This window comes from Zea mays, chromosome 2, assembly GCF_902167145.1.
Source record: "Zea mays cultivar B73 chromosome 2, Zm-B73-REFERENCE-NAM-5.0, whole genome shotgun sequence".
Classification (NCBI taxonomy): Eukaryota; Viridiplantae; Streptophyta; class Magnoliopsida; order Poales; family Poaceae; genus Zea; species Zea mays.
In genome coordinates, this window is record NC_050097.1 from 59,296,357 (window position 1) to 59,368,235 (window position 71,879).

General features: G+C 45.5%; 3 protein-coding genes across 11 annotated transcripts; 1 reads left to right on the forward strand and 2 right to left on the reverse strand.

Moving 5' to 3' along the window:
• Positions 1–25,235: 25,235 nt before the first annotated feature.
• LOC103646503 (pentatricopeptide repeat-containing protein At4g13650) lies at positions 25,236–55,658 on the reverse strand. 8 transcript variants are annotated; one of them, XR_002267174.2, is made up of 7 exons: positions 55,217–55,603; positions 54,990–55,076; positions 35,529–35,579; positions 28,145–28,862; positions 27,998–28,060; positions 25,834–27,897; positions 25,236–25,712 (listed from the first exon to the last, which is right to left on the reverse strand). XR_002267174.2 is itself a non-coding variant. In XM_020548307.2 (6 exons), the coding sequence occupies exons 4-6, from the start codon at positions 28,153–28,155 to the stop codon at positions 26,058–26,060; spliced, it is 1,914 nt and encodes a 637-aa protein (XP_020403896.1). In that variant the 5' UTR covers positions 28,156–28,862; positions 35,529–35,579; positions 54,990–55,076; positions 55,217–55,603; the 3' UTR covers positions 25,249–26,057. The 8 variants fall into 8 exon arrangements, 5 of the variants coding, with proteins under 5 accessions (XP_020403896.1, XP_008669462.1, XP_008669461.1 ...); XR_004856234.1 differs by having other exon boundaries at positions 25,834–28,060; XM_020548307.2 differs by having other exon boundaries at positions 25,249–27,897.
• Positions 46,783–47,170, reverse strand: LOC103646502 (protein PMR5). The gene is made up of 2 exons (XM_008671235.2): positions 47,011–47,170; positions 46,783–46,923 (listed from the first exon to the last, which is right to left on the reverse strand). The coding sequence occupies exons 1-2, from the start codon at positions 47,152–47,154 to the stop codon at positions 46,810–46,812; spliced, it is 258 nt and encodes an 85-aa protein (XP_008669457.1). The 5' UTR covers positions 47,155–47,170; the 3' UTR covers positions 46,783–46,809.
• Positions 47,609–51,899, forward strand: LOC103648674 (uncharacterized). 2 transcript variants are annotated; one of them, XM_035965291.1, is made up of 4 exons: positions 47,609–48,418; positions 48,510–48,614; positions 49,186–49,260; positions 51,634–51,899. In XM_035965291.1, the coding sequence occupies exons 1-4, from the start codon at positions 48,345–48,347 to the stop codon at positions 51,884–51,886; spliced, it is 507 nt and encodes a 168-aa protein (XP_035821184.1). In that variant the 5' UTR covers positions 47,609–48,344; the 3' UTR covers positions 51,887–51,899. The 2 variants fall into 2 exon arrangements, 1 of the variants encoding a protein (XP_035821184.1); XR_004856235.1 differs by lacking the exons at positions 47,609–48,418; positions 48,510–48,614; positions 51,634–51,899 and adding exons at positions 49,354–49,492; positions 49,750–50,776 and having other exon boundaries at positions 49,132–49,260.
• Positions 55,659–71,879: the final 16,221 nt, after the last annotated feature.

The following is a 71,879-nucleotide window of genomic DNA, read 5'->3' on the forward strand; positions in this document are numbered from 1 at the left end:
CTTCCTAGCAATTACTTTTCTATCCTTTCTACAAATTGCAAAGGAAGCATTTAAAGCATGATATACTGTAGAAAATTCATTTACTACTTTCCTAGGAGTATGACTAACATTCTTTCTAGGCACATGATGAATAGCATTTCTCCTAGACATATTTCTACCATGCATATAAGAAGAACTAGAAGCAATCATGTGATGAGAATCAAAATCATCATAAGCATTATAACCCCTATAAGTACTTCTAGATTGTCTTCTATCATGATATAAAAAAGCATGGTTCTTTTTAGTGCTAGTAGCCATAGGGGCCTTCCCTTTCTCCTTTGCGGGAATGGGAGCCTTATGGCTTGTTAAGTTCTTGGCTTCCCTTTTGAAGCCAAGTCCATCCTTAATGGAGGGGTGTCTACCAACAGTGTAGGCATCCCTAGCAAATTTCAGTTTATCAAAATCACTCTTGCTAGTCTTAAGTTGTGCATTCAGACTAGCTAATTCATCATTTAATTTTGAAATAGAAACTAAGTGTTCACTACAAGCATTAATATCAAAATCTTTACACCTAGAACAAATTGCGACATGTTCTACACAAGAATTGGATTTATTTGCTACTTCTAATTTAGCATTTAAATCATTGTTGACACCTTTTAAAGCAGAGATGGTTTCATGACAAGTAGATAGTTCAAAAGAAAGCATTTCATTTCTTTTAACTTCTAAGGCATGGGATTTTTGAGCTTCTATAAATTTATCATGTTCTTCATACAATAAATCCTCTTGTTTCTCTAAAAGCATGTTTTTCTCATTTAGAGCATCAATCAATTCATTAATTTTGTCTACCTTGGTTCTATCTAGACCCTTAAACAAACATGAGTAATCTACTTCATCTTCATCACTAGATTCATCCTCACTTGAAGAAGCATAGGTAGAGTTCCGAGTACATACCTTCTTCTCCCTTGCCATAAGGCATGTGTGACGCTCGTTGGGGAAGAGGGTTGATTTGTTGAAAGCGGTGGCGGCGAGTCCTTCATTGTCGGAGTCAGAAGAGGAGCAATCCGAGTCCCATTCCTTGCCTAGATGCGCCTCGCCCTTTGTCTTCTTGTAGTGCTTCTTCTTTTCTCTCTTGTTCCCTTGGTCCTGATCACTATCATTGTCGGGACAGTTAGCAATAAAATGACCAAGCTTACCGCATTTGAAGCATGAGCGCTTCCCCTTGGCTTTGGTCTTGCTTGGCTGTCCCTTGCGACCTTTAAGCGCCGTCTTGAAGCGCTTTATGATGAGGGCCATCTCCTCATTATTTAGCCCGGCCGCCTCAACTTGCGCCACCTTGCTTGGTAGCGCCTCCTTACTCCTTGTTGCCTTGAGAGCAACGGGTTGAGGCTCATGAATAGGACCGTTTAACGCGTCGTCCACGTACCTCGCCTCCTTGATCATCATCCGCCCGCTTACAAATTTTCCAAGAATTTCTTCGGGCGACATCTTGATGTACCTAGGATTTTCACGAATATTGTTCACCAAGTGAGGATCAAGAACGGTAAATGACCTTAGCATTAGGCGGACGACGTCGTGATCCGTCCATCGCGTGCTTCCGTAGCTCCTTATTTTGTTGATAAGGATCTTGAGCCGGTTGTATGTTTGTGTCGGCTCCTCGCCCCTTATCATCGCGAATCGTCCGAGCTCGCCTTCCACCAACTCCATCTTGGTGAGTAAGGTGACATCATTCCCCTCATGAGAGATCTTGAGGGTGTCCCAAATCTGCTTGGCATTGTCCAAGCCGCTCACCTTGTGATACTCGTCCCTGCACAAAGAGGCTAGCAACACAGTAGTAGCTTGTGCATTTTTATGAATCTGTTCATTAATAAACGAAGGACTATCCGAACTATCAAATTGCATTCCACTCTCTACAATCTCCCATATGCTAGGATGGAGAGAGAACAAGTGAGTACGCATTTTGTGGCTCCAAAATCCGTAGTCCTCTCCATCAAAGTGAGGAGGCTTGCCAAGTGGAATGGGGAGCAAATGAGTATTTGAGCTATGTGGAATGCGCGAATAATCAAAAGAAAAGTTTGAGTTAACCGTCTTTTGTTTGTCGTGGTCGTCGTTGTCCTTTTGGGAAGAAGAGGACTCGTCGCTGTCGTAGTAGACGATCTCCTTGATGCGTCTTGTCTTCTTCTTCTTCCCATCTTTTCGCTTGTGGCCCGAGCCCGAGTCGTTGGACTTGTCATCCCTTGGCTCGTTGACAAAGGACTCCTTCTCCTTGTCGTTGATCACAATTCCCTTCCCTTTAGGATCCATCTCTTCGGGCGGTTAGTCCCTTTCTTGAAGAGAACGGCTCTGATACCAATTGAGAGCACCTAGAGGGGGGGGTGAATAGGTGATCCTGTAAAACTTTAAAACTTAAGCCACAAAAACTTGTTAAGTGTTAGCACAATTATGGCCAAGTGGCTAGAGAGGAGTCAAAACACAATAACCACAAGAAATCAATCACAGAGATGACACGGTGGTTATCCCATGGTTCGGCCAAGTACAAAACTTGCCTACTCCACGTTGTGGCGTCCCAACGGACGAGAGTTGCACTCAACTCCTCTCAAGTGATCCAATGATCAACTTGAATACCACGGTGTTCTTCTTTTCTTTTCTCAATCCCGTTTGCGAGGAATCTCCACACTTTGGAGCCTCTCGCCCTTACAAGAGATGTTCACAGAGAATCACGGAGCAAGGGAGGGATTAGCAACTCACACACGACACAAAGATCACAGCAAATACGCACACACAAGACCCAGACTTGAGCTCAAGAGACTAGCACACTAGAACGGAGCTCAAATCACTAGAATGTCGAACAAGTGCGCAAGATTGATGTGTGAGTGATCAAGAGTGCTCAAGGAATGCTTGGTATTCTCCTCCATGCGCCTAGGGGTCCCTTTTATAGCCCCAAGGCAGCTAGGAGCCGTTGAGAATAAATCTGGAAGGCCATCCTTGCCTTCTGTCGTCGGGTGCACCGGACAGTCCGGTGCACACCGGACACTGTCCGGTGCCCGATTTGTTTCCATAACAGCGCAGCCGACCGTTGCTGACTGTTGCGGATCTAGGAGCCGTTGGTGCACCGGACAGTCCGGTGCACACCGGACAGTCCGGTGCCCCCCTTCCGACCGTTGGCTCGGCCACGTGTCTCGCGCGGATTGCGCGGCCGACCGTTGACATAGCCGACCGTTGGCTCACCGGACAGTCCGGTGCACACCGGACAGTCCGGTGAATTATAGCCGTACGCCGTCGGCAAATTCCCGAGAGCGGGCAGTTCGCGCCGAGTGAGTCTGGCGCACCGGACACTGTCCGGTGCACACCGGACAGTCCGGTGCTCCAGACTTTGCTCCGCTTCTCTTTTCTTCTACTTTCTGTTTCCCACACTTAGACAAGTTTATTAGTACACAAAACCAATGTACTAAGACTTAGAAACATACCTTTTATCTTGATTTGCACTTTGTTCCTCCAGAAGCATAAATACACATTTAAGCCCTTGTGTTGGCACACAATCACCAAAATACTTAGAAATGGCCCAAGGGCACATTTCCCTTTCACTCTCGCTTCGTGCAGAGGCTCGGGGGCTGCTCTCGCACCAGGCCACGGCCAAACTGTTGACCACGTCAACAAACCAGCGTAAAAACTCAAAGCCTGACCGTGCACCCGGGCTACGGCCAGGCCGCATGAGGGAACAACAAGGCTGACCGAGGCATCAAAAAAAGAATTAAGACCTCGGAGGAGTCAAACCACTCCTCCGAGGCCTCGGGGGCTACACTCGACGGGTGCGCTCGCGCGCACCCATCGGAACAAAATACGACCGAGAAAGTGAAAGGGAAATGTTTCTAAGACTTATGTTAATCTATGCAAAGTGATGGACAAAGTACAAATCAAGTAAAAAGGTATGTTTCTAAGACTTAGTACATTGTTTTGGAGACTAATGTATTGTGTCTAAGTGCTGGAAACAGGAGAAATCAAGTTGGAAAAGAGATGGCTTTGTTCAGCCAAAGACAACTCGGTCTGGGTGCACCGGACTGTCCGGTGGTGCACCGGACAGTGTCCGGTGCGCCAGGCCGACGTATGTCAACTGGCTGCTCTCGGGAAGCAATTAACGGCGTACGACTATAAATCACCGGACTGTCTGGTGGTGCACCGGACTGTCCGGTGAGCCAACAGTCGGCCCAGCCAACGGTCGGCCGCGTAATCCGCGCGCGACGCGTGGCAGAGCCAACAGTCAAAAGGGGGCACCGGACAGTGTCCGGTGCGCCAACGGCTCTGAACTGTCAACGGTCGGCTTCGCCAAAGAAGGAAAGAAATCCGCACCGGACAGTGTCCGGTGGTGCACCGGACTGTCCGGTGCACCAGGCGACAGAAGGCAAGAGTTGCCTTCCTGGAATGCTCTCAATGGCTCCTAGCTGCCTTGGGGCTATAAAAGGGACCCTAGGCGCATGGAGGAGAATACCAAGCAACCTTTGAGCATTGTTGATCATTCACACTTCATTCTTGCACACTTGTTCGACATTCTTAGTGATTTGAGCTCCGTTCTAGTGAGAACCTTGTGATACTCTTTTGAGCTCAAGTTTTGATCTTGTGTGTGCGTATTTGCTGTGAATTTGAGTGTGTTGCTTCCCTCCCTTACTCTAGTGCTTCATTGTGTTTCTTATTGTAAGGGCGAGAGACTCCAAGTTGTGGAGATTCCTCGCAAACGGGAAAGAGTAAAGTAAAGAAGAACATCGTGGTATTCAAGTTGATCATTGGATCACTTGAGAGGAGTTGAGTGCAACTCTCGTCCGTTGGGACGCCACAACGTGGAGTAGGCAAGTTTTGTACTTGGCCGAACCACGGGATAAATCATTGTGTCTCTTGTGCTTGTCCTTATTGTGTCTATTGTGCTTCACAAGAGCTCTCCTCTCTACTCACTTGATTTCATTGTTCTAACTCTTAATCAAGTTTGTGGTGTTAAGTTTAAGTTTTACAGGATCACCTATTCACCCCCTCTAGGTGCTCTCAATTGGTATCGGAACCGTTCTCTTCACGTAAGGGACTAATCGCCCGAAGAGATGGATCCTAAGGGCAAGGGGATGGTGGTCAATGATAAGGAGGAGTCATTCATCAATGATCCAAAAGATGACAAGCCTACTGACTCGGGCTCAAGCCACAAAAGAAAAGACAGGAAGAAGAAGAAAACAAGGCGCATCAAGGAGATCGTCTACTACTACGACAGCGACAGGTCCTCTTCTTCCCAAAAGGACGACGACAACTACGAGAAAAAGAAAACGGTCAATTCAAACTTTTCTTTTGATTATTCTCGTATTCCACAAAGTACAAATGCTCATTTACTCTCCATTCCACTTGGTAAACCTCCTCACTTTGATGGAGAGGACTACAGATTTTGGAGTCACAAAATGCGTAGTCACTTGTTCTCTCTCCATCCAAGCATATGGGAGATAGTAGAGAGTGGAATGCAATTTGATAGTACTGATAGTCCTATGTTTATCAATGAGCAAATTCACAAAAATGCACAAGCTACTACTGTTCTTCTATCATCATTGTGCAGAGATGAATACCATAAGGTGAGCGGCTTGGATAACGCCAAGCAGATCTGGGACACCCTCAAAATCTCACATGAGGGGAACGACGTCACCATGCTCACCAAGATGGAGTTGGTGGAGGGTGAACTTGGGAGTTTCGCAATGATCAGGGGCGAGAAGCCAACCCAAACGTACAACCGGCTCAAGACCCTCGTCAACAAAATAAGGAGCTATGGAAGCACGCGATGGACGGACCACGACGTCGTTCGCATAATGCTAAGGTCCTTTACTATCCTTGATCCACATCTTGTGAACAATATTCGTGAGAATCCTAGGTACACCAAGATGACGCCCGAGGAGATACTTGGAAAGTTCGTTAGCGGGCGGATGATGATCAAGGAGGCTAGATACGTTGATGATGCGTTGAATGGCCCAATCCATGAGCCTCAAACCGTGGCTCTCAAAGCAACGAGGAGCAAGGAGGCGCTACCTAGCAAGGTGGCACAAGTTGAGGCGGCGAGGCTCAATGAGGAAGAGATGGCCCTCATCATCAAGCGTTTCAAGACGGCGTTAAGGGGTCGCAAGGCGCATCCCAACAAGACCAAGATGAAGGGGAAGCGCTCATGCTTCAAATGTGGTAAGATTGGTCATTTTATCGCTAATTGTCCCGATAATGATAGTGACCAGGAACAAGGGAACAAGAGGGAAAAGAAGAAGGCTTACAAGAAGGCTAAGGGCGAGGCACATCTTGGAAAGGAGTGGGACTCGGATTGTTCGTCGTCCGACTCCGACAACGAAGGACTCGCCGCCACCGCCTTCAACAAGTCGGCCCTCTTCCCCAATGAGCATCACACCTGCCTCATGGCAAGGGAAAAGAAGGTAAGCACTCGTGATACTAGTACTTACGCTTCCTCAAGTGATGAAGAATCTAGCGATGATGAGATAGACTATCCATGCTTATTCTAGGGCCTAGATAGAACTAAGGTTGATAAGATAAATGAATTAATTGATGCATTGAATGATAAGAACAGGTTATTAGAAAAGCAAGAGGATCTTTTGTATGAAGAACATGATAAGTTTGTAGAGGCACAAAAATCCCTTGCTTTAGAAATTAAAAGGAATGAAATGCTTTCTTGTGAATTGACCACATGCCATGACTCTATTTCTAGCTTAAAGAGCATAAATGATGATTTGAGTGCTAAGTTAGAAATAGCTAATAAATCAACATCTTGTGTAGAACATGTTGTAGTTTGCAATAGGTGTAAAGATTTTAATGTTGATGCTTGTAGTGAACACCTAGTTTTAATTTCTAAATTGAATGATGAAGTGACTAGTCTTAATGCCCAACTTAAGACTAGCAAGAGTGATTTTGATAAACTAAAATTTGCAAGGGATGCCTACACGGTTGGTAGACACCCCTCAATTAAGGATGGTCTTGGCTTGAAGAGGGAAGTCAAGAACTTAACAAGCCATAAGGCTTCCATCTCCGCCATAGAGAAAGGGAAGGCCCCTATGGCTAGTAGTGCTCAAAACAACCATGCTTTCATGTATCATGATAGGAGACAGTCTAAAAATGTTTATAGAAGTTATGATGCTTTTGATTCTCATACCATGATTGCTTCTAGTTCTTCTATTATGCATGATAGAAATTTGGCTAGGAAAAATGTTGTTTATCATATGCCTAGAAGAAATATTGCTCATGTTCCTAGGAAAGTAATGAATGAACCTTCTACAATTTATTATGCTTGCAATGCTTCCTTTGCTATTTGTAGAAAGGATAAGAAGGTAATTGCTAGGAAATTAGGGGCCAAATGTAAGGGAGACAAGACTTGCATTTGGGTCCCTAAGACTATTGTAACTAACCTTGTAGGACCCAACATGAGTTGGGTACCTAAAACCCAAGCCTAAATTTGTCTTGCAGGTTTATGCATCCGGGGGCTCAAGCTGGATTATCGACAGCGGATGCACAAAACCACATGACGGGGGAAAAGAAGATGTTCTCTTCCTACGTCAAGAACAAGGATCCCCAAGATTCAATCATATTCGATGATGGGAACCAAGGCAAGGTGAAAGGGTTAGGAAAAAATGCTATTTCATCCGAGCACTCTATTTCTAATGTGTTCTTAGTTGAGTCGCTTGGATATAACTTGTTGTCTGTGAGCCAACTGTGTAATATGGGATATAACTGTCTATTCACAAATGTAGATGTGTCTGTCTTTAGAAGAAGTGATGGTTCATTAGCTTTTAAGGGTGTACTAGACGACAAACTTTATTTAGTTGATTTTGCAAAAGAGGAGGCCGGTCTAGATGCATGCTTAATTGCTAAGACTAGCATGGGCTGGCTGTGGCATCGCCGTTTAGCACATGTGGGGATAAAGAACCTTCACAAGCTTCTAAAGGGAGAACATGTGATAGGTCTAACTAATGTAACTTTTGAAAAAGATAGACCTTGTGCAGCTTGTCAAGCAGGTAAACAGGTGGGAAGCTCTCATCATGCCAAAAATGTGATGACAACATCAAGACCCCTGGAGTTACTTCATATGGACCTCTTCGGACCTGTCGCCTATCTAAGCATAGGAGGAAGTAAGTATGGTCTTGTTATAGTTGATGATTTTTCCCGCTTCACTTGGGTATTCTTTTTGCAGGATAAATCTGAAACCCAAGGGACCCTCAAGCGCTTCCTAAGGAGAGCTCAAAGTGAAGAAGATAAGAAGCGACAATGGGTCCGAGTTCAAGAACCTTCAAGTGGAGGAGTATCTTGAGGAGGAAGGAATCAAGCACGAGTTCTCTGCTCCCTACACACCACAACAAAATGGTGTGGTAGAGAGGAAGAACAGGACGCTACTAGACATGGCGAGAACGATGTTTGGTGAATTCAAGACACCCGAACGGTTTTGGACGGAAGCCGTGAGCACGGCTTGCCACGCCATAAACCGGGTCTACCTTCATCGCCTCCTCAAGAAGACTTAATATAAGCTTCTAACCGGTAACAAACCCAATGTGTCTTACTTTCATGTATTTGGGAGCAAATGTTACATTCTAGTGAAGAAAGGTAGGAATTCTAAGTTTGCTCCCAAAGTTGTAGAAGGGTTTTTGTTAGGTTATGACTCAAATACAAAGGCGTATAGGGTCTTCAACAAATCATCGGGTTTGGTTGAAGTCTCTAGCGACGTTGTATTTGATGAGACTAATGGCTCTCCAAGAAAGCATGTTGTTGATCTTGATGATGTAGATGAAGAAGACGTTCCATCGGCCGCAATACGTACCATGGCGATTGGAGATGTGCGGCCACAGGAACAAAAGGAGCAAGATCAACCTTCTTCCTCAACAATGGTGCATCCCCCAACTCAAGACGATGAACAGGTTCAAGAGGAGGCGTGTGATCAAGGGGGAGCACAAGACGATCATGGACTTAAGCAAGCCCCAAGAGCATGCAGGGCGATGACTCAAAAGTTTGAGATGTCGATGATGGGCGAGTTGAACTACTTCCTTGGGTTCCAAGTAAAGCAACTCAAGGACGACACCTTCATCTCCCAAACAAAGTACACGCAAGACTTGATCAAGTGGTTTGGGATGAAGGACGCCAAGCCCGCCAAGACTCCAATGGGAACCGACGGACACACCGACCTCAACAAAGAAGGTAAGTCCGTTGATCAAAAGGCATACCGGTCTATGATAGGGTCTTTACTTTATTTATGTGCTAGTAGACCGGATATTATGCTTAGCGTATGCATGTGTGCTAGATTTCAATCTGATCCAAGGGAGTGTCACTTAGTGGCCGTGAAGCGAATTCTTAGATATTTAGTCGCTACGCCTTGCTTCGGAATCTGGTATCCAAAGGGGTCTACCTTTGACTTAATAGGATATTATGACTCCGATTATGTTGGATGTAAGGTCGATAGGAAGAGTACATCGGGGATGTGCCAATTCTTAGGAAGGTCCCTGGTGTCATGGAGTTCTAAGAAACAAACTTCCGTTGCCCTATCCACCACTGAGGCCGAGTATGTTGCCGCAGGACAGTGTTGCGCGCAACTACTTTGGATGAGGCAAACCCTCAGGGACTTTGGCTATAATCTGAGCAAAGTCCCACTCCTATGTGATAATGAGAGTGCTATCCGCATGGCGGATAATCCTGTTGAACACAGCCGCACAAAGCACATAGACATCCGGCATCACTTTTTGAGAGACCACCAACAAAAGGGAGATATCGAAGTGTTTCATGTTAGCACCGAGAACCAGCTAGCCGATATCTTTACCAAGCCTCTAGATGAGTCGACCTTTTGCATGCTGCAAAGTGAGCTAAATGTCTTAGATTCGCGGTACCTGGATTGATTTATAGCATACATGTGTTTTATGCCTTGATCATGTTCCTTAATGCATTTTGTTTATTTATGGTGCTCAAGTTGTACAAGCACTCCCCGGACCTCACAAGTCCATGTGCAAGTGATGCACATATTTAGGGGGAGATGTGCTACAACTTGACCCTTTGAGACTAACTGTGTGCTTGAGTTTGCTTAATTTAGTCTCAAAGGAAGTTTGAAAGGGAAAAGGTGGACTTGGACCATGCAAGACTTCCACTGCACTCCGATGAAAGAGTAACTGATTCCAAGTTCATCTTTGTACTCTTATTGCCTTTTTACTCTTAGTTAAAGATTTTGGTGAGGCAATGGGGTTACAGGGCCAAAATTGATCCCGTTTTGGTGCTTGATGCCAAAGGGGGAGAAAATAAGGCCAAAGCAAGAAATGGATCAGCTACCACTTGAGAATTTTGAAAATAGTAGAGTTAAAGTTTTTGTTTGTCAAAATACTCTTGTTTGTCTCTTATTGTCAAAACATTGATCTCTTGTGGGGAGAAGGCTTGATTATGGGAAAAAGGGGGAGTTTTTGAATCTTTGATCAATTACTTAGAGATAGGAAATTGAGTTTGATTTGCAAAAACAAACCAAGTGGTGGCAAAGAATGATCCATATATGCCGAATTTGAATCAAAACAATTTTGAGTTCTCATTTGTATTGATGTTGCTTTTTATTGTGTTGGCATAAATCACCAAAAAGGGGGAGATTGAAAGGGAAATGTGCCCTTGGGCCATTTCTAAGTATTTTGGTGATTGAGTGCCAACACAAGTGGACTCATGTTAATCTATGCAAAGTGATGGACAAAGTGCAAATCAAGTAAAAAGGTATGTTTCTAAGACTTAGTACATTGTTTTGGAGACTAATGTATTGTGTCTAAGTGCTGGAAACAGGAGAAATCAAGTTGGAAAAGAGATGGCTTTGTTCAGCCAAAGACAGCTCGGTCTGAGTGCACCGGACAGTGTCCGGTGCGCCAGGCCGGCGTATGTCAATTGGCTGCTCTCGGGAAGCAATTAACGGCGTACGACTATAAATCACCGGACTGTCCGGTGGTACACCGGACTGTCCGGTGGTACACCGGACTGTCCGATGAGCCAACAGTCGGCCCGGCCAACGGTCGGCCGCGTAATCCGCACGCGACGCGTGGCAGAGCCAACGGTCAAAAGGGGGCACCGGACAGTGCCCGGTGCGCCAACGGCTCTGAACCGCCAACGGTCGGCTTCGCCAAAGAAGGAAAGAAATCTGCACCGGACAGAGTCCGGTGGTGCACCGGACTCTCCGGTGCGCCAGGCGACAGAAGGCAAGAGTTGCCTTCCTGGAATGCTCTCAACGACTCCTAGCTGCCTTGGGGCTATAAAAGGGACCCCTTGGCGCATGGAGGAGAATACCAAGCAACCTTTGAGCATTGTTGATCATTCACACTTCATTCTTGCACACTTGTTCGACATTCTTAGTGATTTGAGCTCCGTTCTAGTGAGAACCTTGTGATACTCTTTTGAGCTCAAGTTTTGATCTTGTGTGTGCGTATTTGCTGTGGATTTGAGTGTGTTGCTTCCCTCCCTTACTCTAGTGCTTCATTGTGTTTCTTATTGTAAGGGCGAGAGACTCCAAGTTGTGGAGATTCCTCGCAAACGGGAAAGAGTAAAGTAAAGAAGAACACCGTGGTATTCAAGTTGATCATTGGATCACTTGAGAGGAGTTGAGTGCAACTCTCGTCCGTTGGGACACCACAACGTGGAGTAGGCAAGTTTTGTACTTGGCCGAACCACGGGATAAATCCTTGTGTCTCTTGTGCTTGTACTTATTGTGTCTATTGTGCTTCACAAGAGCTCTCCTCTCTACTCACTTGATTTCATTGTTCTAACTCTTAATCAAGTTTGTGGTGTTAAGTTTAAGTTTTACAGGATCACATATTCACCCCCCCTCTAGGTGCTCTCAGAAAGGCTGGTCCCCTTGCAAGAAATCCAGTAGAACCTCCAAGCGAGTACCTACACTCCCTTCGAGGCTCGAGGCTACTATCGGGGACCGTAATTAGGGGTACCCCCAATGCTCCTTAACCTGGCTGGAAAACATTTTCAGAACAAACTGCAAAGGCTGATAAGCACGATTCAAGTCAGGGCCTCGTCTACCAAGGGACGCGACCTCATCCGAGCCCAACCTCGGGGAGGAACAGTAGTCCCAGACGGATTCACGCCTCGCTCGAGGGCCTCCCTAGGCAGTGAGCGCACCCTCGGCTCGCCCGAAGCCCAGCTTGGGCAAACTTTGTCGTGCAGCGACCTCGGCCAGATCGCCTTACCAACCGACTGTATCGCATGCGCATTTAATGCAGGGATTGCCTGACACCTTATCCTGACACGCGTGCCTCAGTCGGCAAGGTCGAAGTGACCGCAGTCACTTCGCCCCTTTACTGACCGATCTGACAGGAAAACAGCGTTGTTCGCCCCGCTCTGGCTATTGTGCCAACCACCAGGGTCAGAATAGCAACAGTAAGTCGTGACCTCTCCCGAGTTCAGCCTCGGGCGCGACAGGGAGCTCCACCTCGCCCGACCCCAGGCCTCGGCCTTAGCCCCGGCCTCGGGGAAGGTCCCCGTCTCGCCCAACCTCGGGCCTCGGCCTCGGCCTCGAGAGGAGTCACATCCTCGCCCGACCTCAACCTCAGCCTCAGGAGAAGTCTCTGCCTCGCCCGACCTCGGCCTCAGACCGACTACTCTACAGGGGATACATCATTACCCTACCTCTAACTAGCTGCCTCAGGCTATGAAGGAACAAGACCGGTGTCCCATCTAAGGTTACTCCGGTAACAGGTAATGATGGTTCCCCGCGTGCGCCCATGACGTCGATGGCTCTCAGCTCCTTACGGAAGCAAGGAAACATCAGCAGGGTCCATGCCGCACCGCCAGCTATCCTTCCACAGAGCTCAAGGCACTTCTCCGGCGGCCACGTTAGCACGCGTACGGGGCTCAAGGCACTTCTCCGCCAGCCACGTTAGCTTATAGCTACACCCCCATTGTACAGCTGGGCCATCTCCTTGTATCTATAAAAGGGGATGTCCCGGGCCTTCCAGGGGGGACACATGCAAACAGGGCACGCACACAGGGAGAGGACGAGCGGAGGCAGGCAGAGGAGGAGAGACACGGTGGAGGCAAACTCAGGCGCCTCACCTCAAGACCGAACTCTCTCTCTTTCTCTCTCTCTCTCTCTCGCTCTCGCCCTCTTGCGACGCTTGTAACCCCTACTACGAGCACCCCGGTGCAAGATAATATAAGCCTCATTCCCTCCCGCTTGTGTTCCATCTTGCATCAACCCATCTGGGCAGGGACACGCAGCGATAAATTCACTAGTCGGTTGACGGTCCTCTCGGGTCCGAAACGCTGACAGGTACCACCCAAAAAGAACACATCTAACTTGTTAATATCAGATATATACCGGTGACAAATTGCTTGTGGAACCGAGAAGTCTACAAGAAAGGAGGGCAACACTTAAGGATCAGTGCACAAAACAGTTTAGCTACAAGACAGGTCACCACAAGTGCTAGAGACATTATAGAAGGATATTTGTGTCTGCATGAAGAGTGGTTCAGTATTTTATTGTAACCATTTAGTCATTTCTATATGCTTCTTATTATTGGTACGACTAGGTGAGCACATGCATTTTACTCTTCTTAATTAGCAATCCTGAATTACATTAATAATGTATGACGTGGAGTAATAGCAGATACCTCATGGTAGCATATGCTTATTGCTTGTACAAAACTTTTGAACTATTTATATGTATGTGAAAAAAGGGACGTCGCGTGTGATGCCCCTCTAAGATAAATACCATCAAGCTCGATATTCCTGGCATACTACAGACAAAAACATCAGCAAACACGGTTTGAAAATGCAAGGGAAAAATTCCAGGTCCATTATATGGCATTAATAAAGGACCAATGATGTGCATATGTTTGAATAATATGAGCTAGCATGTGTTTGGTTTGCACATATTATACTAACTCCTAATGGACATTTTCTTTATTCATTGAGTGCAATCAATAAATGGCCATATACTTCCAAACTTTTAGTTTTTAAAAACTAGAAAACAAGAAAAATACTTGAAAACTTGCTACAATGTATAACAAATTGATTAAAATGTTGCCTTTGGTATCAAACAAACCAACATGTTGTCAGGAGATCAGGGCAAGTAAAACACAAAGAAAGGCTAAAATAATGGCGTGACAGAGAATATAGGTTGTGAACAAAACAGGAAAACTCATTTCTTGATCACCAGGATACAAAGCATACTCTATCTATTATTATCTAGGGATCATCAGACTGGAGCCACTAAAACGAAATGGACTTCTGTAGTTTATTATTCTCAAGGTTCTAGAAAGTGCTAGGTGTAGATGATTTAACATGTGCAATGATCACCAACCTTTTCATATGGACAAGTCTCATTCGTACTACCTGAAAAAATGTGTGAAGTGTTCTTTCTAGGAAGAAGTTTATTTTGCTAGCTGAAAGGGAACTTGGGTTAACCATTTCCTATAATTAATTTTGGTGGTTGAATGTCCAACACAAACATATGGACTAACTAGTTTGCTCTAGAACTCATGTATTACAGGTGCATAAAGTTCAACACAAACCAATAAAAGATTCAAGTTAGGGGCACAATTTTAAACGGAGCAAGCAACTTGAGTGTGATGTGGACTGGCGCACCGGACTATCCGGTGTGCCACCGGACTGTGTCCGGTGCACCAGGGCCGTACCAGTTCCAACCAGCCACTCTCGGGAATTTAACAGCGCCCTCCGCTATAATTCACCAGACTCCCACCGGACTGTCCGGTGAGCCAGCGCGCAACGGATCTCCAGCGCGCAACGGTCGACTCTGACAGCGGGAACAGTGCAGCACAGTGCGCGGCAAAAGTCAGAGCAGCGAGTCAGAGGAGCACCGGACTGTCCGGTGCACCACCAGGCTGTCCGATGCCACAAGAAGACAAAGGCGCCAACGATCAACTGCTCCAGAACCCTAACGGTTGGGTGACGTGGCAGCGCACTAGACACTGAACAGTGAGTGTCTGGTGGCGCACCGGACTGTCCGGTGCGTCCATCGACAGCAGCCTCCCCAACGGCTACCTTGGTGGTTGAGGGCTATAAATACCCCCAACCACCACAACTTCAAGCATCCAAGATTTCTGAAGATCACATTCAATACAAGAGCTCTAGCATTCACTCCTAGACACAACTCAAAAGATCAAAGCCTCTCCAAGTCCCAAATTCATCTCAAACACTTAGTGACTTGTGAGAGAGAGATTTTGTGTTCTTTTGAGCTCTTGCTTCTTGGATTGCCTTTCTTATTTTCTCATTCTTATTCTCAAATGCTTTGTAAGCGAGGCAAGAGACACCAAGTGTGTGGTGGTCCTTGCGAGGTCTTAGTGACCCGTGAGATTAAGGAAGAAGGCTCACTCGGTCTAAGTGACCGTTTGAGAGAGGGAAAGGGTTGAAATAGACCTGGTCTTTGTGACCTCCTCAACGGGGACTAGGTTCTTTGGAACCGAACCTCGGTAAAACAAATCATCGTGTTCACTCACCTTATTTCTTGGTTGATTTGTTTTCTCTCTCTTTTCGACTTGAATTTAATTCTAACGCTAACCCCCGACCTTAGTGCGTGTTTAAAGTTATAAATTTCAAATTTCACCTATTCACCCCCCTTCTAGGCGACTTTCACTAGCCCAGAAATCCACTTTGTCTACTTAATTCCACTGTAGGTTTTATCTAAAGTTTTTATGTCTTTTTGCTAAGCCTTGACATGCAACAATGCGGGAATTAATGTACGACAAGGAGAAATTGCTTGAGAATGGTGATCATTGGGAGACTGAGATTGCTGAGAACTTGATATCCAAGAGCCTTTATCGTTGAATCTGTCTTTCATTGTGGTTGATGTACTGGGTTCTTCCATTTTCCATATTTTGCTCAACTATATGATGAATAAACAAAAATGATATATCATACTAGGTACCATGTTTTTTACCTCGGCACTGTATGTCAGTTATGTTCATTACCCTACTAAAGCTGGCACCGAATGTTCTTTAATGGGAAAGCTCCTTCTAGAGCACTGAGCTGTTTTTATCCAGACCTTCATTTTGTTTTGTATATACAATGAAACAGAACACTGTGCTTAGGGCTCAGTGATTTCATGTTTGTTCACATCCTTGTTTGTCGCTCAATGTCTAAACTAATTAGAGCAACTCCAAAAGACACTATCATTTCTAATTGCTAAGAATATAGATTTTGGTAAGAAAAATATCTTCCAACATCTTCAAATGATCATTCAAATATAGACATCTTCTATTTTGAATTTCTTGCTAAGTCAAAGGTAAAAAGCGTAAATAGTTCTTAGAGTCCAAATAATAAGATATAAAAATAGAGAAGATATAGAAGATGATTTTTATGCAAATGACTCTAATTTGTAATGTAAAATTTTAGAAAGACTCTTAGATATGCTCGTAAATGTTAATTTATTTAGAACAAACGGAGGTGGCACCAATTCTTTGAACAAGGGATGTTGCATGATATTGTTGGGTCCTATAGCGTCTACAGTGTATATACATGTCTATCTATCTACGCCCTTGCATAACATGAAGCAATAAGGAACTATTATCCTGCAAATCGTGCACAACATGAAGCAATGAGGAGCTATTGCGCTGTAAATCTGAGAGATTTGAGAGCAGGTGGTGTCTCGGAAAGCACATACATTATGTTCTTTTACATAGAACTAGGTATATACATGTGTGTTGCTACGGAATTAATATGATAAAAGTACATTGATATACAAAACACTAATTGTTATTCTATACTTATATTAGAATAACTAAAAGCGGATATTTACATACCTTAAAAGATATATAAGATTGTACTCGTGTGTTGCTATGACTATCCTGACATGAACACATAGGAAACCTCTCCAGTTATACTTACCCATCCCCAAGAATTTAAAACGACAAAGATGTCATACATAGGAAGTAAAAAACTATCAATATACTCACTGGCAAGAAAAAAATCATAGAAACCAGTAGGCATTGCTTGTGTCGCAGTGACAAAGAAATCCAAATCCTAGCAACACACGGGCACCTTACTATTTCTTTTAAGGTATGTAAACATTCATTTTTAGTGATGCTAACAAAAATATAGAATAAAAAATAGTGTTTTTGTATATCAATGTATTTTTATCATATTGATTCTGTAGCAACGCAAATGTATATACCTAGTAAGTAATAGAAGAATCATCACTCAACTCTTTGTTGACACAAGAATTAATAGTACAATCATCATGTAATAAAGGTAACTTGGATTTATTTGAAGGTATGACATAATGGGAAGAAACAAAGTGTTCCCTCATAAGCGTTTTCATATCAGCTCATGTTTTGGGTTTTGTCATAGTCATGCAAATTGTTCCACCAAACTAATGCATGATTTATTAAAGTACTAGCCACAATTATAATTTTTCTCCTATCACTTACATGAGGTCGTGCAAAAATCTTATCCATTGATAACAAGGATCTAGGTACAACAAGGGAACAAGTTGGAAGAAAAAATAATAACAGAAGTGCATAGATCAATAATGTTCCTTGTGCACTCTTTTTCTTTTTTTCTTTATTTTGTGTGGCTTTTTTCTCACTATATATATTCACAAAAGATCTGGAAAAAACAAGATATAACACAAGAGCATAAAAAATATTGTATGTGTGTCACATATTTTCTGCTCTAACTTCAACTGACTGTTTGATAAATTTAGAGACCTCAAACTCAAAAAATCACAACACGAAAGTTGTAGGTCTACATTTTCTCTTTTTAATATATGGAACACATATTTTTGATAAAAGAAGTGGAAGATATTGATCCCGAAATATAGACTGGTCCAAAATTTTAGGATCACAAACATATTTACTTCCAATACAGGATACTCCTTAATATTGACATTTTCTAGAAATTTTGTAAATAAGAAAGTTGTAGATAATTTTTCTAAAATTTCTAGAAAGTACAAGAACACTAAATTTCGAGTTCGTATGCGAGATTTATGTAGGGTTAGATATCGAGCCAGCTCGGCTCGGCTCGTCCAAGTTCGAGCTGGCTCGGCTCAGCTCAATAAGATAAGAAGCCACATAGTTAGCTCATCTTGGCTCATTTACGAGCTCAAGCTGGTTCGTTTAGCTCACGAGCCACAATAAAAACGATATATATAATAATCAATTTTTAGTTAATTTCAAACCAATTTAACAATAGAAAATAGGAATTATACTCATAGTTGTATAGACCACACTAATGTAACACCAACTTAACACAACTCTCAAGTGGATACTTCAACTATTGAAGGGTATAAATAGCCCCAAAGAGTGGAACTAGCCTTTCCCACCCCACTAAAAAAATCAGGGGCACTAGACATATCCGGTGCCAACTTTCCCAATGCACTAGACACACTAGTGCCAGTCCAACAGATAGTTTCACACTAGTCGTTACTACAGATCACATTTGGTGAAGCACTGGTGTCACACCGGACGCGTCCGATGAATATAACTCTCAAATGCATAGCTGCATACCTCTCTAGGTATCCTGTTCAGTGCCACGTCCGATAGAACACCGGACATGACCGTTGAGTACTTGGCCACTTAACACAGTTTACATTCTCTCTTGGTGCCCAATCCGTTGCACCATCCGATGCACATCGAGTACGTTGCTGCAACCCTAAAAAAACTACAGGGCACACTCTCATCCAGTGTTGTATCCATGAGGCACTAGACACGTCTAATGCAACTGCAGACTGTCTAACTTGCTCTTTTTAATTGCTTTTCAAGTTGAGTGTTTTCAAACTTTTTGTGGGCTCTATTGGGTTTATCTAGCACTAGTTCTCACAAGTATGCACCACTATATCTAACTAGACTCACCTAGTTTAAGTTACCCATCTATGGTTCCTTTATAGTGTAACTAAAGAAAAATAAAGGTTCTATCCCTGCTCTAAGTCTCCAACACCTCCATTAATACTTGAAACTATCTAATTCTTAACAATTTCATCTATATCTTTAAAAATCAACCGCTAATCGCTATCAACAAGGACACAAATACCTCATAAGACTAATCATTTTGCATTATTATGATCTAACTTATCGTGTTTCTATAAAACACACATTAGTTACAATAATCTTATGTTATCATTAATTATCGAAATTAAACTGAGGCCTAGATAATTTCACTCTACGTTGCTCTATTCTCCTCGATGCATACCTCCTTGAAGGGTCGGAACACGTCATATACAAAGTTCTGAGCTACTATTCAACATGAGCATTTTTACCGATGTATATGTGGTGCAGAATCCCTTAACAATACAGTGTAGCTAAGCAATCAAATAGGCCTTCCTGGCTAACGTGTGCAGCTGAAGGCAAGCGCTAGTGCGCTACTGAATTAGGCAGTAGCATTTGCTTGTATGAGACGATGTGTCCTCGCAATGTTATCCAGTTGCACTACAGAAAAGAGAAGCGAGCCTTTCTGACAGGTCTTTCAAAAAATTATCATTTTTTAAGAGAAGTTTGGATTATCCACACAATCCATCCATATTACGCTTCCCCTAGCCACTTTTCGAATGGCTTAAAAGAATAAATTTAAAATTAAGCACTAAAGTGGACAAAGCAGGTTTTGAAATAGGATGCGATAGCATATCAGATTTTTTTTCTTTCCAGCATAGCAATGACCTAAACCTTTGACCTACACTTCCTTAAAGTACAAATAGTGGTATCACAGTCAATCACCTGATCAAGAAAAGAAGCCAAGTTTCAGCCAATAGCATTTACCAGCTGCTCTGGTCTGGATATGGATGTAGACACGACAAGTGCATGACACATATCATAATTTCAGGAGCATAGTAGTGAACAAGCTTTTCCATTTCTGCAGGAAAGGTTCTATGTGGATCTCTATCATCCCCACTAGAATTCCCATGACCCCTATCCTAATAATGACTCAGGCTACTTTGGAAGGGCAGATATTAAAAGGACAGACTAATAGTGCTAAAAGTGCTTGCATAAGCAAAAAGGCTAGAAGCTAACCGAGTTTAACCCAGCAGATCTCTCAGTTCTCAAGCATTATAGGCTAGTAGCATCTCACCACAATACTGTTACCTTGAAGGCAAACGGTAATACTATTAGGCTAGTAGCATCTCACCACAATATCTTCATAGTGCATTTTAAACTCTACTCAGTATACAGTGCATCTATAGTGCGCACACAGTGTTTTGCACTGCCAAATCCACCTGATGGTGAGCTCAGTCTTATTGTTAGAATACCCGTTTAGGGCGTTTAGGGTTTGGAGTTTTCCCCGTGTAATTACTATCTCACCCCTCTGTAATGGGCCTGGCCCAGTTTACCCACGTCTATTAATACATCACCCAACCCTGTTAGGGTTAGAGTTTCACCATTCAACATGGTACCAGAGCCAAGTTAATTCTTTTTTTCCAGCCCTCTCCTCCCTCCAGCCGCCACCAGCCCTCTCCTCCCTCCAGCCGCCGCCGGCCCTTCCCCTTGCCCCGGTCGCCGCCCCTGCCCCTCTGCTTCCACGCGCCGCCCGGTGGAGACCCTCCAGTCGCGCCCGCGCCGCCGGCTCTGCCTAGGCCGCGCCCCTGTCCTGGCCTGAGGCCTCCTCGGCGGTATGGCGGTTGGCTTGGAGCTTGGACAAGGACAACACAGAGGGAGCAGCCGAGCAGTCCGTGACGCCGGCGGCCGTGTGCCTACGGTCATGCGGGCGACTGCGGGCTTTATCCTGATAGCCTCCACTCCTCCAGCAGTCCAGCTCCAACGGGTCAGCTCGGTCCAGCCGTAGCCCGACAGCCCTTAGGTCCGCGAGGTGCCAAGGTCTTCAGTCCGGCAGCCCCAGCGACAGGTCTCCAGCTTTGTGTTCATCTCCGTCCGACCGTCCCCCACTCTCGCTGTCCAAACAATCCTCTCCACCGCTCCCCTGCTCCGCATCCTCTGCCCCGTCACCGACTTTCGCGACCTCCTCCTCCAGCTCTCCTCCGCCTGCGCCGCCGCGGACCACCTCGTCGACGACGTGGCAGCGCTCTGCTACTACTGCTAGGCTTCGGGCGCTACACCCGGCCTCCTTCCCTCGTTCCCGTCGGCCGCTGGTCCCCAGCCGCCCTTCTCCCTGCCGCGAGCGCTCCTCGCTGCGGCCTCCTCTTCCCCAGTCGTCGGGCGTTGTCGGCCTCTACTCCCAGCCACACCGGCTGACTCGATCCTAACGGTTGCGCGCTCCCTTCTTGACGGCCCTCCTCACTACTCGCGCAGTTGCGCTACTCCTACCAGTGTTGTCTCCACCCACATCGGTTCCATGGCGTCACCCCCGCCATACATGAGCTTTACCTCGTCCGTCGCTCGCGTGACTGTGCGTGTCCTCCTCCACGATGGCCAGCTCATCCGAGGCATGTTCATGTCCTTCGATCCAGTCTGGAACCCTATTCTCCGGGACTGCGTCGAGGTCCACCCTCAAGCAGGCCGTCACGTGCCTGGACCGCTTGTCTTCCCACGTGCTGCGATCGCCTCCCTTGCGGTTGAGCCCGTGTCATCTCCCTCCCTTCCTAGTGCCTCTATCGGGGCACCTTCTTTGGCCCTCTCCGCTCACACCGTACCTTCGCCACCACCACCTCTCCCTCCCACCACCGATTGGGTGGTTGACTCCGGGGCCTCCTTCCACACTACCCCCACAACTAGTTCGTTACTCCACTCCCATCCACCCCACCCCTCACATCCTTCCTCCATCATCGTCGGCAACAGTTCCACCCTCTCGGTCACCTCAGTAGGTGCATCGGTTCTTCTAGGACCATTCTGCCTTAACGACGTCCTTGTTGCTCCTAGACTGACTCATCCCCTCCTCTCGTTTCGTCGCTTCACTAGTGATAATCAGTGCTCTATGGAGTTCAACCCCTGGGGTCTCACCATACGCCACCTTCCCACACATGTTGTGCTCGCTCGCTGTGACAGCTCCGGTCCCCCCTCTATTCTCTTCACTTGCCCTCCACTCCCCACACCAGAGTAGCCTCATCTCCTGCACTTACTACCACCACCACATCACATGCTCTTGCTACTACCACCACCTCCTCCGCCATTTGGCACTGTCGCTTCGGGCACCCTAGACCTGACGTCATGTCCTAGCTTTCCGGCCACTCAGACATATCCTATACTCGGGGCTCTTTTAAGCACCTCTATCATGCTTGTCAGCTCGGCCGTCACTCCCGTCTTCCTTTTTCCACTTCTACATCCAGGGCTGTTCAGGCCTTTGATCTTGTCCACTGTGATCTATGGACGTCTCCTGTCCTTAGCTTCTCCGGCTACAAATACTACCTGGTCATTCTAGATGACTACTCCCATTTCCTTTGGATTTTCCCCCTTCGGCTGAAGTCCGACATGTTTACCACCCTCACTCACTTCTTCGCCTGGGTATCCACCCAGTTCCCGCGACGGTCCGTGCACTGCAGTGCGACAACGGCCGCGAGTTCGACAACCACGCCTCCCGGTCATTCTTCCTCACCAGCGACATTCAGTTGCGTCTCTCGTGCCCCTACACCTCCGCTTAGAACGGCCGGGCAGAGCGCATGATTCGCACCACCACCAACATGATCCGTTGTCTTCTCTTCCAGACGTCTCTCCCTGCCAGCTACTGGTTAGAGGCCCTGCACACCGCCACCCACCTCCTCAACCGTCTTCCCTCCAAGGCGGTGAGCCACCCTACTCCCTACTTCGCCCTGTACGACACAGCCCCCACCTATGACCAACTTCACGTGTTCGGCTGTGCTTGCTACCCTAACACTTCCGCTACTTCCCCTTATAAGCTTTCTCCTCGCTTCACCCGCTGCCTCTTCCTTGGCTACTCTGACCACAAGGGGTATCGGTGTCTAGACCTCGCCTCCCACCGCATCATCATCTCTTGTCACGTCGTATTCGACGAGGATGTGTTTCCCCTTGCTGGCCCCTCCCCACCCACCGACCTTGACTCCCTCCTCGAGTCCGATCCGGTCCCCCCTCCTCCCAGGCGCCCCGCCTTGCGTCGTTACCCACACCCTGGGCGGCCTCGACACCGCGGCTCGCGCCTATTCCCGCGCCACACGCGGCCCCGTCGACCACGCCTGCGCCTCGCGTGGCTCCGCCGACCCCCCCCCCCCCCCCCCCCGTCGATCACGCCTGTGCCACGCGTGGCCCCGTCAACCATGCCTGCGCCACGCGCGGCCCTGTCGCCCACGCCTGCACCTCGCGAGGCCCCGCCGACCCCTCCCGCACCATGCGCGGCCTCGTCGACGCCCACGACTCGCTTCGCCGACCCCACACACGTCTACCACCGCCGCCACCACGTCACTACCTCGGCACCTGCTGACCTGGGCCCGTCGACGAGCCCAGTGCGCCTCGCTGACCCCGCCGTCGTCTATCACCGCCGCGAGTCGGCCACGCCCGCGGTCCCTGACGTCCCGGCAGACCACCCGGTCGCCATCCACCGCGACCCCGGGCACGTCCACCCGATGGTGACCCGGCGCGCCGCCGGCGTTCTTCGACCTGTCGACCGACTGATCTTGGTAGCTGATACGACTACCACTACACCGGACGCCTCCCCGATCCCCTCCTCCGTTCGCACCGCTCTCGCCGACCCACACTGGCGACACGCTATGGAGGAGAAGTACGCGGCCCTCCTGGCCAACCACACCTGGGACCTGGTGCCGTGTCCACCAGGCACCAACGTGGTCACCAGCAAGTGGCTATTTCGCCACAAGCTTACCTCGGACGGCTCCCTCGACCGCTACAAGGCCCGTTGGGTCCTTCGGGGCTTCACCCAACGCCCCGGAGTGGACTACGACGAGACCTTCAGCCCTGTCGTCAAGTTCGTCACTATTCACACCGTCCTCTCCCTCGCCCTCTCCCGGGACTGGGCGATCCATCAGCTCGACGTCAAGAATGCCTTCCTCCATGGCACTCTGACGGAGACTGTCTACTGCAGCCAGCCCATCGGCTTCGTCGACGAAGCTCATCCGGATCTGGTCTGCCGGCTGAACCGCTCCCTCTACGGCCTCAAGCAGGCGCCGCGGGCCTGGTACAGTTGCTTCGCTTCCTACTTGGCCTCCATCGGCTTTGTCGAGGCCAAGTCGGACACGCCCCTCTTCATCTACCGCCACGGCGACGACACCGTCTTCCTTCTGCTCTATGTCGACGACATTGTGCTCACGGCATCCACCGTCGACCTTCTACAGCGCACGATCGTCGCCCTGCAGCGGGAGTTCGCGATGAAGGACCTGGGCCCCCTCCACCACTTCCTCGACATCACCGCCGAGCGCCGGCCCCAGGGTCTCTTCCTCCATCAGCGCTAGTACGCCATCGACATATTGGAGCGGGTTGGCATGTCTGACTGCAAGCCCTGCTCCACGTCTGTCGACACTCAGGCGAAGCTCTCAGAGGACGACGGATCCCCGGTCGCCGATGCGACGTCCTACCGGAGCCTGACCGGCGCGCTCCAGTACCTCACCTTCTCCAGGCCTGACATCGCCTACGCTGTCCAGCAGGTGTGCCTGTATATGCACACCCCGCGAGAGCCTTATCTCACCGCTCTCAAGCGGATCCTGCGCTACCTCCGCGGCTCCCTCGACTACGACCTCCTACTCCGACCATCCCCGACGTCGGAACTCGTGGTCTACACCGACGCCGACTGGGTTGGCTGTCCAGACACGTGTCGATCCACCTCCGGTTACGTCGTGTTTCTGGACGTCAACCTCGTCTCCTGGGCCGCCAAGCGGCAGCCCGTCGTCTCTCGCTCCAGTGCTGAGGCCGAGTACCGCGCCGTGGCAAACGGCGTGGCAGAGGCCTCCTGGCTGCGACAGCTCCTCCACGAGCTCCACAGTCCCCTCCAACGTGCCACCCTCGTCTACTGCGACAACATCAGCGCAGTCTACCTCTCCACCAACCCCATGCAGCATCAACACACGAAGCACGTGGAGATCGATTTGCACTTCGTCCGCGAGCGTGTCGCCACCGGTGACGTTCGGGTTCTCAGCGTCCTCACCACGTTGCAGTTCGCCAACATCTTCACCAAGAGGTTACCATCGAGTGTAATTTTAGACTTTCGCTTCAATCTCAACATCTGTACAGGATAGAGTTGTGACTGCGGGAGGATGTTAGAATACCGGCTTAGGGCATTTAGGGTTTTGGGTTTTCCCCGTGTAATTACTATCTCACCCCTCTGTAATGGGACTGGCCCAGTTTACCCACGTCTATTAATACATCACCACCCTGTTAGAGTTAGGGTTTCACCATTCAACATTTATGAACGTTATATATCAGATCTGAGTGAAGCTGAAAAGATTAGCATTCCAGGTGCCATAGAAATAATGGATCGACATTCAGCATGAGAACTGAGAAGAGCTACAGAACCTAGTACATTTGTATTAACTTCCAAATGTTATTTTTTCACAAGATAATGGCTATAAAAAACTCTTATCATCATCAAAACACCAAATTACAGGAAGAGAGCAAACTGCAGCATGCCATAATATCCATATATGACATATTCTGCAACCAATTGATCAAAGCAGAGCACACCCAGATTTCGCTCTTCAGTTCAAGAAGATCACCACCGAGATCTGTTTCTGCACTCTCTTCAATCTGAAATAAGCACAAGAAATCGTAAATGTTACCACTTTAAGGGATCCTGATCGAGTCAGTAAACAGCATATTGATCTGCATTTCTGCAGTCTGACAAATATCTTAATCCATGTCATGATTACAGATGTCTCATTTAACGCGGTGAATCTTAGACACTTGACTTTGAATGAATGGTGCCTGAAACAAGCAAGTGTTGCAGGTAACAAAGAGTTAGTGACATTCAGGACAAAACAAATTATAATGGTTAAACAAATGAGTTGCGACAATAATGACAACCACAAAGATAAAAATCCTCAACTTCATGCGACAGATATGAATGACTCTTCCAATTTCCAAAGCCCTGTACATGTTTATCTAGACATGCTAGATTTGCCATGGCGAATCCATTTCCAGATACATACATGTCACAATAGCAGATATAAGTGTAGACCCCAGACATCTTAAAATGAAAACCATTAGGAATAGCATTGGGGGGATTTTTCTATCAAAAAAAGTGCTGTAAACACTTTGCAACAGCCCAATTCACCAGTAATCTCCACATGAACAGCTGCCACTGTTAAAATGGTGAAATCTGTACACATCTCGTAATACAATTTCTCTTCTTGTGACTTCAGAGGTAAATTTCATCCAACTGTGGCAGTCATCACATACACGAAGGTTCTTAATCACTCGAAGAGGAATACAAGGAGGCAAAGTCATTAACCCAAAAGCAACAGCTAACTTCTCACTATGGACAAAAGCAGTAGGGTCTTTCTGCTCTTGCTCTTTTTCATGAAACAAATTAGGGTTCTCTTGCTTGTATCCTATTTTGGATAACCTATCATTTAGCTCAGACAAAAACTTGTATATCTGATCGGACAAGGGGTGCAACCGATCACCAACAAAGAATGCATGGACTGCATTCTTTACTTCAATCCAGCTTCGACCTGGTTCTTTTCTAATTCCTCTGTCTTTCATCATCTTTCTGACCTGATCCCTGTTGGCCCACTTCCCAGTAACAGCATATGCATTTGATAGGAGGACATATGATGCTGAATCATGGGGCTCTAACTCCAGGAGATGTTTGGCTGCAAGCTCCCCAATTTCGATGTTCTTGTGTACTTTACACGCACTGAGAAGTGTTCGCCAAATCATTGCATTAGCAGTGATAGGCATTTCATCAACAAATCTCCTTGCACGGTCAAGTTGGCCTGCTCGTCCAAGAATATCCACAACACAGGCATAATGGTCAGGTATTGGATTAAGTCCATACACATTAGACATGGATTTGAAGTAACTAAGGCCTTCCTCAACCAAACCCACATGACTGCAAGCAGCTAAAACACCTATGAAGGTGACATCATTTGGTTTCAGACCTTCTTGCTTCATCTGATCAAATAAATCCAAAGCTTCTAGTCCACGTCCATGCTGTGAACAACTTGTTATGATAGTATTCCATGAAACCTCATTCCTCAGTGACATTTCAGAAAAGATCATCTTGGCATCTTCAATACTGCCACACTTTCCATATAGTGAAATCAAAGCATTGGCAACTTCAGTTTCAGAGGTGTGCCCTGTCTTAACAGCTCTACCATGTACTTGTTTTCCTTGTTTTATATCTGCAAGGTTAGCTAAAGCGCTAATAGCGGAAATAAATGTGAACACATTGTACTTGGCACCTGCTTGACTCATCTTCATGAATACCATGAGAGCTTGTTCATAAAGACGACTTTGTCCAAAACCTGATATCAATCCATTCCATGTGATCTCATCCTTGTGATCAATTTCCCGAAACAAAGAGAAAGCTTCTTCACTTCTTCCACATCTTGCATACAGGTTTACCAACGTGTTCCAAATTGAAATATCAGCTGCATAACCAGAGACATAAACCCGAGCATGAATCTGCAGGCCCTGGCGCATTGCTTTGATCCCAGCACAAGCACTTGCAGCACTAGCCAGTCCTATGTTATCTGGCCAAACTCCACAGTCCTGCATTTCTTTGAATGTTGCAAGAGCCTCTTCACAAAAGTCATGCTGCACATATCCAGCAATCATTGAGGTCCAAGAAACCACATCTCTTTTTTCAAGCATTTCCAGAATTTTTCGAGCTTTATCAAGACATCTGTATTTAGAATACATATCTATCAAGACACCACTAACATACATATCAGATTCGAATCCATTTTTTATGCTTAATGAATGAATCTGCTCTCCAAGTTCAATTTGCCCAGTGCAAGTGCAAGTCCTCAAAATGCACGGGTAGGTGAATTTGTTGGGGTGTATACCTGTAGCTTGCATCTGACCAAAGATTTCAAAAGATTTTGCTAGATCACTAATCTGCCCATATGCCACAAGCATTAAATTCCACAGTACCACGTTTGTCCTATCACCCAGATTGAAGATATCATGTGCTGTTTCAATGTCACCACATTTCACATACAGATCGAGTAGTGAGCCTTCAGTTATGTAATCAAAAGACATACCTGCTTTTAGTAAATATGAATGGAGTTGCTTCCCCTTTTGAAGATCTCCCACAGAAGCACAGGCTGCAAGCAGACTGGCAACTGTCACACAATCAGGCCTGAGCCCTGACAACTGCATCTCATCAAAAATCTGCAAAGCACACTCACCATGTCCACATTGAGCATGTCCTGAGATCAATGTATTGAATGTCACTCGATCACAGAACAGCATGTCACAAAATACCCTTTCTGCTAGCTTAAAGGATCCAAATCCTAAGTAAAGTGCAATAAGTGCATTGCCCACAAAGGTCTCCGAACAGAATGCTTGCTTGTAAACTTGGGCATGGATCATCCGACCTTGAGCAAAAAGTTTTCCTTTAGTGCAAGCACTCAGCACACTAGACAGAACATATGGCGTAGGAATAACAGCAGTCCAATGCATCTGGCTGTAAAGCCTGAAAGCTTCCTTTCCAAGACCACGCTGTGCATACCCTGACAGCATGGCAACCCATGAGACATGGTCCCTGGAAGAAAGCTCCTTGAATACCTGCCGTGCCTGCCACACGAGCCCATTCTTTGCATACAGATCGATCAGCAAGTTGCCTATAAGGCGGTCAGCCCCAAGCCCACGCACGACTGATGTCGCGTGGATCTCCAGCACAAGCGGCCATCGGTTGCCTCGCCCCCTGCATGCCTGCAGGGCACATGTGAGGTCCGCAGAGCCAAGAGCTCTATGATGGCTTGCCTTGGCAGCGACAAGCGACAGGATTTTCTCTGGGTTGTCAGGCACGATAAACTTGGCAAGCGATCGGTGCAGCGAGGCTGCCACTTCCCGGCATGTCATTCCGTTGCACAACTCGGCCACGGCAAGGTCGAGCTCATCATCCTGAGGATCAAGAAAAGTATGTAAGAGGTGCTGGACAATGTGCACTACCAACATAAATCCATTATGTACCATACAAGCCAAATATAGTAGCTCAAAGCAGTTTATGTTAAAATATATAAATAAATAATTATTGAGAGCTAATGTAACTTAAAGAAGGAAAAATTGCGAAGACAAGGTAAGATGTGTCTCCCGCCCCTCTGCCCCCCTCCACCCCTTCTTCCCGGCGCTCAAACCAGCCACAACCCCACGCTGACGTCTGCTCCAGGCCCGGCGGCCACAATCCTCCCCTCCCCAACGTCGGGTTCCCCCTCCCCCTCCCTCTCTCCGACTTCGTTGCCTGCTGGCCGTTCCAAGGCCCAGCGTTGGGGCGATGATGGTGGCAACCATGATGGTCGGCTGCCTTCCTACAAGGATGTGCTCATCTCCTCTTCCTCCACCCCCCTCGCCACTCACCCCGTTGCTGGTGATGACTGGGTGACGGTGGTCAATCGTCGTGCTCGCTGGTGTCGTCCTCGCCCGCTGGAGCCTCTGCACAGGCCCGTCCCTGCCGACCTACGTGGGAAGTGTTTCAATTGCTTCTCCCCCTCTCATCGCGCTGTGGTGTGTCGTCGGCCGGTGAGGTGCTTCGTCTGTAGGCTGCTGGGGCACCGTGCTCACGTGTGCCCGCGCCGGCAAACAACACCTCCCAGACCACGACGTTCCAGGGTGTGGCGCCCTGTCTCCCTAGCTCTGCCTCCCATGGGTTCCCCGGACTGCGCTGCTGGAGATCATTCGGGTGGCAGCGGTGCTGGTCCTGGTAGTGGCATTGGCTCGGGCTCCGATGGCGGGGGACACAGGCGCACTCGCCGGGGACATAGGCGGCGGAGGACCAGCAGTGCGGCTAGAACTGATGGTCGTGGTGGACCTTCGGATGAGCTGCCCCAGCCCCCTCTGGAGGACGTTCGCGCCATTTCTGGGCCCCCTTCCCCGCCTCGTCGTTTCATCAAGCGCACCAGGAGGATCGCCCAGGCTGAAGATGATCTCCGGCGTGCTCTTCTCATCTCCGTTGTGGGTCTGAGGTGTTCTGGCCGCACCGCGGAAGTCTCTGATGCGCTCTCTCTGAAATTTGATCTTGAGGATGATGCGCTCGACCTTCGCCTGGTTGTGCCGAATACCTTCATCGCCCTTCTACCCAACATGGAGCTGGCTGATCGGATGCTCAGTGAGGGTCAGTCCTTCTATGCACCTCCTCTTCGGGTGCACATTAGGAGGTGGTCTCGTCAGTTCTTGGCCTCCGGTGGAAGAGAGATGCCTTTCCTGCTGGATATTGAGCTTCGCGGCCTCCCGTTTCATCTCCGGGATGTTCATTCTGCTGAGCAGCTTCTCGTTGGACACTGCCTGGTTCATGAGCTGCTTCTTGGTCCTGAGGAGGTTGTTGATTTGTCTTCATTCCGGCTGCGTGTCTGGTGTGATGATCCGGATAATCTGCCTTCATCTTTGGATCTCCATGTGGAGGAGCCGCCTGTGGACGTTGGGCCGTCTTACGCACGCACGGTGACTTACCCACGCACGGAGCAATTTCCGCCGCCTCCTCCTCCACCTTCACCGCCAACTTCGGACAGGCAGGATGAAGATCGTAGCAGCAATTCCGGGAATCAGCAGAGGCGTCGTCTCAACTCCCAGCCTTCAGCCGGTCGGCCATCTGTTCTTGCGCGCCTGGGGCCGCGCGTCCAAGTCAATCCGCTCGTCCTTCGGTTCAGTCATGTTTGTCGCGCGCCAGTGTTAATGCGGCGGCTGGCACGCCTGTTATTGCACCAGATTTGGTGGGGCATGCGCCTGCAATCTCTTCAGATTCAGCATTAGTGGCTGATGATGTTTTGGTTCCTGTGCGGGCGAGACCAATTGATGCGCCAGCTCCTTTCGTTGCTTCGGTTGATGAGCAGGCGGCGCCTGTGTCTCCCCCGCATCCAACACTGGTGGATCCTGTTATTACGTCATTTATTTCTGATGATCCGGCTGCTGTGTCTGAAGATTTGCCTGCTTCGGGTTGGGTGGATTCTTCCCTCGCGGTGTCCCAGTTTTCACCAGCTCCCCCTCAACCGCGGTACTGCATGCCTCTGAAGGTTTATTTTAGAAGGGGTCGGAGGACGCAACAACATCGGTTGGATACCTTGACTGGTCCTCGGTCTGTCCCTTGCTGCATCTCGGACATTGGTCTGGCTGTTGAACCTTCGCAGACACCTGAACTGGCCACCCCTATTCATCCTGGGTCTTCCTTCGTTCCATGGTTATTAAGACTGCGGATCACATTTTACCGGCTCCTCTTCCTGTCAGACCGGGGAACGATAATTCTTCTGATGCACCTCCACGCCGTAGTAGGCGCATTGCTGGTATTGGAGTGGAATTTCAATCTGCCTTTGGTGATGGTCAGAACAGATTCAGGAAGAAGGTAATGAGAGCACTGCAGGTGATCGATGTGAATGAAGGCATCAGTCAGGAGGCCTTGCAAAAAAACAGCAGACTTTTTGATCAGCCCCTTCCCCCGTCTCATGTCCAGGCGCTTGCTGCTCTCTTCGGCTGGACAGCCCCTGGGCTGGTTATGTGTTGAGCCGCTGTTCATGCCTTTTTCTTTGTTTTGGTTCCGGTTGTTTACACCATAGTTACCCATGAATCCGTCAAAAATTGTAAGCTGGAATGTACGAGGTTTAAATTCCAAAGCACGTCAGGATACTGTTCACAATATGATAAACTCCTTCAAAGCTAATGTGGTTTGTATCCAGGAAACTAAAATGGCTGAAATTTCTTTGCATACAATTTTGACTACCCTTGGGAGTAATTTTGTGCACAAGCTAGCCCTTCCCTCAGTTGGGTCTAGCGGGGGGATTCTCGTGGCCTGGAGTAATGAGATTGGTCAGGCAAGCGCTTCTAGGGTGGATCACCATAGTGTGACAATTCAGTTCAGTCCACGTGACCAGCAGCCTTGGTGGTTAACATGTGTTTATGGGCCTCAAGGAAACAGCGACAAAATTCAGTTTATGCAAGAGCTTCGCAACGTGAGATCTGCTTGTCCTGGGCCCTAGATTTTAATGGGCGACTTCAACCTCATCTACAAGGATGATGATAAGAGCTCTGGCAATTTTAATAGGCACCTCATGGACAGATTCAGAAGACTCATCAACGATCTGGGGGTGAAGGAATTGGCCTTACATGGAAGGAAATTCACTTGGTCTAATCGTCAAGATCCACCCACTCTTGTCAAGCTCGATAGAATGTTTTGCTCGCCAGATTGGGAACAACTCTTTCCTAATTGCCTTCTGCAGAGTGCTAGCACTGACGAGTCTGACCATTGCCCTCTGCTCCTTGGGCTTCATGATTTATCTCCTGGGCGCAGGAGGTTCCATTTTGAATCTCACTGGACAAAGGCACCTGATTTTCTGTCGACAGTGGAGGCTGCTTGGAACTTTGTTTCCTCCTCCCCTTGCCCTTTTGTCACCCTCTCCAAAAAATTCAGTGCCACGGTCAAGCATCTTCAGAGCTGGTCTCAAAAAAGGACGGGACATATTACCTCTCAACTTGGGATGGCAAGGGAGATTATGCATAAGTTGCAGTCTGCTCAAGATTTCAGATCCTTGTCGGTGTTAGAAAAGTGGTTGGTGGATCAGCTTGATGGTCGCATTGTGGCCCTCTCATCGCTGCAGCGTTCTATGGCTCGGAGTCGCTCCAGGATCTCATGGTTGGCTGAAGGGGATGCCAACACTGCCTTTTTCCACCTCCATGCTAAATACCGGAAAGGCAGGAATTTTGTTGGCAATCTGATTTCTGATGATGGATCGGTGAAGACATCTCATGGGGATAAGTTGGAGGTTATCAGTGATTTCTTCCACAAGCTGCTGGGATGTTCACCTGACCGGGCGCACACCATTGACTTGGCTCAGCTTGACATCCCTGCCCATGATCTGACATCGCTGGACAGCCCGTTTACTGAAGATGAAGTCTGGAAAACAGTCCTATCTCTTCCTCTAAATAAGGCTCCCGGCCCGGATGGTTTTACTGGGAAATTCTATAAGTCGTGCTGGCAGATCATAAAAGGGGAAATTATGGCTGCTGCTACAGTTGTTTGGAGCAGAAAATGGGTGAATTTAGATCTGCTAAACTCAGCCTACATCCTTCTCTTGCCCAAGAAGGACGATGCCTGCCAGGTCAAGGATTTTCGGCCTATAAGCTTGGTCCACTCCTTTGCTAAGCTCATCACTAAGCTTCTAGCAAATAGATTGGCTAGTCACCTTGACAATATGGTATCTCAGAATCAAAGTGCTTTTATTAAGGGCAGATCCATTCTTGACAATTTTATGCTTGTTCAGCAGACAACCATTATGCTCCACCAGAAAAATTGTGCAAGGATCCTTCTTAAATTGGATATCACCAAAGCGTTTGATTATGTCTCATGGCCGTTTCTCCTCGAAGTTATGAAGCATTTGGGCTTTGGGCAAATTTGGTATGATATTATCAGCACTCTTCTTGCATCTGCTTCTTCTCAAGTTCTTCTTAATGGTGCGCCAGGGCAGAAAATTCTCCATAGAAGGGGTCTTCGGCAGGGAGATCCTCTCTCCCCAATGCTTTTTATCCTGGTTATGGATGTTTTGTGCTACCTAACAAAAAAAGGCAGCTGCTGTGGGATTGTTGGAGCCGTTATCAGGAAATTCAGACCACTCCCGTATATCTCTTTATGCTGATGATGTGGTAATCTTCCTTCACCCGGTGACATCTGATGTTGTGACCACCATGGATATCCTTAGGATTTTTGGAGAGGCTTCTGGGCTTAAAACAAATATGGCAAAGAGCAGCATCTTCCCCATCCGGTGTGCTGCTGAAAATATGGATATCATTCACAACTTGTTGCCTTGCGCCGTTGCCAGCTTCCCCTGCAAGTATTTAGGGGTGCCTCTTTCCTTGAAGAGGCTTGGGAAACAGCACCTCCAACCGTTCATTGATAAAATTGCGGGTCGTCTTCCCAGCTGGAAAGCTGATTTATTAACCAAAGCTGGAAGATTGATCCTTGTCCAAGCGGTCTTGTCGTCAATGACTATTTATTTAACTATGGCCATGGATCTACCTACTTGGGTGATTAAAGCAATTGACAAAATCAGAAGAAGTTTCTTGTGGAGAGGAAGGAAGAATGCTTTGGGAGGTCATTGTATGGTAGCATGGAGCAAGGTTACTAGACCAAAAAAGCTTGGGGGGGTGGGCATATCGGACCTGCAAAAAATGAATTGGGCTCTTAGGTTGCGCTGGCTCTGGCTGCAAAAAACTGATCCTGACCGGCCCTGGGCTTCCTTTAATATAAAAGCTCACCCTTCAGTGAAGGCCTTTTTCTCGGCAGCGGTTTCCTCGGTGGTGGGCAACGGTAAAAACACTTTGTTTTGGACTGATAAATGGATTGATGGTCAGAGTCTCTGTCAGTTGGCCCCTCACCTGGTCAAGACGGTCTCTTCTAGGGCTAAAAAGAGGAGTGTCCACAATGCTCTCACAACAAGGGGATGGGTGCAGGACATTCGAGGTGCTATCACCCTTAATGTTCTAGCTGAATTCTTCAAAGTGTGGGATCTCACCGCTCACTGGGAGTTACAACAGGATCATGAGGATAAGCACATATGGCTTCTCTCTAGCTCATGTCTTTATTCCACCAATTCGGCATACACTGGTTTCTTTTTTGGATCAACAACCTTTAACCCCTGGGAGAGGATTTGGAAGGCTTGGGCGCCTGGTAAATGCAAGTTCTTCATGTGGCTTGTGGCTCATGGTCGCTGCTGGACAGCTGACCGTCTGGCAAGAAAGGGGCTGCCTCACCCTCAACTCTGTCCGTTGTGTGATCAGGAGGAGGAGACCCTAAACCATCTACTAGTTTCCTGCGTCTTCTCACGTGATGTTTGGTTTCAGATTCTGAAAATTGTCCGTTTGCAGCACCTTGCTCCTAACCTTGCGACCTCTTCCTTTGAGGTTTGGTGGGAAGGAGTTGTCACGGTCTCGGGTGATCCAACATATAAGGGGCTGTTAAAGGGCCTCAATTCTTTGATCATTCTTGGGGCTTGGGCCATTTGGAATCACCGCAATCGTTGTGTCTTCAATGGGGAGCAGCCTTGTTCTACCATGGTCATCAAGTGGGTCAAGGAGGAGTCTCACAACTGGTGTAGGGCTGGAGCCAGTGGATTAGATAGCATCCTTTCCGCTCCAACACACTAATCGGCGTCCTTCTTTCTTGGTCATGAGGGCAGTTGGTCATAATTTCATTGTACTTCTAGCTATCCTTGAGTGTGTGTGGGTGTGTGGGTTAGTTTGGCTTGTATGAGGTTTCTTATCCTCACCTTTTTTCCTCTTAATATAATGATACGCAGCTCTCCTACGTTTTCGAAAAAAAATGTAACTTAAAATAATTATTGAGAATAATAATCTAACATTCAAAAAGGCATGACATATTAAGGAGCAGCATACCAGCAGTAACTAGTGAGCAGTCAACCAGTGGCGGACCCAGGATTTACTGAAGACTAGGGCCTCTATAGGGGCCCATAAGCCCATTAATATCACACAACAACTGAACCGCACAGATATATAACTAAGACGAAGATCATATTTCTAACTAATCTGATGATTGAACTACAATTGCTAACTTGATGAGATAAAAATAAATACCTAGTGTCTAGTGAGGTACTGTATTTGCATCTTCCATGTCCTCATCAAGCCCTGAATAAAATGAAAAATTCATAAAAAAGATTAATTATTGAACATGCATTTCTAATTTAAATTTAAATGTAACATTCCATTATAACAAGCACTACTAGTATGTAGTTTAGGTGACTTCTTCAAACGAGATTTCAATTTTCAGATATCAAAGGACAATACTTAGCAACCAAGACGACCACCACTATTGTAATTGATGTGCAAAGCATGTATATAGAAAACATATGAATTCTCATCTGTTATCCGTCTTTGCAACCCATGAAATTCTCCTCCCATGTTAGATCCATACCTGATGCTTCTAATTTCAGTTTTCAATCTAATTAAGTAGGAATTGATTATAGGGAAAGAAGTAATGGAGATTGGTGGTACTCTTACCAGAATCAAGGGAGCCAGCACCCAGCGGCCAGGAATTGAGGGGGAAGGGAGCAGTACCAGCGGAGCCTAAGGGCTCAGGCCTCTGCCCTCGGAAGAGTCGGGGGGGAGTGGTGGAGGGAGGGCGAGGGAGCGGATGGTGGTACTCTTACCAGAATCAAGGGAGCCAGCACCCAGCGGCCAGGAATTGAGGGGGAAGGGAGCAGTACCAGCGGAGCCTAAGGGCTCAGGCCTCTGCCCTCGGAAGAGCCGGGGGGGAGTGGTGGAGGGAGGGCGGGGGAGCGGAGGCAGACGGGGTGCGCCTTGGGCGTCCGGCGTCACGACCCGGTAGACAGTGGGTTGTCCGGCCGTGGGTGGAGGCTGGTGTGGTGGCGAGCTGGCGCGGTGGAAAGTCGGTGAGCGGCGGCGTTGGCGGTCACAGTAGGATTCTACCATCGGTGTGGCGCGGTCGCAGGCAGACAGAATTCAAAAGCATTAGAAAGCAAAACGCGGCGTTGCCGCTCCCCTGCGTAGAAGGCCTACCATTTTTTCCTAAGAGTGTCTGCCATTCTGAGCCAGTTAGGCCATGCATTAACGTTGGTCTGATCTCGTTGGTTGGTTGCTTCTTTTCTATGAACCAGAGCTGCATAATTATGAATTTGACTATATAATAGAACTGATAATAGGTAGTTCGTCATAGAAGAATATTTATAAGGATGTAGTAGTCGATTGTACTTTTGATGGATTATCATCACATTATTTGGATAGAAACTGCCTTGTATGCTATGAGTAATTTCTTACTGGTCTTTTTTAGCTTGGTAGACAGTGGCCATTTTTCTAACGGCTAACATGGCAACAGCCAACAAAAGTATCTACAATACAAGAGTATAAAATACAGAGGAAATGACCGCCTATATATTTGAAAATGAAAGAAACCATTTGATTCAAAGACTATGTTGCTAAGAAAACCTTCGATGTTAACTTCAACTCTTGACTTCCAACAAAAAAAATACAACCATGAGGCATATACAACAAATATCGTCAGAACAAATTAAATCGAAGCTAAGAAGATAAAATAGGAAACATGCATTTGGAATTTTGAGTAACAGTGACTTAAATGCTTTTAATTTTTGCTAGAAGCTCCGGTGAGAGAACCATGTTACCATTTAAACAAATAGACTGACAGATGACTGAACAGGGATAGGTGGACTGTATTAAGGCAAATACTGTCACGTTTCGTGATGAAGGCAAACATACATTTTAAAGTAAGAATAGAAGACAAGTAGTATACAACAATAGTACGGCTGTGAGATCTTAGTGTTTTGGGAATATGAATGTGTGATTGTGTGTTATCAAATGTTGCAACCCATACATCTAGCTTCTACAGTTTTCGAACAATGCTCATACTTTCAGGTATTTTGTTGTGCATTTGACTCATGGATCAATATAAAAATAAATAAGTAAAGTTAATAATTTTGGGATAAAAACATAAAATAATTATATATTAGTGGCTTTTGAAGTATGTGACTATACAGGGATACTTGGTACAAAGCTTAGCGTATAAAAAAGTTCAATTAATTTCATCTTTATTTATTTATGTTCTCAATGCTGGTAATAAATATGCAAAAAAAACATCTGTTTAGATCATATCATATGTAAAAAGGAAGCACGTCGTACAGTCCTCATATTAGGCTGACTGTACATGGTTCTGTACTCTATATTTAGAGAAGATTCTCTTTGTATGCTCCACCAGCGTCCTTTAAAGCGTCTTCTAAATAAAGAGGATGTACCTCTATCCTCTACAGGTATTGATCACGAATTGGGGTCTCAAAAACGATAAATCACGACACAGTTCGATGACAAAATGAATCTAAGCACAACTCAAATCCTAATGTGGCGGCAGTTGCTGATAAAAGAGGTTAGGGGCATGAAAAACCCCTAGATGTGCCCCTAATTGGCTCCAACACGATACACTGCCCAACGCACGGTGTCGCAACATCGAAACAAAATCTAAATGTTGAATTGTTTTGACGATTTCTATTGACTCTAGACGAACTTTAAATTGGTTCCAGCTCGGTTAGAAATCTTATCACTTTAGCTTTCCATCTACATAAAGTGTGACCTAATCGGAGTTTGGATGCATCCTAGGCGTCCGTTTTAGTGCAGACTAGTCGTGGACTCCGAGCTCGAGACGAAGTTGAGTCGGACTTGGCTCCCTCTTGTCGCGAACGTCCTAGCTTCTCCTCCTTGACATCTTGGCCTTTTCCAAGTCCTTGTTGGTCCTCTCCAAGGTTCCTAATCATCAAAACATCCATGGCACCAAGCGTAAACTCTAAAACGCAATTGACTATGTTAGAACAAACCTAAAGATTCAATTGTCGCACACGTGCTTCTGCTATCGGTTAATGGGTTGTTCATATGGGAGTGATGTACTAATCATATACCTTCTTCTTAATCTCCTTTGCCATTATACATGTGTGGTCTACCTTCAGAAAGAGGGATATTTTGTTGAAGGCGAGGGTGGCGATGCCTTTCTGTAGGAAACGGATGACGCCTAAGGGGGTGGGGTGAATTAGGACTTCAAAAACTTTTACTAAACTAGGCCACAAATAATTCCCTAAAGCAAAACATGTGCAAATAATCAAACTAGAATGTGTAAACTAGGTTTTGTCTAAGTGTTGCTATCTCTACCGCAATGGCTGAGTTTCAATATACATTATGTAAGTATGAATACAAGATTGAAACTTAAATGCTTAATATAAATGCGAAAACTTAAAGAGCAAGGTAGAGATGCAAACTCTTGTGGATGACGCCGGTATTTTTACCGAGTTATCCGGAACCACGCAAGGTCCCGACTAATCCTCGTTGGTGCCCCTACGCAAAGGGAAGCCCACGCGAGGGCCAAGCACCTCGGTCGAGTAACTCCGTAGAGAGTCGCGGGCCTTCTCCACGCGCAAGTGGTGCTCCGCTTCTGGCTCCTCTCGGACGCTCCCCGCCATCTCCACTATCGAGCTTCCGGCTGAAAATGCCACGGGCCTCGTTCCCTCCAGTACACGGTGGCGGCCGTGACACAAACGCGATTGTCACAGTCTCGCAAGACTCTCGCCCCACTCGGTACAATAATGGCTCGCGCAAGAGCCGAGAGGTTTAACTTACCTAAGCACCTACGCTAATCACCGAGTGATTCTATTAAGCACTTGGGTGTAAGAGCACTTGGGAATGTCTACTATATGCCTTGGTATGTCTCTTGGGCTCCCACACATGGAAATGGCCGGTTGGGGTGTATTTATAGCCCCCAACACAAATATAGTCGTTTGAGGAAAGCTGCTGCTTTCTGTGTTGCACCGGACCGTCTGGTGCCCTGTCCGGTGCGCTTAGCCGTTAGTCTGTCAGAGCAGGTGACCGTTGGCGCGTAGACCTTTTCACACCGGACAGTCCAGACTTCACACCGGACAGTCCGGTGGTCTTCCCTCCGGGTGCCACCTGGAACTAGCCGTTAGGGCTGCAGTTCCTGGTGCACAGGACAGTCCGGTGCCCTCGACCGGACAGTCCGCCTGTGGCAACACATCTTCTTGGACTTTTCTTTGATCTTCTTAATGTCTTCTTTTGAGGTGTTGCTTTCCTCAATTCGTTGGCCCAAGTAATTATAGCATCCTGTGAACTATAAACACAAACACTAGCAAGCACATTAGTTCACGGATTGTGTTAATCATCAAACACCAAAACTCATTTAACCAAATAGTCCGGGGTCCATTTTCCTTACAATCACCCCCATTTTTGGTGATTGATGACAACACAACCAAAGCAAGCAAATAATACAGACATTTGAATGAAAATATGCATTCTACTTGCTAGAATGCATGTTTGTCCCCAAAATGTGATATTATGGACTTAAGCCTCCCCCTAACTCCATAATTTTCACTCTCTGAATAAATAAAAAAATAAACTAGAACTCTTCACGTGGGTATTTTCTAGTTAATTTTATGTGTTACTTGACATCTTAGGGCATTTACATGTTGGTGTTAATCACTGCAGCTCTGCTAGCGTGATGGATAACATCTTCTTGTGTTTGCCCCTAGGTTCTGGCTATTCTCATGTGAATCTCACATTCTCAACTAAGATGGATCGGCTAATTTTCTTGAGCTCGGCTAATCTCCGCATGTAGCGTAGCTCTACTTTGATCGTTCTCATCTCCAGCATATGGGATTCGGCTGTTCTCAACATCAGATCTGGCTGCAAGTTTCCAACAGGCATTTTTCATCTCTTCTTCTTTACAGGGAAAGTGGTAAACGCAAGTCCCTGCCGTCGCAGATTTCCTGAACCAGCAAAAGACAAGCAAACAAAAAGTCTGAGCAAATGAAAGCTAGCCAGAGCGACACACTGCGTGCGAAGCACCAAAACACGTACGGAGAGGGAGGGGGAGAAAAGAGAGAGGTGGCGACAAAGGACGAGGTCAAGGACTGTACAATGTCGAAACATATTCAGTTCATATTTACGCAGTCAATAAAGTTTTATTAGCCACTTGTATACATAACATAGAGTATATACTACTTACAATTTAGCCATAGAATTTAGAACATAAGACAAGATGTGAATAAGCGTAGTGATCATAGTGAAGTAGATAAATGTTTTGAACTTACGCTCCTCCACGCAGCCTGGTGCCGACGTGAACAGTGGCATCCCGTTCCACCCCAATAGAAGGGTGGCAGTAGGCTCAAGTCTCGTGTTGCCATACACAAGATACTGGTCTCCTAGCACTGTGTTTGTCCTCTGTGCATACAATTGCATCAGATTCTGCAAAGGCTCATCCAGTCATCCAGATCAGCTTCCACAGCTAGCTCTCCAGAGGCATGTCTCACAAAGATAAGTATCGTCATCGTCGACCTATCAGCATCGACAGAATCCCGATTGTCCTTAGTTTGAAGAAACACCCCTCCGGCTCTGTTGCTGGAAGGAGCATGCATCTTGAGATAAATTGCTCTGCTGGTGAATCCTATAGTAGTGGCGGTAAATCATACAGTCTTGGATATAAAGTTGTAGGCTTACACGTTGAAAGCTAGCCAGAGCGACACATTGTGTGCGAAGCAACAAAACACGTACGGAGAGGGAGGGGGAGGAAAGAGGGAGGTCGCGACAAAGGACGAGGTCAAGGACTGTAGCAAAACCAAGCGGTCAGCGCGCTCTGTTGTTTGCCCTCCCTCTCCCTAGTCCCTCCCCATACTCTTCCCCAGTCCTCTCCCTCTCCTAGGCGCCCCTTCGTTCTTAGGCTCAGCGGCAATCTATCCGCAACATGGGAGAAGCGAGTGGGAAAGCCCAGACACCGCCATGACCCCCATAGGCCGCGCTCGTGGGAGCGCGGCGTCGATTGTTAGCGCCGCCCACGGCGAGGTCATCGTGGTGGCGCTGAGGCGTCGTCATTCCCTTCCTGCGCAGCGCCTCAGCCTGGCTTTCGTCTAGCAAGCCATCGCCCTGCCGCCCAGGGTGATGCATGTATGTACAAAACAGTTTCATGTTGTTTTCTTAATTAAGCAAAAAAATTATGCTTTATTTTTGCGCTTTTCATTATCTAGAAAGGAACAACCATGGATCATCTTTAAAGACTTAACCTATGGTTGTTCCTTTCTAGATAATGATGATCCATACATGCATCACCCTGGGCGGCAGGGCGATGGCTTGTTAGACGAAAGTCAGGCTGAGGCGCTGCGCAGGAAGGGAATGGCAACGCCTCAGCGCCACCACGATGACATCGCCGTGGGCGGCGCTAACAATCGACGCCGCGTTCCCACGAGCGCGGCCTGTGAGGGTCATGGCGGTGTCTGGGCTTTCCCACTCGCTTCTCCCATGTCGCAGATAGATTGCCGCTGAGCCTAAGAACGAAGGGGCGCGCCTAGGAGAGGGAGGGGACTGGGGAAGAGTATGGGGAGGGACTAGGGAGAGGGAGGGCAAACAACAGAGCGCGCTGGCCGCTTTGTTTTGCTACAGTCCTTGACCTCGTCCTTTGTCGCGACCTCTCTCTTTCCTCCCCCCCCTCTCCGTACGTGTTTTGTTGCTTCGCACACAGTGTGTCGCTCTGGCTAGCTTTCAACCTGGAAGCCTACAACTCTATATCCAAGACTGTATGATTTACCGCCACTACTATAGGATTCACCAGCAGAGCAATTTATCTCAAGATGCATGCTCCTTCCACCAACGGAGCCGGAGGGGTTCTTCTTCAAACCCAAGGACAATCGGCATTCTGTCGATGCTGATAGGTCGACGATGACGATACCTATCTTTGTGAGACATGCCTCTGGAGAGCTAGCTGTGGAAGCTGATCTGGATAATTGGATGAGCCTTTGCAGAATCTGATGCAATTGTATGCACAGAGGACAAACACAGTGCTAGGAGACCAGTATCTCGTGTAAGGCAACACGAGACTTGAGCCTGCTGCCACCCTTCTATTGGGGTGGAACGGGATGCCACTGTTCACGTCGGCACCAAGCTGCGTGGAGGAGCGTAAGTTCAAAACATTTATCTACTTCACTATGATCACTACGCTTATTCACATCATGTCTTATGTTCTAAATTTTATGGCTAAATTGTAAGTAGTATATATATACTCTATGTTATGAATGCAAGTGGCTAATAAAACTTTATTAACTGTGTAAATATTAACTGAATATGTTTCGCCATTGTATAGTCCTTGACCTCGTCCTTTGTCGCGACCTCTCTCTTTCCTCCCTCTCCCTCTCCGTACGTGTTTTGGTGCTTCGCACGCAGTGTGTCGCTCTGGCTAGCTTTCGTTTGCTCAGACTTTTTGTTTGCTTGTCTTTTGCCGGTTCGGGAAATCTACGACGGCAGGGACTTGCGTTTACCACTTTCCCTGTAAAGAAGAACATATGAAAACAAATGCCCGTTGGAAACTTGCAGCCAGATCTGGTGTTGAGAACAGCCGAATCCCATATGCCGGAGATGAGAACGATCTAAGTAGAGCTACGCTACATGCGGAGATTAGCCGAGCTCAAGAAGATTAGTTGATCCATCTTAGTTGAGAATATGGGATTCGCATGAGAATAGCCAGAACCTAGGGGCAAGCACAAGTAGATGTTATCCATCACGCTAGCAGAGCTGCAGTGATTAGCACCAACATGTAAATGCCCTAAGATGTCAAGTAACACATATAATTAACTTGAGTAGAAAATACCCACGTGAAGAGTTCTAATTTATTTTTTCTTTATTCAGAGAGTGAATTATGGAGTTAGAGGGAGGCTTAAGTCCATAATATCACATTTTGGGGACAAACATGCATCCTAGCAAGTAGAATGCATATTTTCATTCAAATGTCTGCATCGTTTGCTTGCTTTGGTTGTGTTGTCATCAATCACCAAAAAGGGGGTGATTGTAAAGAAAATGGACCCGGACCATTTGGCTAAATGAGTTTTGGTGTTTGATGATTAACACAATCCGTGAACTAATGTTACTTGGACCAACGAATTGAGGAAAGCAAAACCTCAAAAGAAGACATTAAGAAGATCAAAGAAAAGTCCAAGAAGAAAGATGTGTTGCCACAGGCGGACTATCCGGTCGAGGGCACCGGACTGTCCGGTGCCACACGCCGGACTGTCCGGTGCACCAGGAACTAGAGCCCTAACGGCTAGTTCCAGGTGGCACCCGGAGGGAAGACCACCGGACTGTCCGGTGTGATGTCCGGACTGTCCGGTGTGAAAAGGTATACGCGCCAACGGTCACCTGCTCTGACAGACTAACGGCTAGGCGCACCGGACAGGGGCACCAAACGGTCTGGTGCAACACAGAAAGCAGCAGCTTTCCTCGAACGACTATATTTGTGTTGGAGGCTATAAATACACCCCAACCGGCCATTTCCATGTGTGGGAGCCCAAGAGACATACCAAGGCATACAGTAGACATTCCCAAGTGCTCTTACACCCAAGTGCTTAATAGAATCACTCGGTGATTAGCGTAGGCGCTTTGCGAAGTGCTTAGGTAAGTTAAACCCCTCGGCTCTTGCGCGAGCCATTATTGTACCGAGTGGGGCGAGAGTCTTGCGAGACTGTGACAACCGCGTTTGTGTCACGGTCGCCACCGTGTACCGGAGGGAACGAGGCCCGTGGCATTTTCAGCCGGAAGCTCGATAGTGGAGATGGCGGAGAGCGTCCGAGAGGAGCCAGAAGCGGAGCACCACTTGCGCGTGGAGAAGGCCTGCGGCTCTCTACGGAGTTACTCGACCGAGGTGCTTGGCCCTCGCGTGGGCTTCCCTTTGCGTAGGGGCACCAACGAGGATTAGTCGGGACCTTGCGTGGTTCCGGATAACTCGGTAAAAATACCGACGTCATCCACGAGAGTTTGCATCTCTACCTTGCTCTTTAAGTTTCCGCATTTATACTAAGCATTTAAGTTTCAATCTTGTATTCATACTTACATAGTGTAGATTGAAACTCAGCCATTGCGGTAGAGATAGCAACACTTAGACAAAACCTAGTTTGCACATTCTAGTTTGTTTATTTGCATAGGTTTTGCTTTAGGGAATTATTTGTGGCCTAGTTTAGTGAAAGTTTTAGAAGTCCTAATTCACCCCCACACCCCCCCTTAGGCGTCATCTGTTTCCTACAAAAAGGCATCGCTACCCTCGCCTTCAACAAAATATCCCTCTTCCTGAAGGTCGACCACACATGTATCATGGCAAAGGAGATTAAGAAGGTATATGATTAGGACATCACTCCCATATAAACAACCCATGAACCGATAACAGAAGCACGTGTGCGACAATTAAATCTTTAGGTTTGTTCTAACATAGTCAATTGTGTTTTAGAGTTTACGCTTGGTGCCATGGATGTTTTGATGATTAGGAACCTTAGAGAGGACCAGCAAGGACTTGGGAAAGACCAAGATGTCAAGGAGGAGAAGTTAGGACGTTCGCGACAAGAGGGAGCCAAGTCCGACTCAACTTCGTCTCCAGCTCGGAGTCAACAACTAGTCTGCACTAAAACGGACGCCTAGGATGCATCTTAACTCCGATTAGGTCACACTTTATATAGATAGAAAGCTAAAGAGATAAGATTTCCAACCGAGCTGGAACCAATTTAAAATTCGTCTAGAGTCAATAGAAATCGTCGAAACAATTCAGCATTTAGATTTTGTTTCGATGTTGCGACACCGTGCGTTGGGCTATTGGGCAGTGTATCGTGTTAGAGCCAATTATGGGTACATCTAGGGTTTTTTCATGCCCCTAACCTCTATTTTATCAGCAACTGCCGCCACATTAGGATTTGGGTTGTGCTTAGATTCATTTGGTCATCGAACAGTGTCGTCATTTATCGTTTTTGAGACCCCAACTCGTGATCAATACAATTTTGGTTGTATTCTTCATGTTCTTGCTTGTGATGTTGATTGCGCTTGCACGGATAAGCCTTCAAGGAGAGGTCACTCGTGTGTCACGGGTGATAACCAATGTAGCAGTGGTGTAGTGATTGCGAAGATCCGTTCGTTCGGAACCTTGGATCATCAACGTCGAGATCTCCACCCAATAAAGTTATCCTACCTCACGGAATATTGAGTCTCGCCTTCTATCAAGTGGTATTAAGATTCAGGTTGCACATGAGGTATAATCTTACCTTGAGGTTCATTTTGTTTCGTCCCATATTCCATAAAAGCCAACAAGGATATAGATCGATTGTTCCCCGACCTACAACCATCGCCTTAGCCTTTGCACAATTCAGTTTTGGAGTCCGTAAATCTGAGTATGTGTCCTAGATTGAGCTTGGTTGCTGGTTTAGATTTGTTTTCGTTTAGTTTAATGCTGGTTTAGATTTGTTTTCGTCCTAGATTTAACGTATAGAGGGTGAGATATAGAAAACGTTGCTGGAGAGGAACGAGATACAAAGGAGGAAATCTTTTAGAAGAGGCTGTAAATGAGGGATATAGAGGAGTTATAAAGGATACTGTTGAAGGTAATCTTAGTTTTATATATGTATATATATATATATATATATATATATATATATATATATATACACCTTAAGAGTGGTACGAGGGCGTCCACAACATCGCCATGCCCCCGTCGCCCCACCCGCGCGCGCGTCTTCCTCCCGCATGCCGCACGCGCCAGCCCCTCGAGCTCGCCCGCGCACCAATCTCGCCGCCGGGTATCCCGCCCGCGCACCAAGCTTCTTCCCCCGCGGCGCGTCTTCCTCCTCGCCCTAGATCGCCGCCCCAGCTCTCTCCTCACCCCGCAATCCCCGCCGCCCACGCTCCGCTCTCTACTCGCCCCAGATCGTCGCCCCCGTTCGCGTGGATTGGGTACCGGTCCCAACTATCTCCATGGATTGCGCGTCCGCGACAACCCAATCTCCTCCCGATCTCCATGGAAGGCGCGTCCTCCCCCCGTGATTCTCGATTCCCCGCGTCCGCGCCCCAGATCCATTCTCCTCTCTCCCACAATCCCCACGGACTCCGCCCCGTATCACCACCCCGGCTCCTTAGAACGTGATCCACTCTCCTCTCTCCTGCAATCCCCGCTACCTCAACCCAGATCGCCGCCCTCGCTCTCGATCCTCACCCACGCTCTCCATGGAAGGCGAGGTCGCGATCCTCGCGTGGATCTATGTAGAGGCTGCGACGCTCTCCCAGGAAGACTACTGCCAGTGCTCCGTGCTCCGTGCTCCGTGCGCCGCGCTGGAACGCCACCGTGCGGTCCATGTCCTCGTAGTATCGCCCAGACTCGCCCATGTAGTCCCACCTGCATCCACCGACCACCAAGCACACTCTCACTGCAGACCGGAGAGGATTGCCACGAATAGGTGTGTGCAGTTCTACTCTACCCCTGCATCGAGCCGGTGTGCGTCCACCAGAGGCCGGAGTTGAAGGAGAGCATGTCGGCGTCGCGTCACGACTCGGCGTTCTCGGAGATGTCGTCCAGCATCAGCACCCGCTTCCCCTGGACCACGTCGATGTCCACCAGGTACGGCGCGCGGTAGAAGGATACCGTCACCTGGTACTCCTCGACCAACGTATTTAGATTAGATTAGATTAGTCCCAATCTCTTCGGCCAAGCATCCTAGCTGGTACATGTGTTTACATGACATACCAGGAACTTGTAGGTGTACAAAGGGTCCGCGGAGACGAGCTGCGCCGGCGACTGCGGCGCAGCGGCGTGCAGCAGGCAGACGAGCGACTCCCACTGGTTGCGCCCCAGCAAGTCGCCCACGAACATCACCGTCTTCCCCTTCATCCGTGTCAGGAAGACCGTGGCGCAGCAGCCTAATGTCACGCTGTCCCAGCGACGCCGCGGCTGGCGTCGCGCCACGCGGATGGTCACCCACGCCACGTCCCCAGACCGGTGTGGCACGCCGGCGCCCACAGCGTCGATGAGGAGGTCGGAGCAGCAGTAGCCGTCATGGGCAGTGCCGCAGATGTGGAGCAGTCGAATGAGAGGCTAGACGGGCTGGAGCACCACAGCAGGCTGGTGTCGCTGTTGGCCGGTAGCCGCTCCTCCCCCACCGGCGCCGAGAGGGACTTGTGACCCAAGGATCTGTTCCCAGGGGATGTGGTGTTTGCGCTCGTCGATGATCTCGGGCTCAACCACTCCAAGGACCCATCGGCCATGGGGTTATGCAATCCAAAGGTCTCCATCGCCGATTTCATTTTGTAGACAAATAAGTTAGCTCTTCTGATGGCATACCATTTATAGATTGCCAACGATCTGAAGGCATATATGAAGGCTTGTTATCTCTTCTGTGTTTAATTGATCAGTGACTTTGATTTGGACCTGGTTATCAGCTTGTTATTTCTATCTGAATTTTCTCGCTTTATTTGTACTACACTCGTGCTAATTATGTGAGAATGATTTGTGTCACTATGGTGTTCATCTGTTATTTTATACTATTATATGTATTCATCTGTCATGTTGCTGAACTCCTGTTGTCAATTGCAGAAGGAAATTCCTGCTTGAGCCAATTATAGAAGGCCCTGATATTTGTCAAATTGATGGTTGTAGTGTTAAATTGGAATACAAGAGGAGGCAAGTCAAATATGGTTTGTGTGACAGCACGTTACTAACTTACTCTACTATATCTGCATGAGAAAGGATGAACCCTGTTTGCATGTATACTAATTAATCTACGGATTCATTAATGTGTGAATAAGATTTTATTTAATTATGACAGCAAACGTGACATGCCATTACAATTTCGTTTATGCAAAAAAGTAAGTTGCTTACAGTTTAGCCTTTGGTTTCAATTTGCACTTTATAGAATTATACTGGCAGAAAATAATAGTTCTCTTTTTCATAGCAGAACTATAGTAAACATCTGCCTGCCGCTGATTTTCTTAGCCAACTTTAAAAAATCTGGTTTACTATTTTTTTATGTGTACTCATGTTACCTTGGCAGATTACTGGGTTAACGAACAACTCATACTTTGATGGAGCACATGAGGTTCGACATTATGTCAGGAAGCATTCGGATCTTGGTCGTATTGTGCTTGAAGTTGCTAAGGTATATAATGAATGTCATGAAGGATTGTTTTCTCTTAATCCCATATTGTGTGAGATACTAAATATATGTCCTGAAAACAACTTACGTGCAGGACTCGCAAATCCCCGGCCAAGCAAACTGCTAGAAATCTTTTCAGAGGTGGAGATGATGAAGATGATAGTGCTGATGCCGACACAAATGATCCTGCTGTTCCTCGGTAACTCCACTTTATTCCCAGCCCTTTAGAGATGATATGACCATCTTCGTTCGGCCATTTTCCCAGCACTGGTCTATACCGCAGGTCGATGCATAAACAACTGCCTTAGAAAAACATAGTTTTGAAGGATAAAACTGAAGATTAGGAATGACAACTTAAACAGTCATCATAGCTAACAACTGAAGATGTAACTGTGTTGATCCAAACTGTTTTACATCTGATTAAATCTACAGAAAAAATATTCTTCTTCTTTGGACGAGAGAGAGTGTATTTTGTAGTCACTCTAAGCTTACAACTGTCTTCGATCCATCACATTGAATTGTCGTTGAAGATTCTGCCAGGATAAACAGTGGCCCTGCCTTTTTAACTATAATAATAATGTCGGTTGGTACATTTGACTCTTGTGCCTTGTCCCCTGCCGACGCTGCAGTGCTTTGCTAGATTAGTAAAGATTACTCTTACCACCAGATGTGGAGCCTAACCGGTTGGTAGGGATACCAATGGTGCTCCTCTGTTAGTCCATCATGCACCTGAATTCTATAACAGTATATGAATGTCTTTTAATCTGCAGGTCATTAGGTAGAGTAGGAGTTGGGCATATGGTGTACATCTCCGGTTTGACTTGTGCCTTGAGTTCAACAAATATGTAAGAAGCATTTTCCTTTATGTTAGCATTTATTATCTATATGGTATACTATGTGGGCAACGTTTTGATTGCTGGCTATTTTATGGTTAATAGCCTTGAAGTCTCATGGCGTGAAAAGGAGCCAGGGTCTCTGTTTGTTAACTTAAGCTTGCTGCCAGCACTCCTAAACTCATCGTGCCTGCATAATTTATCACCCTTGTCAGATCTTCCCCGTTCGACAAACAGAACACATGTAAGTCTTCTTTGTTACTGCTGTGAGATTGGTTTCCAGAGCTTTTCAAGTTTAGTTGAATTGGCATTTTGCTAAAATTATTGGCACCGTTCTAGAAATGACTACCAGATCACCTTTAACATGCTTCCCCCCTATGGAAAAGATAAAATATAGTAAAGGGGCTAAAAGCAGTCACAATTTATGTTTATTTCTATTCTTCAATTTAAATTGTTTTCTGATGCTAACATCCTGTATTTGCCTGACGCCTTGATGTTCAGATATCCCATGTTCGGTTAGATGGTATCGATTGTGACAGTTTAAAGGTGTCACTGTTCCACAACATTTGCGGCAGTGTTGTGAATGAACATTCAGGTGTACTCCAGTGTTCATTCTGTAAGTGTGCCTGCGAAAGTGTATGTGTGTGTGGCTTTCAGCTGCACTTGACCATCGCAGACGACAGTGCGGATGTCTTGGCTTGGTGCGTTGGGCAAACGGCTGTCGAGTTCCTTCAGATATCTCCTGACGAATACCTGGAGCTCCCCGAGGTACGTATGACCTAGACGGGCACACGAGCTTCCATCTTAAGCCTCAATAGCGCGCTTACTATATGTTCTGATTGTTTTTTTTTGTGGTGATAAAATGAAATGGTCAGGATGAACGGGCAATGTATCTCTACACTCTCCAGAACGAAAGCTTCGTGGTGGCTATTGCGAATACCAGGAAGCGAGTCGATGGATGTGCTGTGGGTGATGAAGCCGTCCCAGCTTGGGAGATCACGAGAGCCCAGAAATGTGAATGAGTTCGTATAGTGCTCGAGAAAGAAATGTTGATGCTAAAAAAGTAATTGTAACACGTGTTTCAACCTCCGTTTTTCATCAACCAATTCGTCGTTCAGCAATGCAGCCATATGCATGAGTTGTCCATTGACTCCAAATGATGCTTAAGCACGACGGTTAGGATGGGTTCTTCGTTGACAAAGTCCGAGAGTAAGATGTCGACGAAGGCATAGCGTTTAACTTTAAAATGGGTTCACTACTGAAAAATTTCGGTTGTTCTTCATTCATGTTGACAATAGGTTATTTGCTTGGCAACGTAGCCAGACGAGTTCAGATTTATCTGAAACTGTGCCTTTTACATCTAGGGACTTGTACCCAGCAAACAAACGCTGCAGTGCTTTGCTGGCTACGTTTTCAAAGGACAGTTGCTTGTAACTGCAACCAAAAGTCTGATGGGGGTACCTTTTCAAAGGACCATTGGTTGCTTGCTTGATCAGGTTAACATAATTGCATTGCATGCAAGGAAACTGTCACAGGCAGCCAAGACTGATTGTCAGTCAGTAACCTCAGCTACCTTTTAGTCCAAGGGTACCTTTTCAAAGAACAGTTGCTTGTAACTGCAACCAAAAGTCTGATGGGGGTACCTTTTCAAAGGACCATTGGTTGCTTGCTTGATCAGGTTAACATAATTGCAATGCATGCAAGGAAACTGTCACAGGCAGCCAAGACTGACTGTCAGTCAGTAACCTCAACATTTCTTTATCATGCCACATGAGTTTCATGGATCTTTCCGGCCATTAGGCCTTGGAGAAAGATACAGATATCTGTCAGAAGAAGAGGGCTTGGGGTCTAGGGACACACACTTCCAAGTTACCTAAACCTAACCTAGCACCTTCACCATTGTGTTATTGATGATCTTTCTTGGTCTGAATGGAGTTTTTGCACCTATTCACAGGCTAGAGAGTTTATGCACTGTCCTCCCTTTTTGGATACACTTTCTGTTAACAAAAATGCTACACAGTTGCATTCTACTTACCTTGTGATTTTGATGGAGCTCTGTTGTTGTGCTTCTTTGACATTTGTTGGTACTTTGAGCATTAGGTCTGCATCATGCATTATGCTGTTCTCTATTGATCTCTATATCCCATATTGTGGAGATCACTAAAATCTTAGTAATTTAACTTCTGTTCAAACTTTCAATTCCGTCGTCCGTGAAAAATTGATAAATATGAATGTGTTGACTTGACTCCATTTTATCTTCTTCTTATTTGAGCTTGTATTCTTATTTTTGAATACATTGATGCCCTGCACTGAGATTTCTATTGTAAATAAACAAAGTGCTATTAAAATTTTGATTTATTCCTTACGAATGTCTGCTGGTTTCAGGAAAGTGCTGAGAGAGGTGGCATCTAGAGGACGTCATGTCGAACGTGTGAAGATTTTTTTTAGAAATATGTATATTTGTGCGAAGCTTTTTAGAAACTTGACTCCATTTTATTTTCTATGTTACTCTCGGCTTTGTTTCCTATCCTTTCCAATGACTTGCTATGCATTTGCACTGTATTTGGCATGTTTAAAACTGCTACACAAAACTTGCTATATATTTTGTCCAAAAATACTATATCCTTGTTATGATTGATTGATCTTTATTTTGTCTGCTCTTCTATTCTTGCGTGGGTCTATCAAGAATGAGGCAATTAGGTAAGGATATATGTTTTGTCAATATTGTCTGAGTATGAGCGTAGCAGCAAAAGTTTTGGTACATCATTGTTTTAGTTATTATGACATGAACAAACCTTTTTATATATAGAGCTCGTAGCAATGGAAGTCCCACAATAGGACGATGGAACTCATGGCATCAAGTGGTGTCGCGCTCATCTGCAACAAGGCACTATTTCCCACCATTGCGCTCATTTCGCGAGTACCTTGAGCTATTGGAGGCTCGTTAATTTGTGTTCCGTAGCAATGCACGGGCACTCACCTAGTATGTATATATATATATATATATATATATATATATATATATATATATATATATATATATATATATATATATATATATATGACGTCTCAAATGATATAGTGAATGACAAGACATATTGCAAGAGTGCAAGTTTTATATATCGGTATGGGATATCATCGTACAATACTACATTAGATGGATGACATTGAGCACAGACTTCTATATTCAATGATGTTGTTCTAAACATAAGATGTATTGGTCAGTAATATTTAATTTTAGCTGCTATTGATAAAGGTGTAGGACAGAGCTCTATTATTAAAGCTCATCGAGTAATTAGTCTTATTAGTATTTGGATAATTTGTACTTTTGATATGCAAAGATAAGAACTTGCAACCATGGTTCTTAAAGCGATAAGGCGAGATAAGACGTTGGACCGCCGCCTGGACGCCTCGGCGACGCCTAGGCAACGCTTAAGGCGACGCCTTATCAACACGAGAACCAGCAAAACAACAACATGGAGGAAGAAAAAGAAAAAAGGAGAAGGATTCAGCCGCCGCCACTCGATTTCGCGGCCACCGGAGCTGATCTCGCCACCGCGGCCTCAGATTTGCTGCCTCCGACCCCGATTCAGCTGTTGTCGGGCCCGATTCAGCCGCCGCCAGCCTGATTCAATGGCGGGCATTGATTTCAAGTCGCCTAGTCGCCTGGTCGAACCCTGGGACCAGGCGACTAGTCGCGATTAGTCGACGACTAGGGCGACTAGTCGACCCCTAGTCGGTCCCTGGTCGTCCTACACTAGTAGCTATACTTATATAGGTATATATATAAATATACCTGTATACATTATATAAATTAGAGACTGCAGTAGTGCAGCAGGCTGCAGGACTACAGGAGAAGGGGCAGGGACGCAGGGTGCTGTAGCCGCCGCCCGCCGGTGTAGCCGTCGGCAATCAAAGTCCAGGACTGCAGGGGCGGTGCAAGAGAGGAGAGGAGACATGCAGAGAGCCAGAGACTGTTGGTGGGTAGGTTAGAATAGGAGAGGAGAGGATATGTGCAGTGACTGTAGATGGGCTAAAAAAGGCCCAATAACTAAACCCTAGCCGGGACGACCAGGACACATAAGTCGGACGACTAGTCGCCCTAGTCGACGATTAGTCGGACGACCAGGACGACTAGGTTGTCTGGTCGAGTCGTCCAGCAAATCGTGTACCAATTACCGACCAGCCCGACTAATCGCGATTAGTCGGACGACTTGAAATCATTGAGTGGCGCCCCTTCCTCTTCCCCTATGCCCTCTTGCTGATTTAGCTAGGCGACGGGGACGCCTAGGAGTGTTGGGCGCCTGGACGTCTAAGCGACGCCTTTGAAACAGTGCTTGCAACGTCATAAAAATAGAGTCAATTGCTGAGCGTGTGAAAAAAAATCTATTGACCCACTAATATAAGCCTATCTCTTGTAGAAAGTATGGTATGTGTATTGTAATGAAGGTCCATACAAAATACTTCTTGGCATGGGATCTGTTGTGCAAGAGGTTCTGGAAATATATCTGGCATGGACCTTGCCATGTTCTTGTTTTGTTCATAGATTATTTAGGAGTCTAGATCGTCAATATGAACTAATATAGGCACAGACTATGCCTGGGAGTATTATATCTAATGGAGAGAATTAACACAAAAATTGTTGTAACTACACATAAATCTAGGGCTAGATAATTCTACCTTTCTAAATGGCTACATATTACATGGAATGGATCTGTAGTCGCTCTCATCAGTTTATCAAAAAAATTCAAGATGGACATGAACATGATTAAGTATCAAACAATATGACATTGCACTTAGATAGATGAAATAATATGAAAAAAAATGAATATCATGAATGGACGTATCAACATCAGAGATACTACTTTAGATCATATGACTGGCTGAGCCAGCCCGAAATCGGAGCCTGGGCACTGTTATAAACTTTTAAATCTCATCAAAGTCTCTATTCAATATAGTCCTGCTAGTTTCCCGTGCCTCTTAGTCCCAAGATACTGCATCATAATTTCAGCTCTTAACCAGGAGTTCTGGATGCAATTGCTCTATTTCTCATAGCTCACGTTACGATTAGTGTGTGTTGTCATGGATAGACCGATAGAGAAAAACGCCAGTTGCATACTGTTTCTGCTCTGGACAAAAAAAATGTCAAAGGAAATGTAACAAGAGGCAAGGCTCTAAATTAAGTGACACTTAAGCAAGGAGGGGCTGATGAACGCACAACTGAACTTAGCTCTATGCCTCTATATAAGCCAATATGTCATTGCATTCTGCAGGAACTCAGTTACAGGCCAAGAAATGTCAAATACATGTTCCACTAGAGCTGGATAGAGTTGGTGAACAGATAAATTTTCTAATGCTTGATTATACTGCTCAGGTTCACACAATAAAGTGTCAGAGACATCATGAACCGTTCTCACGGACACGGGCCCTGCAACCATTGGGTTCAAATCCGTCATGAGAGTGTCAACCAAATGGATTGGTTCTACCATTACTCTGAATAGGCTCATTGGCAGAATGGTATATGATATATCCAATCCATGTAGGTACTTAGCTTTGATATAGGCTAACATGGTGACAGCCATACAACAAAAGATACCAAAATCTCACATGGCCTGCGTACCATGAGCCAATGCATATGCAAAGCAAATAATTGTAGTAATAAGGGCTAGAGGCTCCAAAAACAAGTACACACGTGTGCAAAGGATCAGAGTAACTAGAGAAAGATAAGGATGCATATGTACCGGAGTGCTTTGTTTGGGTTGCATGGTGCCAAAACCAAACCTATCCAAATCACACTCATATGGCTTATTCGTGGAAGAAGACAATGCCTATAAAATAAAAGGTACCATTTTTCAGAGCTAGAAGGCAGGGGATTTTGTCAATATCAAAATGTTCAAGACACAGCACGATTATAGCATGTTAAGATAGCAAGCATGTAACTGGCGAACTAACTTGTGAGTAACAATACCATTCAGCAGAAGCTCCGAGTCAAACACTTCCAGACCTGTAGCAATTGTACAGAACTTGTTCCCTAAATTGCGAGAAATGGAGGAAGCAATAAAAAAATTAGGAGGGAGTAGCCCGGCCTGCGGAGTGCGGGCCTGGCCTGGCGGCGCGCAGGTGCTGGTACTATGCGGCGCGCAGCGACTGGCCTGGGCGCCAGGGCCGGTGGCCGCGCGGGAGCCGGGCGCGAGAGGAGGGAACCGGCTGGCCGCTGGCCTGGAGCGGGAGCGGGCGGGCGAGCTCGCTAGTGGCTGGCTCCTTGAGCTGGGACTGACGCTACTCACTCTAGGGTTTGACGTGGGGCAGATGGAGCCTGGAGCAGGCTGGCGTGACTTGGGCCGCCGCAGGCCGAAGCCTGGGCACGTGCCCGGGCCTCCGCCACTTCTATATTTTAGCTCTTCATCACAACATAACCAGGTATTATTTGGGTAAGAAAATGTATGTACACAAGTATTCAGTCTCCGTACATAAGTATTCAGTTTTCGTGTGATTGGTCGGTTGACCAACCATAACTAGGTCCGTCGTATGCGTTGATTGCGCCTAAACGCGTGATTAGTTACCTGTAATGCACCAACGCAGTTTGCACGTGTATGTCCAACAAAAGCACTTTTTTCACCATTTACCTGGGTCGGCGATGATCTCTACCGGGCCAGGCGGGCGTGAGCCGGACGCAGCTGCCGCACGCAACCAATCATGTGGAGATTTCAAGAATCATGTGTATTGAATTGTATTTAATGTGTTGGTTACTATAGTATTAAATCAACTTCTGTACATCTGAAAAGTGCTATAAACTAAATTTTATGAATTTGTCACATTTATTTCAAGCTATTGATAGACAATATGTTGTGAAGTAAAGTGTCACGCAAAATAAAAAACAAATATAACCTAAGAGCAACTCCAAAAGATTAGCTAACAAGACTAGCCAAATTTACTGATTTAGCTACTCTCTAAAATATATTTTTACAGAGAAAATGTAGGCTAATCCAATAGACTCGATAAACCTACGGACTAAATAGAGAGTGAAGCAGGCTATCCAAAAATGAAGAGCGAAAGTGGAGGGATATAGAGCCACTAAATTTGAAGATCCTTTACAAAGTCTATTGAATACACTTTTCTTCTAATATTAGCTAAATTTACCTTTACAAAACTTAGGTGTTATTTGGTTCACGAAATGTAACGCAAAGGGTATTGGTAATGGTTTACACTCGATTACTGTCTGTAACAAGTTTGAATAGTCCGGTATCAATTTTTAGTATAGTATCTGATTACGGTTGGACTAAAACAAACATGATTTAACGTTATCACTTACCCATTACGTTACAAATATCTGAACCAAACGGTACCCTAGTCTCTTAGAGTTGCTCTAATGAATGAACAAAGCAATAAACAAGTTATTAATTTAGAATAAACTAAAGGGGTTACTCCCTTCTATTTAAGTAAGATATTGTGGATATTCCCATCTCTTTTAGCTCTAAATTTTGTAAAATTTGGAGGAAATTTACTAATGAAATGGCAATTGGGCAGTTTGTTCGCATCAACAGTTTTGAATTGAGTTGTGATTTGTCAGCCCACTTAGGCTTTGTTCGGTTGCATGGGGGATTGAATAGGGTTGAGGGGAATTGAATCCATTTTATTCAATTTTGACTAGCAAGAGATTTAATCCTCTCCAATATCAGCTTGAAACCTAGTGTTTGCAGCAATAAGAGTAGCCAAAATAGCGGTTCTTCAAGTCAAATATGGAGATGCACTTACTGACAAAGACAGAGCAACAACATCTTGTGACAGACAGAGCAGCAACATCTTATGCTTAAGGAAGACATGATTTGCAAGGAGAGGGAAGCCATAGGTCTCTTGATCGCGGCATCAAAGGATTGTATAGACCATCAATACATTGTTACCACCATTACTGGAGAGCATGAGGAACCATGTATCGCTGCTACGCTAGAGCAGCGCTAGACATAGGAGAAGTGTGAGCTTAGCACGGGCATTTCATTGAACACTCTAGGAGTAGCAATAGAATCTATACATGACAAACATGGAGTCCAGGCTCAACGTTAACTCCATTTTTACCATAAATATAGCTGGGTAAATCCCTAATAGAATTTTATTGAAAAAGTATATACATGTTATATAGAAAAGGGAGAAAACAAAGAGAAGGGAGAAAGAAGATTTCCAAAGGGTCTATCTATTATCTATGCGAACAAAGGTTGACTCGTCCTTTATAGTTCGAGTTGATGATGAGTGATTGACAACGTGAGTTGTACTTTGGTGTAGTCGGTGGACTAACCAGAGTATGAGATTATGTGTTATGCAACCATGTCTGTCGGCTTGTGGTGTGTGGGTGTGGAGCACAGGAACGGTGATTGATGGCGAAGGTGAAGGTCATGCGGATTCATGCCGATGGACCGAGAGCGGTGAAGGACGAGAGCTAGGACTTGACTGAGGCACCGAAGAAGCTAGGTGACTAACCGTGGTGGCTGACACCTGAGACATGCACGGGTGCGAGGACGTGGTAGAGCGGATCGTGTCGCCGACGTGGTCGCGGGCCGGCGGTACACGTGTCCAGGACTAGCATAAGACTAACAACCACATTAGTCGCGAAATACTCACCAAGATAAATGTAATGGCTCGTTCGACAAATCACTGCTACATTTGTTGGATTCCATCACATCACGGATGAAAACTTAGGCCTGTAGAAGTCATCAACCAGTTAGTCTCACATCCATTTGAGATTAATGAAGGTGCATATATATACATGTTGGTAGGTGCAGTCGTCTAATGATAAACAATATTTTGTTGAATTTGTATGACATGATTTTATTATACACGGTATGTATCTAACATTTGGTTTAAAAATCATATCAGGAGAACATTTTAGATATTTTTTTCTAAAAAAACTAAACACACTAGGAAAATATAGGGCACTTATATTTCTTAGAACAAAATAGAGCACCTTATGATGAAACTTTCGTGCCAATGAGATGAAAATCTGAATTGGTTATATGAAAGAGAAATGCTTGACCTTGAAACGGTACCACCCAAAAAGAACACATCTGACTTGTTAATATCAGATATATACCGGTGACAATTTGCTTGTGGAACCGAGAAGTCTACAAGAAAGGAGGGAAACACTTAAGGATCAGTGCACAAAACAGTTTAGCTACAAGACAGGTCACCACAAGTGCTAGAGACATTATAGAAGGATATTTGTGTCTGCATGAAGAGTGGTTCAGTATTTTATTGTAACCATTTAGTCATTTCAATATGCTTCTTATTATTGGTACGACTAGGTGAGCACATGCATTTTACTCTTCTTAATTAGCAATCCTGAATTACATTAATAATGTATGACATGGAGTAATAGCAGATACCTCATGGTAGCATCTGCTTATTGCTTGTACAAAACTTCTGAACTATTTATATGTATGTGAAAAAAGGGACCTCACGTGTGGTGCCCCTCTAAGATAAATACCATCAAGCTTGATATTCCCGGCATTCTACAGACAAAAACATCAGCAAACACGATTTGAAAATGCAAGGGGAAAATTCCAGGTCCATTATATGGCATTAATAAATGACCAATGATGTGCATATGTTTGAATAATATGAGCTAGCATGTGTTTGGTTTGCACATATTATACTAACTCCTAATGGACATTTTCTTTATTCATTGAGTGCAATCAATAAATGGCCATATACTTCCACACTTTTACTTTTTAAAAACTGGAAAACAAGAAAAATACTTGAAAACTTACTACAATGTATAACAAATTGATTAAAATGTTGCCTTTGGTATCAAACAAAGCAACATGTTGTCAGGAGATCAGGGCAAGTAAAACACAAAGAAAGGCTAAAATAATGGCGTGACAGAGAATATAGGTTGTGAACAAAACAGGAAAACTCATTTCTTGATCACCAGGATACAAAGCATACTCTATCTATCTATTTATCTATTATCTAGGGATCATCAGACTGGAGCCACTAAAACGAAATGGACTTCTGTAGTTCATTATTCTCAAGGTTCTAGAAAGTGCTAGGTGTAGATGATTTAGCATGTGCAATGATCACCAACCTTTTCATATGGACAAGTCTCATTCGTACTATCTGAAAAAATGTGTGAAGTGTTCTTTCTAGGAAGAAGTTTATTTTGCTAGCTGAAAGGGAACTTGGGTTAACCATTTCTTACAATTAATTTTGGTGGTTGAATGTCCAACACAAACATATGGACTAACTAGTTTGCTCTAGAACTCATGTATTACAGGTGCATAAAGTTCAACACAAACCAATAAAAGATTCAAGTTAGGGGCACAATTTTAAACGGAGCAAGCAACTTGAGTGTGATGTGGACTGGCGCACCGGACTGTCCGGTGTGCCACCGGACTGTGTCCGGTGCACCAGGGTTGTACCAGTTCCAACCAGCCACTCTCGGGAATTTAACAGCGCCCTCCGCTATAATTCACCGGACTGTCCGGTGAGCCGGCGCGCAAAGGCTCTCCAGCGCGCAACGGTCGACTCTGACAGCGGGAACAGTGCAGCACAGTGCGCGGCAGAAGTCAGAGCAGCGAGTCAGAGGGGCACCGGACTGTCCGGTGCCACAAGAAGACAAAGGCGCCAACGGTCAACTGCTCCAGAACCCTAACGGTTGTGTGACGTGGTGGCGCACTAGACACTGAACAGTGAGTGTCCGGTGGCGCACCGGACTGTCCGGTGCGTCCATCGATAGCAGCCTCCCCAACGGCTACCTTGGTGGTTGAGGGCTATAAATACCCCCAACCACCACAACTTCAAGCATCCAAGATTTCTGAAGATCACATTCAATACAAGAGCTCTAGCATTCACTCCTAGACACAACTCAAAAGATCAAAGCCTCTCCAAGTCTCAAATTCATCTCAAACACTTAGTGACTTGTGAGAGAAATTTTATGTTCTTTTGAGCTCTTGCTTCTTGGATTGCCTTTCTTCTTTTCTCATTCTTATTCTCAAATGCTTTGTAAGCGAGGCAAGAGACACCAAGTGTGTGGTGGTCCTTGCGAGGTCTTAGTGACCCGTGAGATTAAGGAAGAAGGCTCACTCGGTCTAAGTGACCGTTTGAGAGAGGGAAACGGTTGAAATAGACCCGGTCTTTGTGACCTCCTCAACGGGGACTAGGTTCTTTGGAACCAAACCTCGGTAAAACAAATCATCGTGTTCACTCGCCTTATTTCTTGGTTGATTTGTTTTGTCTCTCTTTTCGACTTGAATTTAATTCTAACGCTAACCCCCGACCTTAGTGCGTGTTTAAAGTTATAAATTTCAAATTTCGCCTATTCACCCCCCTCTAGGCGACTTTCACTAGCCCAAAAATCCACTTTGTCTACTTAATTCCACTGTAGGTTTTATCTAAAGTTTTTATGTCTTTTTGCTAAGCCTTGACTTGCAACAATGCGGGAATTAATGTACGACAAGGAGAAATTGCTTGAGAATGGTGATCGTTGGGAGATTGAGATTGCTGAGAACTTGATATCCAAGAGCCTTTATCGTTGAATCTGTCTTTCATTGTGGTTGATGTATTGGGTTCTTCCATTTTCCATATTTTGCTCAACTATATGATGAATAAACAAAAATGATATATCATACTAGGTACCATGTTTTTTACCTCGGCACTGTATGTCAGTTATGTTCATTACCCTACTAAAGCTGGCACCAAATGTTCTTTAATGGGAAAGCTCCTTCTAGAGCACTGAGCTGTTTTTATCCAGACCTTCATTTTGTTTTGTATATACAATGAAACAGAACATTGTGCTTAGGGCTCAGTGATTTCATGTTTGTTCACATTCTTGTTTGTCGCTCAATGTCTAAACTAATTAGAGCAATTCCAAAAGACACTATCATTTCTAATTGCTAAGAATATAGGTTTTGGTAAGAAAAATATCTTCCAACATCTTCAAATGATCATTCAAATATAGACATCTTCTATTTTGAATTTCTTGCTAAGTCAAAGGTAAAAAGCGGAAATAGTTCTTAGAGTCCAAATAATAAGATATAAAAACAGAGAAGATATAGAAGATGGTTTTATGCAAATGACTCTAATGCAAATAAGATATAAAAATATTTTTTATGCAAATGACTCTAATTTGTAATGTAAAATTTTAGAAAGACTCTTAGATATGCTCGTAAATGTTAATTTATTTAGAACAAACGGAGGTGGCACCAATTCTTTGAACAAGGGATGTTGCATGATATTGTTGGGTCCTATAGCGTCTACAGTGTATATACATGTCTATCTATCTACGCCCTTGCATAACATGAAGCAATAAGGAACTATTATCCTGCAAATCTTGCACAACATGAAGCAATGAGGAGCTATTGCACTGTAAATCTGAGAGATTTAAGAGCAGGTGGTGTCTCGGAAAGCACATACATTATGTTCTTTTACATAGAACTAGGTATATACCTATGTGTTGCTACGGAATTAATAAGATAAAAGTACATTGATATACAAAACACTAATTGTTATTCTATACTCATATTAGCATAACTAAAAGTGGATATTTACATACCTTAAAAGATATATAAGATTGTACTCGTGTGTTGCTATGACTATCCTGACATGAACACATAGGAAACCTCCCCAGTTATACTTACCCATCCCCAAGAATTTAAAACGACAAAGATGTCATACATAGGAAGTAAAAAAACTATCAATATACTCACTGGCAAGAAAAAAATCATAGAAACCAGTAGGCATTGCTTGTGTCGCAGTGACAAAGAAATCCAAATCCTAGCAACACACGGGCACCTTACTATTTCTTTTAAGGTATGTAAACATTCATTTTTAGTGATGCTAACAAAAATATAGAATAAAAAATAGTGTTTTTGTATATCAATGTATTTTTATCATATTGATTCTGTAGCAACGCACATGTATATACCTAGTAAGTAATAGAAGAATCATCACTCAACTCTTTGTTGTCACAAGAATCAATAGTACAATCATCATGTAATAAAGGTAACTCGGATTTATTTGAAGGTATGACATAATGGGAAGAAACAAAGTGTTCCCTCATAAGCGTTTTCATATCAGCTCATGTTTTGGGTTTTGTCATAGTCATGCAAATTGTTCCACCAAACTAATGCATGATTTATTAAAGTACTAGCCACAATTATAATTTTTCTCCTATCACTTACATGAGGTCGTGCAAAAATCTTATCCATTGATAACAAGGATCTAGGTACAACAAGGGAGCAAGTTGGAAGAAAAAATAATAACAGAAGTGCATAGGTCAATAATGTTCCTATTTGTGCACTCTTTTTCTTTTTTTCTTTATTTTGTGTGGCTTTTTTCTCACTGTATATATTCACAAAAGTTCTGGAAAAAACAAGATATAACACAAGAGCATAAAAAATCTTGTATGTGTGTCACAGATTTTCTGCTCTAACTTCAACTGACTGTTTGATAAATTTAGAGACCTCAAACTCAAAAAATCACAACACGAAAGTTGTAGGTCTACATTTTCTCTTTTTTAATATATGGAACACTTATTTTTTATAAAAGAAGTGGAAGATATTGATCCCGAAATATAGACTGGTCCAAAATTTTAGGATCACAAACATATTTACTTCCAATACAGATAACTCCTTAATACTGACATTTTCTAGAAATTTCGTAAATAAGAAAGTTGTAGATAATTTTTCTAAAATTTCTAGAAAGTACAAGAACACTAAATTTCGAGTTCGTATGCGAGATTTATGTAGGGTTAGATATCGAGCCAGCTCGGCTCGGCTCGTCCAAGTTCGAGCTGGCTCGGCTCAACTCAATAAGATAAGAAGCCACAGAGTTAGCTCATCTTGGCTCATTTACGAGCTCAAGTTGGTTCGTTTAGCTCACGAGCCACAATAAAAATGATATATATAATAATCAATTTCTAGTTAATTTCAAACCAATTTAACAATAGAAAATAGGAATTATACTCATAGTTGTATAACCACATCAATGTAACACCAACTTAACACAACTCTCAAGTGGATACTTCAACTATTGAAGGGTATAAATAGCCCTAAAGAGTGGAACTAGCCTTTCCCACCCCACTAAAAAAATCAGGGGCACTAGACATATCCTGTGCCAACTTTCCCAATGCACTAGACACACCAGTGCCAGTCCAACAGATAGTTTCACACTAGTCGTTACTACAGATCACATTAGGTGAAGCATTGGTGTCACACCGGATGCGTCCGATGAGTATAACTCTCAAATGCATAGTTGCATACCTCTCTAGGTATCCTGTTCAGTGCCACGTCCGATGGAACACCGGACATGACCGTTGAGTACTTGGCCACTTAACACAGTTTACATTCTCTCTTGGTGCCCAATCCGTTGCACCATCCGATGCACATCGAGTACGTTGCTGCAACCCTAAAAAAACTACAGGGCACACTCTCATCCAGTGTTGTATCCATGAGGCACTAGACACGTCCAATGCAACTGCAGACTGTCTAACTTGCTCTTTTTAATTGCTTTTCAAGTTGAGTGTTTTTCAAACTTTTTGTGGGCTCTATTGGGTTTATCTAGCACTAGTTCTCACAAGTATGCACCACTATATCTAACTAGACTCACCTAGTTTAAGTTACCCATCTATGGTTCCTTTATAGTGCAACTAAAGAAAAATAAAGGTTCTATCCCTGCTCTAAGTCTCCAACACCTCCATTAATACTTGAAACTATCTAATTCTTAACAATTTCATCTATATCTTTAAAAATCAACTGCTAATCTCTATCAACAAGGACACAAATACCTCATAAGACTAATCATTTTGCATTATTATGATCTAACTTATCATGTTTCTATAAAACACACATTAGTTACAATAATCTTATGTTATCATTAATTATCGAAATTAAACTGAGGCCTAGATAATTTCACTCTACGTTGCTCTATTCTCCTCGATGCATACCTCCTTGAAGGGTCGGAACATGTCATATACAAAGTTCTGAGCTACTATTCAACATGAGCATTTTTACCAATGTATATGTGGTGCTGAATCCCTTAACAATACAGTGTAGCTAAGCAATCAAATAGGCCTTCCTGGCTAACGTGTGCAGCTGAAGGCAAGCGCTAGTGCGCTACTGAATTAGGCAGTAGCATTTGCTTGTATGAGACGATGTGTCCTCGCAATGTTATCCAGTTGCACTACAGAAAAGAGAAGCGAGCCTTTCTGACAGGTATTTCAAAAAATTATCATTTTAAGAGAAGTTTGGCTTATCCACACAATCCATCCATATTACGCTTCCCCTAGCCACTTTTCGAATGGCTTAAAAGAATAAATTTAAAATTAAGCACTAAAGTGGACAAAGCAGGTTTTGAAACAGGATGCGATAGCTATCAGATTTTTTTTCTTTCTAGCATAGCAATGACCTAAACCTTTGACCTACACTTCCTTAAAGTACAAATAGTGGTATCACAATCAATCACCTGATCAAGAAAAGAAGCCAAGTTCCAACCAATAACATTTACCAGCTGTTCTGATCTGGATATGGATGTAGACACAACAAGTGCATGACTCATATCATAATTTCAGGAGCATAGTAGTGAACAAGCTTTTCCATTTCTGCAGGAAAGGTTCTATGTGGATCTCTGTCATCCCCACTAGAATTCCCATGACCACTATCCTAATAATGACTTAGGCTACTTTGGAAGGGCAGATATTAAAAGGATAGACTAATAGTGCTAAAAGTGCTTGCATAAGCAAAAAGGCTAGAAGCTAACCGAGGGTAACCCAGCAGATCTCTCAGTTCTCAAACATTATAGGCTAGTAGCATCTCACGACAATACTGTTACCTTGAAGGCAAACGGTAATACTATTAGGCTAGTAGCATCTCACCACAATATCTTCATAGTGCATTTTAAACTCTATTCAGTATACAGTGCATCTATAGTGCACACACAGTGTTTTGCACTGCCAAATCCACCTGATGGTGAGCTCAGTCTTATTGTTAGAATACCCGTTTAGGGCATTTAGGGTTTGGAGTTTTCCCCGTGTAATTACTATCTCACCCCTCTGTAATGGGCCTGGCCCAGTTTACCCACGTCTATTAATACATCACCCAACCCTGTTAGGGTTAGGGTTTCACCATTCAACATGGTACCCGAGCCAAGTTAATTCTTTTTTTCCAACTCTCTCCTCCCTCCAGCCGATGCCAGCCCTCTCCTCCCTCCAGCCGCCGCCGGCCCTTCCCCTTGCCCCGGCCGCCGCCCCATACCCCTCTCCTTCCACGCGCCGCCCGGTGGAGACCCTCTAGTCGCGCCCGCGCCGCCGGCTCTGCCTAGGTCGCGCCCCTGTCCTGGCCTGAGGCCTCCTCGGCGGTATGGCGGCTGTCTTGGAGCTTGGACAAGGACAACACAGCAGGGAGCAGCCGAGCAGTCTGTGACGCCGGCGGCCGTGTGCCTACGGTCGTGTGGGCGGTTGCGGGCTTTATCCTGATAGCCTCCACTCCTCCAGCAGTCCAGCTCCAGCGGGTCAGCGCGGTCCAGCCGTAGCCCGACAGCCCTTAGGTCCGCGAGGTGCCAAGGTCTTCAGTCCGGCAGCCCCAGCGACAGGTCTCCATCTTTGTGTTCATCTCCGTCCGACCGTCCCCCACTCTCGCTGTCCAAACAATCCTCTCCACCGCTCCCCTGCTCCGCATCCTCTGACCCGTCAACGACTTTCGCGACCTCCTCCTCTAGCTCTCCTCTGCCTGCGCCGCCGTGGACCACCTCGTCGATGACATGGCGGCGCTCTGCTACTGCTGCTAGGCTTCGGGCGCTACACCCGGCCTCCTTCCCTCGTTCCCGTCGGCCGCTGGTCCCTAGCTGCCCTTCTCCCTGCCGCGAGCGCTCCCCGCCGCGGCCTCCTCTTCCCCAGTCGTCGGGCTCTATCGTCCTCTACTCCCAGCCACGCCGCCCGACTCGATCCTAACGGTTGTGCGCTCCCTTCTTGACGGTCCTCCTCGCTACTCGCGCAGTTGCGCTACTCCTACCAGTGTTGTCTCCACCCACATCGGTTCCATGGCGTCACCCCTGCCATACATGAGCTTTACCTCGTCCGCTGCTCTTGTGACTGTGTGTGTCCTCCTCCACGACGGCCATCTCATCCGGGGCATGTTCGTGTCCTTCGATCTAGTCTGGAACCCTATTCTCCGGGATTGCGTCGAGGTCCACCCTCAAGCGGGTCGTCACGTGTCTGGACCGCTTGTCTTCCCACGTGCTGCGATCGCCTCCCTTGCGATTGAGCCCGTGTGAAGCATCCCGATCCTTTGGGACTCAAATGTGATACAATTACTAGTCCCAGGTGGCTAGTAACCACATTCCTTACTTCAAATAGTATAGAGTTTGAGTAAATGTTATTACAATACCAGAGTACAAGCTCGAGAGTGAGCCAGAATTATAAAATGCAGTGGAAGATAAACTAGCCCAGGCCACAGGCAGAACTGGGTGAAGACACAGCCCTCTCAATCAAGCATAGCAGAAAAGAAGTCTTCAGCTGCTAAAACATAAATAAATCTTGGTGAATACACTAGGTATTCTGCAAGCCCACCCGACTCCCGTAAAGAGAAAGAGACCTATATCATACATGCTTCATATGGTGGAGTTGAAGTCACTCTTCTTTTTCTTAGAGAAAGGCAGTACTTGTTTTTAGGATTTTCCTGAAGAAATAGAAATAACACTTGCTTAACCACCACTGAGCTTCCCGCTCCTATGGCACCATTTTCTTTTCCAGAGACACACACACACACGTATTTCCCTGTTCCCGGTTGTTGTAGAAACACTAATTGTCATACCACACCAGACTCGTCCATACCAGTGGACACGGACTATTCGAATAGGTTTAAACTCTACGCAGAGGGGTACACTTTACCCACTAGTCCGACTCTGCGATCTCATGGCCAATGAGATCCGAATCCGAATCTCTTTCCTTCCTCGCACGTCCTAACCTTAACGGTTATACCGAAAGGAGTCAGGCCACAGCCATGTCCAAACCGGACAAAACATTCCCCCTCCTTATCCTCCCCAGCCTTCATAACCCTGGGGTTGGACCATACGAGTTCAGATCGAGTGACTGCCCACACAGCCTCGAGTGGTTGTACTTTTCATGAGTACAGGTAGTGAAGGATGACAACCGGTCCTTATATGAGAGGACAATCCTTCTGCTCACGCCTAAACCAGTTGAGCCATCACCTTAGGCCCTCCCCTAAACCAGGGAGTCCCTGATCATCCCACTCACCAGGTGATGAGGGTGAATACCTTTCATCGCACACTTTTTGAAAACATCGTTGGTTACAACCATTTCTCATCTCATATCTTGTGATAAAAAGGTATTAGTTAATGCGGGCTATCTCATGCTCACCATGCAAATAGATTCCATCCCTTAGTCCCGACTTAGGTAGTGGTAGAGAGAATATGTAATTTATGCATCAAGGGAAGGATGGACTTGCCTTCGTCGAAGCTTTCCTGGCACAAAAGATTTATCTCGGAGGGGTCGGGTTCCTGCCCTTCTTCCGGAGCTATAAATTCCGAAGGATCGGGTCCCTCTTCCGCTAACAAGCACAGATAATAACAATACATCAATCATGGTGACTTTAGTGGGGTGTGCCAATTCTTATACCTTATTATTTTTGTGCCCTATAATTTATTTAAACTATTTTTGGTGCATAAAATATCAACATATATATATATATATATGAAAATGGGAAAAAGAAATGGGAAAAGAAAAAGGAAAGGGAATTCCTGCTCGTTGGGCCGGGGGGGATGTTTTCGGCCCAGCCGAGCGTGGGCGCGGCAGGCGGCCCACGAAGAAGCGGCGCGGCGCGGGCAGACGTCGTGGGCGTGGGCCCACGCGTCAGCGAGAGGAGGGGGGGTTAACGGCGCGGAGTGGCAACGGAGGGGGGTGAACCGGTCGGCTCTACCGCCGGTGATGCCCGCGGCGGTTCTCTGTCGGGATCCCGGTTTCACGACGGGGAAGTGGTGGCGAGGCACAGGTGGTGGTAGGGGGTCATGGGGGTGGGGTCAATTTGACCGGCGGAGGCCTAGGGTGGCCGGTCCACGGCGCGGTGGCGGGCACTCGCGGTGGTGAGGTCGCCGGCGAGGCAGCCGAGCGCAATAGGAGGTGGGGATGGTCGCATTGCGTTCGTGAGGGAGTGGCGAAGCTCAAGAATCATGTGAATTGGACTGGGACTTAGCAGAGGGAGGAGGTCGGAGCTCACCGGAGAGGGGACAGACGACGGCGCCGAGTCCGATTGAGCTCGAGGGAGGGGAGGTGGGGTGGCTGAGTTCTGGTGTGGTGAACAAGGGGCTCGGGCGGACCCTTTTATAGGTGAAAGTTGCCTAGAGGGGGGGTGAATAGGCAAGTTAAAACTTTTTCAACAAAAACTAGAAGCAAACTGGGTAAAACTGAATTGATCTCGAAATTCACCCAGTTAACTTTGGAAATGAGATGTTAAAAATGATCCACAGGGTTCAAAGTAGTAGATCTGAGAAGGGCACTTCTCAAAATCCACACACCAAAAAGATATGAACAAATCTTCCACGGAATGGTGAGAGAACGAAGAACATGTATAAGCACAATGAACAAGAACACAAGAGACACAAGATTTATCCCGAGGTTCGGTCACACCACCAAGGTGCCCTACTTCCTCGTTGAGGCGCTCACAAAGAGTCGGGTCTCTTTCAACCCTAATCCTCCCTTTGCCGACCACAAAGGTCAAGCCCACACAATAATCTTTGCTCAAACGAGCGGGTAATACAAACTTTCTTGTGGTCTTCCACAAGATTTGGAGACTCACAAGAGACACCTAGTCGTCTTGGAGCTAGAAGCTCCAAGAGTAATGAATCCACAAAGAACTCGATGTAGTACCAAAGCTCGAATCAAGAAGAGCAAGGGAGATTTGGAGATGAAGCACAAAAACCGCAGCTCTCAAACTCACTCAATGATTTCTCTCCAAAGATTTGAAATGGGAGAGGCAACAGATGTGTGAGAGAGAGTGGGAGGTGTTCTTCAAGTTAGAAATGGGGTTTTGGTCGTGCTCTTCTGTGGGGAAGAGTGTGGGAGGTGTATATAAAGGTGCCCCCAAAAGCTGGTGGCCGTTGGGGAAATCTGACTGAAAAACGGTTGAACCAGTTCTAAAACCGGTTGAACCGGATTCCACCAGGGGGTTTTCGGTTCACTAGAGGACTCAGCCGGAGGCTGGACCAGACTCAAATTCGGTTGAACCGGACCAAAATTCGGTTGAACCGGTTTCAAATTCAGTTGAACCGGATTCAAAATTCGGTTGAACCAGTTTTCCAAAAATCTGCACACGACTTTTTCTGACTGGCAGACTGGCAGGTCAGACTGTGACAGAGGGGAACAGTGCAGAAACCGGTTGAACCGGTTTTAATTCCAGTTGAACCGATTTTTGAAACTGTTGCACATATTTTGAGAAACTAAAGTGAAACAAGGGTAAAATGGAAGTTTTAGATCAAGGATTTTTAGCTTTAGTACCAACACCAACCTTCTTTATGGATCCCCCTTGATAGTACGACGATTCCTATACTCAAGTTAAATAAAATATAATTAAGTAAACTCCTTGAGTCATTGGTGTCTCAAGTGTGATTTCTCCATGGTGTTGCTTCATAAGGATCACAAATATCTTTGTCTAACCTTTTGAAGCAAACACAAATCGAGCCTGTGACTTGTGCCATTTCACCATATATGAGTTCAAATCATGGCTTCAAGTCACCTTACTGATGCATCAACATGTTGTAACTCTTCATAGATGATTAGTTCATCGACTTAGTGCAAGTACTCTCTTCTTCACCTTAGCCATGGTACCTCGGTCTACAAGCTGTCGCTTGGCCTTCACCTTCGCTTAGTTCCTCGAAGCCCTTTCCTTGCTATCTTCACCCTATCAAGCCATTCTTGAGTCACATCCTATTGAGCATCCATTGAGAGAATCATTTGTTCAATATTGTGAACCTTGCTTGAATGTCATCTAGATATAACTGCTAAGATCAATCAAGCTCTAGTTTGATTCTCATATATTCATATATGGAGTAATAGTAATATGGTCAAGCCAATTCACGATTCCTCATATCTTATTCACTTTGGCTTGACCAATCCTCTTAATCACTTCAACCTCTATTATGATCATATTTATGCATAGTTATTTCTCATGTCTTGTCCATATATTCAAACCAATATAGAGATCATATTATATCCATTTGCATTGTCTCATTGGTTATTTGACCTTGTGTTGAACCTTGTTCACTGATCATTATACACTATTCAAGTATGTTCATCATACTGAATTTCTTGTTCAACACTTAACAAACTTGTTAGATCTTTAAATGTGTTGTTATCCAAATCACCAAAACTCACAAAAGGGATGACTGCACTTTCAATCTCCCCCTTTTTGGTGATTGATGACAACACATTTAAAGCTTACATAAGGTTTGATAAATAAGATTTTGAATCCTATGATATAGTTTCCTCCCCCTAAATATGTGCATTTCAGAAAATACCAATTTTGTACTCAAATGCCAAAAGCACATATTTGGGTCAAAGAGTGAAGACAACTTATATCATACTATTCATAGGGTGCTTTGTGTCATAAAATAAATGTGATGCTCATGACATAGAATGCACTAATCAACTTTCTACATCTTATGTTTTTCTTATGATTCCCCCTTTTGTTAATTATACTCCCCTTTTCAAAAGTCTTCTAACACTTAGTGTTGAACAGGAAATTTATGACAAGGGGAGAAATTGTGCATTAAAGCTTACCTTTAGTCCTATGTAACTAAGTGTTAGAAGACTTTTGAAAAGGGGAGTATAATTAACAAAAGGGGGAATCATAAGAAAAACATAAGATGTAGAAAGTTGATTAGTGCATTCTATGTCATAAAATAAACGTGATGCTCATGACATAGAATGCACTAATCAACTTTCTACATCTTATGTTTTTCTTATGATTCCCCCTTTTGTTAATTATACTCCTCTTTTCAAAAGTCTTCTAACACTTAGTTACATAGGACTAAAGGTAAGCTTTAATGCACAATTTCTCCCCCTTTGTCATAAATCTCCAAAAAAAATATAAAGAATATAAAGGGTAGAAATTATGATTAATCAAGATTTGAACACACTATCATGAAAAGGGTCCTTATATGGCACAAAGGTAATGGAGAAGTGTCATAAGTGATGTACCTTTGCGTTTTACCTTTTCAAAGGGGTGTTCCACACTTGTGTTGTATTTAGAGTTCATTTTGCAATCTCTTGTTGGCATAATTGTGACATAGGTCTAAGATCTCAAATGAATATTTTCATACTAATTGAAAGATAAATCTTGATACCTAGAGTCTAGATGTCACCTGGCATTTTCTTATCATAACAAGAGGCAGCATGAAAATTGCACAAGTATGAATTATGCAACTAGTGATCATGTACGAAAATATCAATTGAAAACCACCAATTGATACAATTTGATAGATAATCAGATCATTAATTGCATATTATACTAAGTTCTCCTCAAGTTTTAGTGCACACATATATATGAATTCAATTGATACCTGTTGAGAGTACTTATTTGCAACTTAAAGTACCATTGGCATACAAGGAGTATCAATTGAACATAATCATGTAA

Bases quoted from the DNA above. Each gene is read 5' to 3' on its own strand.
- LOC103646503 (XM_008671236.3), bottom strand. From the start codon at position 28,820: ATGACATGCCGGGAAGTGGCAGCCTCGCTGCACCGATCGCTTGCCAAG.
- LOC103646502 (XM_008671235.2), bottom strand. From the start codon at position 47,154: ATGAAGGGGAAGACGGTGATGTTCGTGGGCGACTTGCTGGGGCGCAAC. The intron at 46,924-47,010 runs GTATGTCATGTA...ACGTTGGTCGAG, and splicing joins TGTACACCTACAAGTTCCTG to GAGTACCAGGTGACGGTATC.
- LOC103648674 (XM_035965291.1), top strand. From the start codon at position 48,345: ATGGAGCACATGAGGTTCGACATTATGTCAGGAAGCATTCGGATCTTG. The intron at 48,615-49,185 runs GTAACTCCACTT...TTTAATCTGCAG, and splicing joins AATGATCCTGCTGTTCCTCG to GTCATTAGGTAGAGTAGGAG. The intron at 49,261-51,633 runs GTAAGAAGCATT...TGCTGGTTTCAG, and splicing joins GCCTTGAGTTCAACAAATAT to GAAAGTGCTGAGAGAGGTGG.